Below are 72,089 nucleotides of genomic sequence, written 5' to 3'. Positions count from 1 at the left end.
TACAATACAGGAAAAGTGACTATTAAACTGTATGAAAACATTTATTACAGTATTTTACTGTAATTACAGGGGATTATCTGTGTTGTTTGTAACTTTATTTTTATTTTTTTACTATTTTTGTACATAATGTTGCCGCTGCCGTCTCTTATGGCCGAAAATAACTTCTAGACATCATGACTGCGATTACTCACCATGGACTAGCAGAATCCTTTTTCTTCTTTCACGACTCTGACGAGCCCGAGGCAGAGGATATACAGCTCCCTCGGGAACAGGCCCAGTGATCTGCGTGAAGAGGAGGCGGAGAAAGAGAGGCCGGAGGGCGGGCTGCCTTCTGAGGAGTAGGAGACGATCGAATAAACCCCCAATCCCCTCAATTCTGCTCGCAAACATGCAATCTTTGGACAATAAAATGGACTAGTTATTGGGAAGATTAAACTACCAACGGGACATTAAAAACTGCAACATCTTATGCTTCACAGTGTCGTGGCTGCGAGAATATCAACATACAGCTGGCTGGTTACACGATGTACCGGCAGGATAGAACAGCGGCGTCTGGTAAGACAAGGGGCGGTGGTCTATGTATTTTTGTAAACAACAGCTGGTGCAAGATATCTAAGGAAGTCTCAAGCCATTGCTTGCCTTAGGTAGAGTATCTCATGATAAGCTGCAGACCACATTACTTACCAAGAGAGTTTTCATCTATATTCTTTGTAGCTGTTTACATACCACCACAGTCAGATGCTGGCACCAAGACAGCATTGAATGAGCTGTATTCCGCCATAAGCAAACAAGAAAATGCTCACCTAGAAGCGGCGCTCCTAGTAGCCAAGGACTTTAACGCAGGGAAACTTAAATCAGTTTTACCTCATTTCTCTCAACATGTTAAACGTGCAACCACAGGGACAATATCTCTGGACCACCTATACTCCACATACAGAGATGCATACAAAGCTCTCCCTCGCCCTCCATTTTTTAAATCTGACCATAAATCTATCCTCCTGATTCCTGCTTACAAGCTAAAATTAAAGCAGGAAGCACCAGTGACTAAATCAATAATAAAGTGGTCAGATGAAACAGATGCTAAGCTACAGGATAGTTTTGCTATTCCTCCAATGGCATTGAGGAGTACACCACATCGGTCATTGGCTTCATCAATAAATGCATCGTCCCCACAGTGACCGTACGTACATACCCCAACCAGAAATCATGGATTACAGGCAGCATCCGCACTGAGCTAAAGGCTAGAGCTGCCGCTTTCAAGGAGTAACTCGGAAGCTTATAAGAAATCCCACTATGCCCTCTGACGAATGATCAAATAGGCAAAGTGTCAATACAGGACTAAGATCGAGTTGTACTACACCGGCTCTGACGCTTGTCGGATGTGGCAGGACCAGCAAACCATTACAGACTACAAAGGGAAGCACAGCCAAGATCTGCCCAGTGACACGAGCCTACCAGACGAGCTAAACTATTTCTATGCTCGCTTCGAGGCAAATAATGCTGAAACATACATGAGAGCACCAGCTGTACTGGAAGACTGTGTGATCACGCTCTCCGCAGCCGATGTGAGTATAGACAGGTTAACATTCACAAGGCCGCAGGGCCAGACGGATTACCAGGACGTGTACTGCGAGTATGCGCTGACCAACTAGCAAGTGTCTTCACTGACATTTTTAACCTCTCCCTGTCCGAGTCTGTAATACCAACATTTTTTAAGCAGACCACCAAAGTGCCTGTGCCCAAGAACACCAAGGTAACCTGCCTAAATTAATACCGACACGTAGCACTCATGTCTGTAGCCATGAGGTGCTTTGAAAGGCTTGTCATGGCTCACATTAACACCATCATCCCAGAAACCCTAGACCCACTCCGATTTTCATATCGCCCCAACAGATCCACAGATGATGCAGTCTTTATTGCAGTCCACACTGCCCTATCCACCTGGACAGAAGGAAAACCTATGTGAGAATGCCTATTGACTACAGCTCAGCGATCAACACCATAGTGCCCTCAAAGCTCATCAATAAGCTAAGGACCCTGGGACTGAACACCTCCCTCTGCAACTTGATCCTGGACTTTGTGACGGCCCGCCCCCAGGTGGTAAGGGTAACAACACATCCGCCATGCTGCTCTTCAACACAGGGGCCCCTCAAGGGTGCATCCTCAGTCCCCTCATGTACTCCCTGTTCACTCATGACTGCATGGCCAGGCACGACTCCGAAACCATCATTACATTTGCAGATGACACAACAGTGGTAGGCCTGATCACCGACAACAACAAGACAGCCTATAGGGAGGTGGTCAGAGACCTGGCCATGTGGTGCCAGGACAACAACCTCTCCCTTAACGTGATCAAGACAAAGGAGATGATTGTGGACTACAGGAAAAAGAGGACCGAGCACTCCCCCATTCCCATCGACGGGACTGCAGTGGAGCAGGCTGAGATCTTCAACAAACTAACATGGTCCATGCACACCATGCTAGTCATGAAGCGGACACGACAAAACCTATTCCCCCTCAAGAGACTGGAAAGATTTGACATGGGTCTTCAGATCCTCAAAAGGTTCTACAGCTGCACCATCGAGAGCATCTTGACTGGTTGCATCACTGCCTGGTATGGCAACTGCTCGGCCTCTGACTGCAAGGCACTACAGAGGGTAGTGCGAACGGCCCAGTACATCACTGGGGCCAAGCTTCCTGCCATCCAGGACCTCTATACCAGGCAGTGTCAGAGGAAGGCCCTGAAAATTGTCAAAGACTCTCTGCTACCACACGGCAAACGGTACCGGAGCACCAAGTCTAGGTCCAAGAGGCTAATAAACAGCTTCTAACCCCAATCCATAAGACTCCTGAACATCTAGTCAAATGGCTACCCAGACTATTCACATTGCCCCCACCCTCCCCTCTCCACACCATTGCCACTCTCTTTTGTCATCTATGCATAGTCACTTTAATTAACTCTACCTACATGTACATGCTACCTCAACTAACCGGCACATTGACTCTATACCGGCACCCCCCTGTATGTATTGTTATTTTTTACTGCTCCTCTTTAATAACTTGTTACTTTTATCTCTTATTCTTATCCATATGTTTTGAAACTGCACTGTCCGTTAAGGGCTCATAAGTAACCATTTCACTGTAAGATCTACACCTGTTGTAGTCGGCGCATGCGACTAATAACATTTGATTTGATTTGATTTTTATATCACCTGCACATCTGGGCTTTATCAAAAGCTCTCAAACTGGCTGTGTTTACAGAGCAAATAGACATGGGTAAATATTCAACCATTAACCCTTGTGTTGTCTTAAGGGTCAAAAATCACCCGCCACTATGTTTAACAGCAGAGAAAACACCCTAAATTATATTTTTTCAACTTGAAATTTGATTACTTTTCCTAGAGTGACCCCAGCATTAGAAAAAGTGAAACATTGCTTTTGTTCATATTTCCATGAAAGCTGTACACCACCAGGGAACAAAGATTGACTTAGGGTAGGGTAGATATAAAAATTTGACCCGGTAGTTCTAAAATCCTTTTTATACAAACACACACACACACACACACACACACACACACACACACACACACACACACACACACACACACACACACACACACACACACACACACACACACACACACACACACACACACACACACACACACACACACACACACACACACACTCTCTGTATGTGTGCTTCTGATTGAACTAAAAATTAAAATGTTCTTGAGCAAGTGCAGCATCTCCCCTCTATGACCCCACACATGACTCAAGTTTACAGGCAAAATAAGCAACATTTCAGACAAAATAACAATTTCTTGAAAGCATTGTTTACTAATGGGGAATACAGACAGAGGATATAAAGGTGCTGCAGATGACAGTCCCCCCAGATCTCTCTGCTGAAGCCATGAGTGCCAAGGACATTCAGAGAGTTGTTCGGAAGCCACTCCTGTTTTGTCTTGGCTGTGTGCTTAGGGTCATTGTTCTGTTGGAAGGTGAACCTTTGCCCCAGTCTGAGGTCCTGAGCACTCTGGAGCCGGTTTTCAACAAGGATCTCTCTGTACTTTGCTCCATTCATCTTTACCGGAGTCGTCTCCCAGTCCTTGCCGCTGAAAAACATCCCCACAGCATGATGCTGCCACCACCATGCTTCACCGTAGGGATGGTGCCAGGTTTCCTCCAGACATGACGCTTGGCATTCAGGCCAAGCGAGCTGTGATGTGCCTTTAACTGAGGAGTGGCTTCCGTCTGGCCACTCTACCATAAAGGCCTGATTCTTGGAGTGCTGCAGAGATGGTTGTCCTTCTGAAAGGTTCTCCCATCTCCACAGAGGAACTCCGGAGCTTTGTCAGATTGACCATCTGGTTCTTGGTCACCACCCTGACCAAGGCCCTTCTCCCCCGATTTCTCAGTTTGGCTGGGCGGACAGCTCTAGGAAGAGTCTTGGTGGTTCCTAACTTCTTCCATTGAAGAATGATGGAGGCCATTGTGTTCTTGGGGACCTTCAATGCTGCAGACCTTTTTTGGTACCCTTTCCCAGATCTGAGCCTTGCCACAATCCTGTCTCAGAGCACTACGGATAATTCCTTTAACTTCATGGTTTGGTTATTGTTCTGACATGCACTGTCAACTGTGGGACCTTATATAGACAGGTGTGTGCCTTTCTAAACCTATGAAAGGAGTGATTGCTGGTGTGGCTTTAAGTGTTGAGGTGGAGCAACTTAAATGAAAAATTCCCTATGTCTGTGAAGCCCGTCATTTGGTGCGACACAGAACTGGTGGCAGGCATGGTGAAACTGAGAAGACATTGGCTGTCCTTTTGAGTTTTGAAGCAGAGTCTTTACCTGATAAAGTCATGTTAGGATATGTCATTTTTCCAATGAGAGCTTTTGTGCAGATCCCACTAAGGTGTTTCAGACTATGGTCATGTTGCAGTAGTGTGTAGGAGGGAGATGAATAGATGTGAGAAGTGTGTTGGAGGGCATGGACAAAGGAATGTGTAGCATCGGTGGGAAACAAATTTCATGTCAATTCTGGGGGTGCCCATGTTGCTGGGGATCAGAACTGTCCAGTGCGATGGACAGGTTGAAATTGCCAGAGTCAGAGTAGAACAGAAGGTGTCATTTTCTGAGACATTGAAGAGAGTAGAGGATGATGGGTCAAAAGGGTGAGTAGTAGACCTAGAGTACAATACAGAGTGATACGAATTTGTGCTTTGGGTAAGGTTGGCTGGGCCTGCAGAGGGGAGGAAGGACAACCTGAGGAGCAAGCAGACACAATAGGGAGCCCTAGACCCGGAGGTCAATGGTGGCATTCCCCTGTGTTCTGCTCAGTCCGGGTGAAGGTTAGATGTTTGGTCCCTCCTCCATGCTTTGTCTGGTGCTCCGGCCATGATTGTGAGTCATAGGGTGGCGCACAATTGGCCCAGTGTCGACTGGGTTTGGCTGGGGTAGGCTGTCATTGTGAATTAAGAATTTGTTCTTAACTGACTTGCCTAGTTAAATAAAGGTTCAATTAAAAATAAAACAATTAGAGGGAGGTAGAGAGAAATAGAGAGTGAGAAGGGGGAGTAGAGAATGTGTCCATGGTATTGGTCTGGGCGGTTTACATGTTGATGTCCTTTCATCTTGCCACCCCCCATACTGCCCTCATCTGGTCCGGGTCTTTGTGGAAGTCTGTGATGGCGTGATCCCTGAGAAGGATAGGGATCCTCCTCCTCAGGGTTCTGGGGATGGGGGTGACAAAGTACAGTTCGAAGTAGCTGGCTTTACTGTCTGTCTTCTGGATGTAGGAGATCAATCTGTATAGACCATGTGCCCTATTGATGTTAAAACTTCTTCAGGCTAGGGTTTATTTTTCTCCACTTCCTGTCTGACTGACTTTCCCAAAGTAAACTGCCTCTTACTCAGGCCCAGAAGCCAGGATATGCATATAATTAGTATTATTGGATAGAAAACACTTTGAAGTTTGTAGAAATGTTAAAATAATGAATGAGACTATAACACAATTGATATGGTGGGAGAAAATCCAAAGAAAAACCAACCAGATTTTGTTTTTGAGAGCCCATGCTCTTACAATGGAAAGCATAGGGGTATATGCAATTCCAGCTCCCAGATTACAATTCCTATGGCTTACACTAGATGGCAACAGTCTTTGTTCAAAGTTTCAGGCTTGTTTCTTCCCAAACGAGGAAGAATTTTGAGTTTTAGGACTGGGAGTCAGAGTTGGAAATCAGTCTATGCGCTCAACAAAGCGGACGCACACCTGCTAATTTTGCTTTCCTATTGAATATTTTAGGGTACCTGAGGATTAAATATAAATGTATTTTGACTTGTTTTAACAAAGTTTAGCGGGAGCTCTTTGGATTCCTTTCTCTGCATGTTGAACAAGTGGATTACTCAAATCAATGGTGCCAACTAAACAGACCTTTTGCGATATAAAGAAGGATTTTATCTAACAAAACGACAAATACATGTTGTAGCTGGGACCCTTTGGATTGCAAATCAGAGCAAGATTTTCAAAAAGTAAATGAATATTTAAATCGCTATTTGTGATTTTATGAAGCCTGTGCCGGTGGAAAAATATGTTGATGTGGGGCGCAGTTCTCAAACAATCGCATGTGATGCTTTCGCTGTAAAGCCTATTGTAACTCGGACAATGAAGTTAGGTGAACAATAATTTTTAAGGATGCCTGGGACCACCTTCCCCCCCATTCTCAACTGCTTTGTACAAGGTTTTGTGCTTGAGTCATTTCATCTGGCTTCCACAGACAAAGGTGAACATCATGCATTCGATCTTCTTGCTGGTTGCACTGTATGGGGAAACGCCTGCCTAGGTACAGGAGAATGGTGAGAACGATTGCCTTCAGGACCAGGATCTTACCCGTCATTGTAAGGGATTGTGCGCTCCATTCACAGATCTTCTGTTGGATGTGGCACATGGTCTTCTCCCAATTTAAGGAGCCACCTCTATCCCTCTGGACGGTGACCACCAGCAGCTTGATGGTCTCTGTTTTGACAGGGAAAGAGGTGGTGAGAGATTTATGCCAGTCCTGTGAGAGGAACAGTTCACTCTGACCCCTGTTGACGAGGGTGCCAGTGGCTGCACAGTAGTCGTTTACCACCTTTGTTGCCATGGCGATGGAGTGACTATCTGTGCAGACTATGGTGATGTCGTCCATGTATGCCACCACTTTGAGCCTCCCCCCCTGGGCCCCTGGTAGCCCGAGATTTCTGGTGTTGACCTGATCTTTTGGAGTAATGGCTCTGGGTAGATGACGTACAGCAGAGGGGCTAGGGGGCAACCTTGGCATATGCCGGATCTGTTGGGGAATGGGTCTGTGAGAGTGTTCTTTAACAGAACTCTGCTTGTGATATTTTCGTAGCAGTGTTCGGACCAGTGGATGATGTGTTGGGGAAAGTTAATCTGGTTAGCACCCTCTGGAGGAAGCCATAGCTATACCCGTCAAAAGCCTTCTCCTGGTCTAGGCTGAGAAGGCCCAAATGGGACATCCCCTCCAGGGATTGCAGGATGAGATCTTTCACCAGGAGCAGGTTGTCATTGATGGACCTATCAAGGATGCTGCTGGTCTGGTGTGGGGCTATTACTGAGGAGGGGTGTGTCTGGAACCATTTGGTGAGGGCCTTGGTCATGATTTTGTAGTCGACGGAGAGGAGGTTGATGGGGGCGACAGTTCGGAGGTTCTTGAGGTCCTCTTTCTTGGGGATAAGAGACGGAAAGGGAACGAGAATACCTAGTCAGTTGCACAACTGAATGCATTCAACTGAAATGTGTCTTGCGCATTGAACCCAACCCCTCTGAATCAGAGAGGTGCTTGGGGCTGCCTTAATCGATGTCCATAACCATACTCTGTCCCATGTACCCACCCTCTTTTCCCTGTATACTGCTCTGAAGACCTCTGCCACGTTGTCCTTGAGGAGATTCCAGAAGGTCTGATAGAATATTCCTGGGATCCCGTCCGGTCCTGGTGCTTTGTGTCTGTTCAAGAAGTCCACAGCCCTCGTGAGCTCCTCTTAGGTCAGGGTTCTCGCTGTAGCCACCCTCAGTGAATCTGTCTACACCATCTAGGATGGTGGCCATAAGGGCCTCGTCGGTAGGCTTGATGTCATACAGCCTACTGTAGAACTACCTGGCCACCCCCAAAATGTCATCACTGTTGGTCCCCTTGGTTGCTGTACAGGGAAAGGATGTGTTTTTGCTTTGACCGTGCTTGGCGAAAGAAGAAGTAGATTAATTTCTCCTCCTCCAGACCCTGGAATTTGACTTGTGCTGCATCTTCTTTTTTTAGTTTTAGCCAGCTCTTGGGCCACAATTCCACTCCTCTAGCTGGAGGGGGCTAAGACGTTGGAGGGCCTTGTTGTGGTGTTCAAAACTGTCCCTCTTCTCCCTAGCTTTCCTCCACCCTATTCCCCCGAAGTAGCCCTTGGCCCTGGCCTTTACCATTTCCCACCACTCTGGGAGTCAAATAGCTCTTTCAAGGTTCTCCACTCCAGGTAGTGTCTGGAGAAGTAGAGCTGGACTGCTAGGATAGATGTATTCATCCTCCCTACCTACTCTCACTAGGCCTTCCCAATCTAAGGACACAGTCATCATCTTGTGGTCTGACAAGTGCACCGCTTGGCGTGTCAGGGAGAACATTCTCAGAGGAACTCACCCACATTGATGTTGGAGGGGAGGTGCCTCCCTTACAGATGCCGGTGGCGTCATTGATGATTTTTTGTAGTTCCTGTGTGCTACGTTCTCTCCTGGGCCTACTGCAGTCTTTGTCTTGGAGGGCACTGGTGTGGGAGATGAGCAGGAGTGACTGAAGCTGTTTGAAGAGGGATACTCTCTTGACCACGTTGGTACACATTGATGACCATCAGGGGCAAACTCTGAATCTCGAGGTCTAAGTCCAGGATTCTCCCGCTCTCGACTAACCTGCTGGATTTCAGTTGGAGGTAGGGCTTGGTAACCAATATGCCAACACTGTCTGCTCTGGCGGTGTTGGAGCCTGAACCAGAGAGAGCCCCCCCAGGGTCCACTCCTCCTTCAGGAGTGCATCCATCTCCTTTTATGGGATGCCGCACTCCTGGAGAAGATAGATGGCTGCCGGGATATTGGAGAGGTGTCCCAGCAAAGTCTGTCATATATCTGGGAACCGAATGCTTCTGGTGTTGAGGGTGGATATTGCCAGGGTCATAATGGGTTATGAAGAGTGTCCAGGTCCGGTGTTGCTTATGTCATTGCAGATTTGGATGAGATCTTCGAGCGGATCCTTCCCACTGACTACCTGGTGGCACCATAAAATGGCCAGATGGAGGGTGATAGGTGGTGAAGGTGGTGAAGATGGTAAAGGTGGCTCAGAGTGTCCAGGGGGTCTTTCTGGCTTGCTGCTATATGGGAACAGGGGCAGGGAGGGCTAAGGAGGTGGATCTGGGTCACTAAGGAGCAGGGTGGAGGAGTCAAGGGCTAAGGGTATGGGAGTCAGGGGCAGTTGGTGGCAGGGAGGGGGGATAAAGGACAGTAGGGGGCAGGGAGGAGCGATCAGGGGTAGCAATGGGCTGAGGGGAGAAGTTATGGTATGGTGAGGGGTCTAGGAGAGGGAAACTGTTTCTTGGAGGGGATAGGGGGGTTTGGGGGTCGTGTTTGCTGTCATCAGGGTTTGGGTTCTGGGGTGGTCTTCTGGTCTGGTACTGTGCAATCTATGGTAATATACTGTATTCAGTTTATACAGTATCTATTGTTGATTAATACAGTAAGTTACTGATAAAATTACAAAAATGGCTAACAGTGTACAAAACAAACAGAAACTCGCAGAGAGAGAGAGAGAGTCGCTCAATGGGTTGCACCTCCATCACTCGGTCACGTCATTGCCATTGTTATTGCCAGCATTGCACAGGTGCTACTGCCATATCGATGTCCAAAAGTAGAATGGAGGTTAATGACTTTGAACGGGAGCTAATGACTGTTTCGCCCAGTGATATAGTCGTATCACTAAACCTCAAGTCCGAATCGAGTCCCAACCATAATGGCCCTGACAGAGAGGGCTGCCTCGCTTCTAGTCCTTAGGAAACTTTGCAGTATTTTGTTTTTTTGAGTAATATTTCTTACAGTATTAACATTTTCTGGGCTATGTGTTATTACATACAGCCGGGAAGAGCTATTAGATATCAGAGCGGCGGTAACATATCAGCATAACGACCAGGAATACGACTTTCCCAAAGCGGATGCTTTGTTTGCAACACCCAGGGAAATTGAACTGATTCCAGAGGCCGAAACAACTGCGGCGGAGAAGAGGGATTCGGAGCGGTCTTCTGGTCAGACTTACAGTAGAAGGCACACACAACACACCGCTTCTGAGTATATTACTCGCTAACATTCAGTCCCTGGAAAACAAAGTTGACGAGAACTGGACAATGGTTACTTTCCAAAGAGACATCAGGGACTGTAACATACTCTGTTTCACGGAAACATGGCTCACTCGGGATATACTGTTGGAGTCAGTCCAGCCATTTGGATTCTCAGTTCATCACGCCGACAGGAATAAACATATCTCCGGGAAGAAGAAGGATGGGGGTGCACAGTTAAAGTCAGAAGTTTACATACACTTAAATTGGAGTCATTAAGGTGTTAAGGGGGCAGTATTTTCATTTTTGGAAAAAAAACTTTCCCGTTTTAAACAGGATATTTTGCCAGGAAAAGATGCTAGAATATGCATATAATTCACAGCTTTGGATAGAAAACACTCAAAGTGTCCAAAACTGTAAAGATATTGTCTGTGAGTATAACAGAACTGATGTTGCAGGCGAAAGCCTGAGAAAAATCCAATCCGGAAGTGCCCCAGGTTTTGAAAGCACTGCGTTCCAATGACTCCCTATTCAGCTGTGAATGTACCATCAACGAGCTTACACTTTCTACGTGTTCCCCAAGGTGTCTACAGCATTGTGACGTAGTTTTACACATTTCTGTTGAAGAATAGCCATAGGCGGCAACATTGCGTAAGTGGTCATATGGTGGCTCCGAGAGAGATTCTTGCGTAAAATACAGAGGTAGCCATTATTCCAATCGGTCTAGTGAAAATGAATTGTCCCGACGGATATATTATCGAATAGATATTAGAAAAACACCTTGAGGATGGATTCTAAACAACGTTTGCCATGTTTCTGTAGATATTATGAAGCTAATTTTGGAATATTTTTCGGCATTGTGGTGACCGCAATTTCCGGGCGATTTCTCAGCCAAACGTGAAGAACAAACAGAGCTATTTCGCCTACAAAAATAATATTTTGGGAAAAAATGAACTTTGGCTGTCTACCTGGGAGTCTTGTGAGTGAAAACATCCGAAGTTCGATTTAAACGATTTAATTTGATTGCTGTTCTGATTTCCGTGACAAGGTTGCCTGCTGCTAGCAAGGCATAATGCTATGCTAGGCTATGATAAACTTACACAAATGCTTGCTTAGCGTTGGCTGTAAAGCATATTTTGAAAATCTGAGATGACAGGGTGATTAAAAGGCTAAGATGTGTTCCAATATATTTCACTTGTGATTTTCATGAATAGGAATATTTTCTAGGAAGATTTATCTCTGCTGTGTTATGGTAATTAGTGTCAGATGATGACAATGGTCCCGTTCACGGGATGGGGTGTCACTACAGGTTAAAACGTTTTTCAACCACTCCACAAATTGCTTGTTAACAAACGATGGTCTTGGAAAGTCGGTTAGGACTTCTTCTTTGTGCATGACAAGTAATTTTTCCAAAAATTGTTATAATTCACTGTATCACAATTCCAGTGGGTCAGGAGTTTACACACACTAAGTTGACAGTCCCTTTAAACAGCTTGGAAAATTCCAGAAAATGATGTCATGGCTATAGAAGCTTCTGATAGGCTAATTGACATCATTTGAGTCAATTGGAGGTGTACCTGTGGATGTATTTCAAGGCCTACCTTCAAACTCAGTGCCTCTTTGCTTGACATCATGGGAAAATCAAAAGAAATCAGCCAAGATCTCAGAAAAAAAATTGTAGACATCCACAAGTCTGGTTCATCCTTGGGAGCAATTATAAAACTCCTGAAGGTACCACGTTCATCTGTACAAATAATAGTACGCAAGTACGTATAAACACCATGGGACCACGCAGCCGTCATACCGCTCAGGAAGGAGACGGGTTCTGTCTCCTAGAGATGAATGTACTTTGGTGTGAAAAGTGCAAATCAATCCCAGAACCACAGCAAAGGACCTTGTGAAGATGCTGGAGGAAATAGGTACAAAGTATTGAGTACGGTTTGCAACTGCACATAGGGACAAAGATCGTACTTTTTAAGAAATGTCCTATGGTCTGATGAAAAAAAACAGAACTGTTTGGCCATAATGACCCTCGTTATGTTTGGAGGAGAAAGGGGGAAGCTTGCAAGCCAAAGAACACCATGGCAGCCATGAAGCACGGGGGTGGCAGCATCATGTTGTGGGGGTGCTTTGGTGCAGGAGGGACTGGTGCAATTCACAAAACAGATGACATCATGAGGTAGGACATTTATGTGGATATATTGAAGCAACATCTCAAACTTCTGACTTCAACTGTATGTTTCATGATTAACGACTCATGGTGTAATTGTAATGACCTACAGGAACTGAAATCCTTTTGTTCACCCAACCCTAGAATCCCTCACGATCAAATTCCAACCGTATCTCCCAAGAGAATTCTCTTCGGTTATTGTCACAGCCGTGTATATATCCCCTCAAGTCGATACCACGACTGCCCTCAAGGAACTTCACTGGACTTTATGCAAACTGATAACCATATATCCTGAGGCTGCATTTATTGTAGCTGGGCACTTTAACAAAGCAGATTTGAGGACAAGGTTACCTAAATTCTATCAGCATATTGATTTTAATACGCGGGCTGGAAAAATACTCTACCATTGTTATTCTAATTTCCGGGACGCATACAAGGCCCTCCCCACCCCCTTTTCAGCAATCTGACCACGACTGTATTTTGCTCCCCCTTCCTATAGGCAGAAACTCTAACAGGAAGTACCCATGCTAAGGACTATTCAACGCTGGTCTGACCAATCGGAATCCACGCTTCAATATTGTTTTGATCACACGGACTGGGATATGTTCCGGGTAGCTTCAGAGAATAATATCAATGTATATACTGGGACGGTTACTGAGTTTATCAAGAAGTGTATTGGAGATGTTGTACCCACTGTGATTATTAAAACCTACCCTAACCAGAAACAATGGGTAGATGACAGCATTAGCGCAAAACTGAAAGCGCAAACCACTGCATTTAACCATGGTAAGGTGACTGGTAATATGGAAGAATACATACAGAGTAGTCATTCCCTCCCTAAGGCAATCAAACAGGCAAAACGTCAGTATAGAGACAAAGTGGAGTCACAATTCAACGGTTCAGACACGAGACATATGTGGCAGGGTCTACAGACAATCACGGACTACAAAAGGAAAACCAGCCATGTCGCATACACCAACGTCTTGCTTCCGGACAAACTAAACACATTTTTTTCCCGCTTTGAGGATAACACAGTGCCACCAACGCTGCCAGCTACCAAGGACTGTGGGCTCTCCTTCTCCGTGGCCAACGTGAGTAAGACATTTAAACGTGTTAACCCTCGCAAGGCTGCAGAATATGCGCAGCCCAACTGGCTGGTGTGTTTACGGACATATACAATCTCTCCCTATCCCAGTCTTCTGTCCCCACATGCTTCAAGATGGCCACCATTGTTCCTGTACCCAAGAATGCAACCTACATGACTATTGCCCAGCAGCACTCACTTCTGTCATGAAGTGCTTTGAGAGAGGAGTCCAGGATCATGTCGCCTCCACCTTACCCGTCACCCTAGACACACTTCAATTTGCTAACCGCCCCAATAGGTTCACAGACAATGCAATCGCCATCACACTGCACTATCCTATCCTATCTGAACAAGAGGAATACCTATGTAAGAATGCTGTTCATTGACTATAGCTCAGCACTCAACACCATAGTACCCTCCATGCTCATCACTAAGCTCGAGGCCCTGGGTCTGAACCCCATCCTGTGCAATTGGGTCCTGGACATCCTGACGGGCCACCCCCAGGTGGTGAAGGTAGGAAACAACACCTCCACTTCGCTGATCCTCAACACGGGGGACCCACAAGGGTGCGTGCTCAGCCCCCTCCTGTACTCCCTGTTCACCCATGACTGTGTGGCCATGGACGTCTCCAATTCAATCATCAAGTTTGCAGACGACACAACAGTAGTAGGCTTGATTACCAACAACAACAAGACAGCATACAGGGAGGAGGTGAGGGCTCTGGAAGTGTGGTGTCAGGAAAATAACCTCTCACTCAAATCAAATCAAATGTATTTATATAGCCCTTCGTACATCAGCTGATATCTCAAAGTGCTGTACAGAAACCCAGCCTAAAACCCCAAACAGCAAGCAATGCAGGTGTAGAAGCACGGTGGCTAGGAAAAACTCCCTAGAAAGGCCAAAACCTAGGAAGAAACCTAGAGAGGAACCAGGCTATGTGGGGTGGCCAGTCCTCTTCTGGCTGTGCCGGGTGGAGATTATAACAAAACATGGTCAAGATGTTCAAATGTTCATAAATGACCAGCATGGTCGAATAATAATAAGGCAGAATAGTTGAAACTGGAGCAGCAGCACAGTCAGGTGGACTGGGGACAGCAAGGAGTCATCATGTCAGGTAGTCCTGGGGCATGGTCCTAGTGCTCAGGTCCTCCGAGAGAGAGAAAGAGAGAAGGAGAGAATTAGAGAACGCACACTTAGATTCACACAGGACACCAAATAGGACAGGAGAAGTACTCCAGATATAACAAACTGACCCTAGCCCCCCGACACATAAACTACTGCAGCATAAATACTGGAGGCTGAGACAGGAGGGATCAGGAGACACTGTGGCCCACTCAACGTCAACAAAACAAAGGAGATGATCGTGGACTTCAGGACACAGCAGAGGAAGCACCTAACTATCCACATCGGCGTGACAGCAGTGGAGAAGGTGGAAAGTCTTAAGTTCTGCGGCGTACATGTCACTGGCAAACTGAAATGGTCCACCCACATAGACAGTGTGGTGAAGGAGACTGAAGAAATTTAGCTTGTCACCTAAAACCCTCAAAAACTTTCATAGAAAAACAATTGAGAGCATCCTGTCGGGCTGCATCACCGCCTGGTACAGCAACTGCACCACCCACAACCTCAGGGCTCTTCAGAGAACGGTGCGTTCTTCACAACGCGTCAGCTGGGGCAAACTACTTGCCCACCAGGACACCTACAGCAACCAATGTCACAGCAATCAATGTCTCAGTCCCAATGTCAAAAGATCATCAAGGACAACAACCACCAGAGGCACTGCCTGTTCACCTCGCTATCATCCAAAAGTTGAGGTCAGTACAGGTGCATCAAAGCTGGGACTGAGAGACAGAAAAACAGCTGCTATCTCAAGGTCATCAGACTGTTAAATAGCCATCACTAGCACAGAGAGGCTACTGCCTACATACACAGACTTGAAATCATTGGCCACTTTAATAAATGTAACACTAGTCATTTTTAATAAGGTCACTTTAATAATGTTTATATATCTTGCATTACTCATCTCATATGTATATACTGTATTCTATACTATCTATGTCGCTCTGACATTGCTCGTCCATATATTTATATATTCTTAATTCCATTCCTTTACTTAGATTTATGTGTATTAGGTATTTGTTGTGTAATTGTTGGATATTACTTGTTAGATATTGCTGCACTGTCGGAACTAGAAGCACATGCATTTCGGTACACCCGCAATAACATCTGCTAAACACTTGTATGTGACCAATAAAATTAGATTTTGATTTGTTCTCAAATCCGAGTCCATGTCTGATTCACCAATGGTTGACTCACGAGTCCCTATGGCTAAAGTCTGAGTCCCCTTGCTCTGAGTCACTGGGTCCACATTAACTCAAAATACAGTTATTTACCCTGTCAGATATAGTGCCCACCAGAGAATCTGAGGGACATTTATAAAATAGATCTTAAAACATACCTTTTTAGCATTGCTTTTCCTTGGGGTGCTTTTTAGTCAATTGTTTTAATTGTTATTCTTTTGTTTGTTGTGTAGTAAATATTTCATTTTTATTTTCATTGTTTTTAGTTTTTATTTTCCTGTGAAGGAATGCAACACAATGTACATGTCTGAAATGTGCTGTAAATTTAGTTTGATTTGATTAGTGTAGTGGCAAGAGGGATTTAGTCATTAAATTGTTTGCTATCCATTTTCCTTTCTTTCTGTGCCACCAAATGTTTGCATTTAGGCTACTGATAATGTTACCAGGACCACGTTCAGTTGCAAAATGTTCTCGAACGTTGCAGATAGAAATTCCATGAATGGAGCCAACATTATTTCTTATTCAACATGTCAGAGAGGCATGTTTGTTCTATATACACATTTCTATTGGAACGTTCCAAAACGTGACATCCTGCTGAAAGCACCGCAGGTTGTTAGCTGTAGCTAGCTAATGAGGTAACATAACTGAACAAGGTGTAGCCTATTCTTTGAATCAGCTGTGTACTGCTAGGGCAAAAAACAAAATGTGCCCCTTGGGAGGGAGGGCCCTGAGGGTTAGGATAACTACCAGTAGAGTTAATTTAACCCATTTATTTTAACACTGTGATTTCAACTATCCTTGATTTGCAGGTTGAAAGGGAGACACAAAAGGTGAACTGCTATTAAAAAAAAAGTATAGAAAAGTATTTTGTATTTTGAAAATGCAAATTTCAGCTCTCGAAAGTATCTTGTTACAAAATACATTGGGATTGTAGTTCAGCCCAATGTAATTCAAATGACAAAATACTCAGAAGTAATTGAAATACACATTTAAAATACATGTAACAGGAATACTCGCCATCTCTGCATGCAGCAGACAACCCTGGTGAAGTGGCCAAGAAGATCCCCCATTTATTTGAGCTGCCACTGGACGGCCATCTTACCACGACCAGGTATAGCACATCTCACACGCCATAGCACACATACTCATGCATGCTCACACACACATCATACCACTTGTATACATACACATGCACACATACAATAAACCCATACACAAAACACTTGATAATCGGTTAATTGGTGTTGTCACAATAAAGTATTCAATCCAGGCTAAACTCTCACTGTATCTCTCTCTATTGACGTCAACCTTGGTGATTTATTACATTATGTAAGATTCATAAAGAAAATAAACAGTTTCGGTTGACATTTTGGATTTTGGACCATAGTCAGCACATTTACATGCACATTATAATCATTCGATATTAAGCTGATTATGGGCTATACAGCAGTAAAATTGGGCTCTGTTTTTTCCTGTTACATTTCCTCACTGTCACTTGTGTTGTGGTCTCCAGGGATCTGACCGTGCTGGTGTCTAAGATGAATGACAAGCAAATGGACGAGACAGAGCTGGGCTAACTCCGAGCCATCATCCTCTTCAACCCAGGTTAACGCTCATGTCTTCAAATATTTTTTTTCTTCTCATAAAGCCCTTTTTACATCAGCAGTTGTCATAAAGTGCTTTACATAGATACCCAGTCTAAAACCCCAAAGAGCAAGCAATGCAGAGTCAGAAGCACAGAAGCTAGGAAAAACACCCTAGAAGGCAGAAACCTAGGAAGAAACCTTCAGAGGAGCATGGCTCCGAGGGGTGGCCAGTCCTCTTCTGGCTGGACCAGGGTAGAGATTGAAAAGTACATGTGGCCATTAAGGCCAGATCATTTTTCAAGACCAACTCCAACCAGTTCCTGATAATCAGTTGATTGGTAGGATCTGGTCTGTTAGAGCAAGGCTAGAACAAAAGCCTGAACCATCCAGTGGCTGTCCGGAGGAAGGTTGCCCACCTCTGCTGTAAGTCAATTACCATAAGAAAACAAAAAAATATATTAAAAAGTATTTTTTGTCTGTAATTTAAAAGGTGCTGGTACAGGTTGGTGGAACTACAATAATTTGAGACTCATAGGACCATCGCACCATCTTAGCTTTTTTGTATTATAATTTGCAGGTGTAACTTATTTGAACAAAAATATAAATTCAACATGCAACAATTTCAACAGTTTTACAGAGTTACAGTTCATATAAGGAAATCAGTTGATTTAAATTAATAAATTAGGCCCTAGTCTATGGATTTCACACGACTGGGCAGGGGCGCATCTCTGGGTGGGTCTGGGAGAGCATAGGCCCACCCACTGGAGATCCCAGCCAATCAGAATTAGTTTTTGCCCACAAAAGGGCTTTATTACAGACAGAAATAGTCCTGTTTCATCAGTTGTCCAAGTCACTAGTCGCAGATGATCCTGCAGCTGAAGAAACCAGATGTGAAGGTCCTGGGCTGGCGTGGTTACATGAGGTAGTGCCAGTTGGACACACTGCCAAATTCTCTAAAACGACGTTGGAGGTGGCTTATGGTAGAGCAATGAACATGCAATCCTCTGGCAACAGCTCTGGTGGACATTCCTGCAGTCAGCATGTCAATTGCATGCTCCCTCAAAACTTGAGACATCTGTGGCATTGAGTTATGTGGAAAAACTTTTATTGTCCCCAGCACAAGGTGCACCTGTGTAATGATCATGCTGTTTAATCAGCTTATTGATATGCCACACCTGTCTAGTGGATGGATTATTTTGGCAAATATTAAATGCTCACTAACACGGATGTAAACCAATTTGTGCACAACATTTGAGAGAAATAAGCTTTCTGTGTCTATTAAACATTTCTGGTATCTTTTATTTCAACTCAGGACCAACACTTTACATGTTGCATTTATAAACATGTTTTCAAGACTATTCCTGTGCTTCCATCATGATTTTAGAAGACTGTATAAGCTATTTATATTATAATTTTTTAGTCTTTATATCAAAATGTCTGATGTTGGTAATTCGTATAAACCAATATCAAGGTAGTTGTGAATTCATTGGTATGAACATACAATACAGCTGCCCGATTTGAAATGGATGGTAAGCCATTGGATCACCCACATTGTAAAACTGGACAAAATTGTATTGACCCCTTTGCCAGCTGATGGTAGGCTACACTGAAACGCCAATGTTTGCCCAACAACTGATGATTGTTTTTGCACCTTTGAACAGAGAGAGGAATCAGTCAGCTCTCAAGCCCATGCCAAATGTGGGGCCAGACTCAGCATCGGGGTCAAATTCAGACCCACAATCACATATTTTTGTTCAACTATAGTCGCTGCTGCTGCCACTGTTTTACAGTAAGTAGGTAAGTAAACCTTGTACAAGTAAGCCTCATCTGAGCCAGAATGGCCCACAAGGGCAGGAGCCCTTCTCCTGATTCTATAGCGTGAGGCAGCTTGACTTGCATAGTTAAATAAAGGTGAAATAAAAATAAATGTTCTTCTTAATGCTGAGTGACTCGACCAGGGATCAGGGGCGGCAGGGTAGCCTAGTGGTTAGAGCGTTGGACTAGTAACCGGAAGGTTGTGAGTTCAAACCCCCGAGCTGACAAGGTACAAATCTGTCGTTCTGCCCCTGAACAGGCAGTTAACCCACTGTTCCCAGGCCGTCATTGAAAATAAGAATTTGTTCTTAACTGACTTGCCTGGTTAAATAAAGGTAAAATAAATAAATAAATAAAAAAGACCAGGGAAAAATATTGAAGGCAAATATGTTGCAGTGTGCAAACTTAACATGATGAACAGGAATGGCATTTACTCTCACAGGTGGCCAAAAATAACTACATGAAAGCCAAGCCCCCAATAGGCCACACCTCCTGGATATAACCAATGGATTATATTAAAAAAGACCCAGCTGCGCGGTCAACTCAGAATGAAATTGAATAAAAAACTCAACTGATGTTTAAATTAACCCATGTTTGGCTAATCAGATTATATATTTACATTTTATGATATTGCACAGATATAAAGGAAAGGTTAGGTTATAGCAGGTCACTTCATTTTTGAGCACATGTACTGTAAGTAATACATCTTGTTAAAAAGCTTGTTTCCAATATTGGAACAGCTGGTACTTTTTCTGTTACCTCCAATCTCCCATCTGAGTTATACAGTTCAAAGTATGCAAAGGCTGAAAGAAAGGTCTACTTTCAACTTTAGAAGAAATAGGGCCTGATTACAAGCTGAGACCACAAGCAGAGCGCTCACCAACCGACTCTTCTGGGGATCGGACCCTTTTTTCCCCAACTATCGTCTAAAAGGACTTACCCAAATCTAACTACCTGTAGCTCAGGACCTGAAGCAAGGATATGCATATTCTTGATATAATTTGAAAGGAAACACTTTGAAGCTTGTGGAAATGTGAAATTAATGTAGGAGAATAACACATTAGATCTGGTAAAAGATAATACAAAGAAAAAAAGACATGCGTTTTTGAAATGCAAGAGAAAGGCAATATTTAGATTTTGGCCACTAGATGGCAGTGTATGTGCAAATTTTAGACTGATCCAATGAACCATTGTATATATGTTCAAAATGTTGTATCAAGACTGCCCAAATGTGCCTATTTGGTTTATTAATACATTAATAACTATGCACTCTCCTCAAACAATAGCATGGAATTATTTCACTGTAATAGCTACTGTAAATTGGACAGTCCAGTTAGATTAACAAGAATTTAAGCTTTCTGCCTGTATCAGATAAACCTATGTCCTGGGAATATATTTTGTTACTTGCAACCTCATGCTAATCACATTAGCGTACATTAGCTCAACCGTCCCACGAGGGGGACACCGATCCCGTAGAGGTTCATCTCAAACCCAACCTCCCTGGGTGCAGGGCTATAGTCTTGATTACAGAGGAAGTAACACAGCATGTGTAACCATGGCTGCTGAGGGGAGAATGGCTCATAATAATGGCTGAAACGGAGCGAATGGAATGGAATAGACGTATTTGATACCATTCCACCTATTCCGCTCCAGCCATTATCACGAGCCCAATCTCCCCAATTAAGGTGCCACCAACCTCCTGTAGTAACCAACACAAGCACTTCATCCTGGGAGCAGCTAAGACTGCAACAGGAATGCAATGCAGCTGGGGAGCTGTTTGAGGAGAAGGGAAAATTATCAATTTGTGGAGAACATGTCCATTCATTTTGGCCCCCCTCAAAGCACTTCAGCTCAACCAGACTTACTGAGGTTTTAACAAAGTAAAGAGGACATGACCCATGGCAACAGAGGTAGGTAGGTGTGTGTGTGTATATATATATATATATATATATATATATATATATATATATATATATATATATGTATATGTGTGTGTGTGTGTGTGTGTGTGTGTGTGTGTGTGTGTGTGTGTGTGTGTGTGTGTGTGTGTGTGTGTGAGAGAGAGAGAGAGATACGCAGTAAGCAGTGGCCTGCGTTTCCAGATGACTGCATCTAGGCTCCACTGCTGGTCTCTCGGCTTCAGGAAGCGCTTCGTCTCCATGAGATGAACTCTGTGCAGTGGCAATATTTAAAACTTTCAGCACTTATTCAATGAATGTGTCTTTCTTTTCTGATCGATTCAGCATCACACCTTTCTCAAGAAGAGATGCTCTGTGAGTTGTCTTTAAACTCAACCTTAATTCCAATCCATTTTCTTTAAACAATGTATTTTTTGTTTGCGTCAGGTCAAGATTTATTTTGGGGTGGGTATTTTTAGTGTGTAATTTGGACTAAAAGCATTCCTCCTCAAAGCTTCTACTCTCCCTGTCCACCTGAGCCCCTTCCGGGCTGTCTCCTCAGCAACATGCCATTACCCTGTCATCATTCATGTCCCTTTAGTAAAATATCAAGTTGGGAATACAGTGACCCCAATGTAGGGGGCTAAACACAGCAGAACTGAGGGAGTGAGTTCACTGACTCACAGTTTTATTCCCTAGGCAACTCTCACTCCCACACCATCACTATGACCCATCCATTCCATCATACACATAATTTTTTTTGTAGTTTAAAAAATTGGTGCAAATTAATTTTGCCCCTGAAGGCGAAGCCTTTTTTGGGCTGTGGAGAACCTTTTTATATTGGTTCTTTGTATAATCATCCATTCTGCCAGGAACAAGGAATCATTACACTGTAAAAAACAATCCTTGCTCGTGTGTGCAGTGAAAATATACAACAAATGACTGTATTTTTTTAGCTGGATTAAGATGTTCTTTCTGTAAGAGACAGCAGGCTGCTGTATTCGGATTACTTTGGAATTAACCACACTTGGGCTATTAACTCACAACCTCTTGGTTGCCAGCAACCTGAATATCCTGCTATGCCACCGGGCATAAAAATAAATAAATAAATCAGGAATAAAAAAAAAAGTGTTACCTAAAACCATTAAGGGTTATTCAATTGTCCCAATAGGAGAACCCTTTGAAAATATATATTTTTGGTTCCAAGTGGAACCCTTTCACGATATATTTCATCACTAAAAGCGTCTAAGTAGAACCTTTTTTACCAGCCAAGGGTTCTACCTGAAACCAAAAATAGTTATCCTATGGGGGAAAAAAAAGAACCCTTTTTTACAAGAATGTATATCTCTCCATTCTCTTTCATTTATAAGTCAAAGTCACTAAGTCAGTTTGGCAACATAAAGAGTTGTCCAATGGATAAGATATTGTAAAAAACCTTGAGGCATCACCAAGTGACCTCGTCAAGAGATTAGGACCTCTTGGCATACCGGTTAAGGTGTTAGCTAGACATTTATTGGACCCCGGTTTAAGTCCCAGTTGGGGCTACCCCCCTGAATTCATTACAATATTGTCCATCACCTTCATATCTATTCATGTAGCACTCTATTCTCTGCCATTCAAAAGTCAATGTGTCAACATAAAATATATATCTATTGAAATATGCCACAGATATATTAAAATACAATAGACATATGAGTAGAGATATCAATAGTGTTCTGTTTCTGAGGTAGGTAGGTGAGGTATTTTAGCCAAAGGGAACACAGAAAGATAAGAGAGAGAAAAAGAGAGAGAAAAGAGAGAGAAAAAGAGAAAGTGTGAAGAAAGGGCTGATAACAGAATTTCAGTGAAAAGAGTTACAGTTAACCAGTGTTTTCCTCATGTACTGAGTGACCTGGCTGGATTTCAGCTTGACCTTCATGTAAACCAGTATCAGTAGAATACAGAGTCCTCTATTAACAGTGTTTTTATGTAATACTTGGACAGAGTTTGTGTGTGTTTGTGCACGTGTATGTATCTGCTAAGGTGTGTGACCTACAGTAGCTAGAACATTCAGTTCACCTCAGTCATTTAAAATAGATACATTTAATGTCAAATTTATATTGTCTATATTTACCTTCCAACAATATCGTGGTGGCTGTATACTGTATGTCAATGTTAACTCAACCGAACCACTGAATGGTTACGGGTGTCAAGTAACTCACCTACTGCTGTTTACCTGTATGTCTATTTCTAGAAATGCCCCATTAATTTCTACTGTCAACATATGGCTCACAATGATGACCTGTCCAGTGTGGTTTGCCTTAGTGATGACATCCTGTTGTTGTGGATGGAAACCAGGCTATTTAGGGATCTTTGTGTGTGTGTGTGAGTGAAATTGTGTTGGTGCGTGCGTGTGCACCAGAAGACCACAGACTGAGGCTGAGGTGACGTCCCACACAGGACCAACATCCTGTAAACACCTGGCTTTATTGTCCCTCATCGCCATGGTGACCAGGTTTATTGTCCAAGACATCTTCGCCGCCATCATCCAATCCATCCATCCGTAGAATGGAACGGAACCTGGAACCGGAATTGCACTTATTCCAATTTCCAGCTGTCATGGTTTCAGAATAATCATGGAGCGTTTAGATGATGTCATTAAGATCCTTTCCTTTCTGACCCGCTGGGGAGTTCTGTTGATGGAGTGGCAGTAGTGCATGGCCTAGCTGTTACCATAGTAGCCTAATATGGCTCAAGTCAATAATAGCGCAGTATTATTATTGGGTGCGAATTGAGACTTGCCTAGAGTGTGTGTGATTCAGAGACACATCCTTGTTTTTCATACTTCTGCCCAGCACATATTCTATCAAGGGCCTTGACACACACACACATCTGTCACATAGTCGAAGACAGTTTACATTTGCCCTCCAACCTCTTCCGATTCACTTGGCCTTCGATGAAACGTCTGAAAACATGCTATTCCTTCAATTTATGTATGTTTTTCCCCGCATGAGTTCCTTGAATAATACATGCATGGCCGTTGGTTGCCAATATGACATGTCAGCATAGATTGTGTTGCGAACAAGAAGGACAAAACGGAAAGTAACTTGGAAGTAGGAATATAAAGGGGCTGGTCAGCAAGTTTATCTTGAGTTGAAAGCAGGCACACAGCTCATAGGATTACCCAACAGAAGTTGTGGTTCACAGAATGGCCAGAGCTAAAATATGGGCCACACTATAGATTAGAAGAGAGATATAGGGAGACCCTCTTCATTGTATACTTGTACTCCTATTTGTATCATCCCCCATAGTATCATGCTCTTGGCTTTTAGATCGTTATCTTCCCACATTGACATATTGCCATGGGATCTAGCACTAACAGTTTTAATATTATTGGTTTCATATGCATAAGGTTGACTACTTTGCACTGGTAGTGTACTGGTTGCAGAAGCAGTTTGTTGTTGTTGATGCTGACGTAGGGTATAAAGAGAGAGTGTGATGGTAAATAGCTTGTAGTAGCAGCATTGTTGCTATTATTGTCGTTGTCATAATGAGCAGTGTTATGCTGGTACGTTGTGTGTGTGGGTGGACTGCACTATAAAACATTTCCTGTAATTTTTACAGTAAATGACTGGCAGATTTACAGGACCTTTACTGTAACACAAATCTACAGCATATTACTGGAACACCTGACTACAGTAACATGCTGTATTTCTAGAATTTACAATGCATTACTGGATGCACAGTGGTTAGTAAACCTTTGCAGATTTACACTGCATGAAGCTAGTGCCAAAGATGTGCAGTATTTCTGTTACATGTATTTGATATAGGTATTTCAATACTTTCCATACCTATTTTGTATTTTACTGGCATGATCAACAATTCATGAAGCCTATTTTGGAACAATTGAATTAGAATACATTAATTTTGTATTTTCTAATATAAATATAGATTTGCAAGTAGCCCACTTAACTACAACATTCTCGCTAACAGTAAAATCATATTTTTTCTTGCCTATGTCTATGGTATATTCTTGTTTACCTTAGTGTATTAAACTAAGTCGCTCTGGATAAGAGCGTCTGCTAAATGACCAAAATGTAAATATGAACACTTGCAAAGCACACTGCTCAGTATTGTTCTAATGATCCGCCTCCAAAACAAGGTCAAATTTGATCAAAATACAAATAGTTTGAGGGCAGAGCTCATTAAAATAATACCCAACAGTCTGCATTGCAAATTTCCATTTTTAACATTTCCATTTGACATTTAAAAGATGCTCGTGTCCAGACAGTCAGTGCATTCATCTAAGGTTTATAAAAAAAACAAATATCACAGTCATAGCGAGTAAAACGTTTCTGTAACCGTTACTGGGAATGTTGTTTTATTTAAGGATACATTGGTCTTCAAAATTGACTGTATTAAAAACCAGATATCTTTTGGATGCATCTCTAGCTTGTGCAAACTATTTTATTGTAATAATCACAGTAATTTCCCACCAGATTCCTGTAAGTTACTAGAAAATGTAGAACAATGTCACAGTAAAATACTGTAAAATATGCCTATTGAAAGAAAGTAAATGTTACTGTAATCATGTTGGTGTTTCACAGTATTTTACTGTAATTACATGGGATTAGTGCAAACAGGCTATTACAGCATATTTCTGAATATTTTGTGTTTTATATAACTTGCACTTGTCGAGGCCTCAACAAAGGCTTCTAAACTGGCAGTGATTACAAATCAAAAGGACGTGGCTATCAATCATTATAGGTTTGAGACTTGCTGCCACTCTGATCTGTTCACTGTATACATTTGATTATAGGGAACTACTACCACCTACAGTAACTTCAGAAAGTATTCACACCCCTTGACATTTTGCACATTTTGTTGCGTTACAGCCTGATTTTAAAATGACACAATACCCCATGTCAGTGGAATTATGTTATTAGATTTTTTAAAACAAATTAATAAAAATAAAAAGCTTGTCTTGAGTCAATAAGTATTCGACCCCTTTGTATGGCAAACCTAAATAAGTACAAGAGTAAAGATGTGCTTAACAAGTCACGTAATAAGTTGCATGGACTCTGTGTGCAATAATAGTGGTTCACATGATTTTTTCATATTACACCATCTCTGTACCACATGCATGCATGATATAATGTGTAAGGCCCCTTAGTCGAGAAGTGAATTTCAAGTAGATTCAACCACAAAGACCAGGGAGGTTTTCCAATACCTTGCAAAGGGCACCTATTGGTAGATGTGTGAAAATAAAAAAAGCAGACACTGAATATCCCTTTGAGCATGGGGATGCTATCAATTATGCTTTGGATGGTGTATCAATACACCCAAAGATACAGCCATCCTTCCTAACTCAGTTGCCGGAGAGGAAGGAAACCAATGAGGCCAATGGTGATTTTAAAAACAGTTGCAGAGTTAATGGCTGTGATAGGAGAAAACTGAGGATGGACCAACAACATTGTATTTACTCCACAATATTAATCTACATGACTGAGTGAAAACAAGGAAGCATGTATATAATACAAATATTCCAAAACATGCATCCTGTTTGCAATAAGGCACTAAAGTAATACTGCAAAGGAAATGTGGCAAATTAATTCAATACAAAGTGTTATGTTTGGGGCAAATCCAACACATCACTGAGTACCACTTAATATTTTCAAGCATGTTCTGGGTATGCTTGGGAGTAGGGAGTTATTTGGAATAAAAATAACTCATGCTGCCAAACATACCCCCGTAAAACTGACCATCCTACCGATCCTCTACTTTGGCGATGTCATTTACAAAATAGCCTCCAACACTCTACTTAAAAAATTGGATGCAGTTTATCACAGTGCCATATGTTTTGTCACCAAAGCCCCATATACTAACCACCACTGCGACCTGTACGCTCTCGTTGGCTGGCCCTCGCTTCATACTCACCGCCAAACCCACTGGCTACAGGTCATCTACAAGTCTCTGCTAGGTAAAGCCCTGCCTTAGCTCACTGGTCACCATAGCAGCACCCACCCGTAGCACGCGCTCCAGCAGCTATATCTCACTGGCCAACCCCAAAGCCAATTCTTCCTTTGGACGCCTTTCCTTCCAGTTCTCTGTTGCCAATGACTGGAACAAACTGCAAAAATCACTGAAGCTGGAGACTCGTATCCCTCACTAGTTTTAAGCACCCGCTGTCAGAGCAGCTCACAGATCACTGCACCTGTACATAGCCCATCCAATTACCTCATCCCCATACAGTATTTATTTATTTATCCTTTGCACCCCAGTATCTCTACTTGCACATTCATCTTCTGCACATCTACCATTCCAGTGTTTAATTGCTATATTGTAATTACTTCGCCACCATGGCCTATTTATTGCTTTACCTCCCTTATCCTACCTCATTTACACACACACTGTATATAGACTTTTTCTACTGCATTATTGACTGTATATTTGTTTATTCCATGTGTAACTGTTGTTGTTTGTGTCGAACTGCTTTGCTTTATCTTGGGCAGGTCGCAGTAGTAAATGAGAACTTGTTCTCAACTAGCCTATCTGGTTAAATAAAGTTTAAATAAATCTGAATAAAATTGTAAATAAGAATTTGTTCTTAACTGACTTGCCTAGTTAAATAAAGGTTAAATAAATTAAATCCATTAATATAGGTTGATGCTCCTTTAAATATGGAGGGTCTTATTCTTGTGACATGATGATCGATGCTTGGCTGCCATTTGACAAATAAAAATAAAAAAACACTTTTACCCATAATAATCTCATCATGTAATAAACTATACCTGCACTGTATATGCAAGCTGTTGGCTAGAGCGCATGTGCCAATACCAGAGTGGGCATAATGTGGGATTTAATTATTAGTGCCAGAAGGACATGGACCAGAATTGAACCCATGCTAACCTGGTAGGCTTATATGTGCATGCTCAAGTCAGTGACCCTAACCACGAGACCACCCCAGGCCATGATTTAACTGAATTTTGACCTTAGGATACACTTGACACTTGCATGCCGTAACCTAATGGCTATATAAAAAGACGGTTGTTGATGTGTATGACTGCATTGCAGTAATAGGACCTAGGCATAACGTTTCAGCTTGCAAGAGTGAAAATTATTTTGATGAGAGCAAGCAATGATCCCAATGACTGCCCACTCATGGGGAGAAAGATAACTGCTCATTTTCAGAGACTCACCAGGCTCATTTGAATTTCCTATGCAGCAGGTACATTTTCTGCAAAAAAATAGTGATCAAGTTAAGATCCGTACTAAGCAGGATCAATGAGTTGGCCAGCTAACTTTCATAAACAACCCAAATTATCTACTGATTTTCAAGAACATTAAGAAAGCCAGACTTCAATGTGTTTTTGGTTGTTAAGTCAAATAGACAATGCTCATTTCAAGCTATCCTTTCTAAAAAAAATGTTTTAATTATTTCTGAATATTTAGGCAAGTTAGCTGGCCAACTCATTGATTCTGCTTTGTAGTATACCCCTCAGATGTTGCGTGGCTGTTTTATTGTTGTTGTTATACCTGCCAGCTAACCAGGTGTAGAGTGGGGAGGAGAGAGGAGGGGAGCACGGAGAGCCAACTCTCGACCCCTTGGTGCCCTGTGGTGAGGAAGTTCATGGTCTATCATGGACTCTGGATCAATGAGGGCACCAAAGGATTTTTCTCTCTGTATAACCATGGTGTACCTCACGTGCTGTCCGCAGTCAAAGAGCAAATGTACTGTCAGGACCATGACAGAATGACATATAGGATTATAGTACCTAACAACCCAGAGCTTTTTCTGGTCAGGAAAATCTCCAGTCCCCGATAATAAGAGGTGAATATTTGTGCAAGATGGCTGTCAATAGAGATATAGTACTTTAGGAAAATGTACGGAGGTCTGGTATAAAGAGGTCATTCAGGTCATATACTGTCACCAAGGGTGTCACACACAGAGCAGGCCCTGTCCTGGCCCCACTTCGGCAGGAATGATAAGAATGGACATTCACATTCACAGTTGTGAATGGTGTTTTTTGTTAATTTGTTTGTTTTATCAATTGGACTCAGGCCAGGACCTTCAGAGGGTCTTTGTCATTGGTCAACACCAGTAGGCAGCCATTGTCATTGGTCAGAGCATGTTCTGTGAACTGTGGAAGAACCTATGAGCATCAGCAACATCATCAGCAGCTCTGCCATTATACTGGGCCAGGGCTACATTTCCTGCAACACGGCAACTGCATTATCACACTTTACAATACCACAACACAGGGACACGAGTGGGTAAGCCATCAAATACAACCCTTCTCTTTCATACCATACTAATCTACCTTCAATAGGTACACTACACTCTTTCTGTTTCACAGAAAACCATGCCGTTCACCTTTGGTTCACCCACCAACCACTGAGTGTTTCCCCTGCTATAATGAAAACAGACAGTGATTGTTTGAAGAAGAGGTACACTAGAAACACAGTTCTTGACCAGGGAGGGATGGATGAATGATTGAACGAACAAGAGCTCTGCTTCAGTACCGCCAATTACCACCCCATGTGTTCCTCTTTGAACGACAGGATCGACCAGGTGGAGATGTTTGTGAGAGAGGGGGGCATTTTGTGAAAGAGGTGGTTATTCTACTTCAGACAAAGCACAGAAGTTCCCTTCACAAAGACAGATCTTTGCTTTATATTTTGTGCTTGACCTTGATGCCCCCCTGGCAGTGGCGATTTAAGCGTTTCAATCTTGGTGGGGCAAAAATAATAAATAAAGGGGTGATTCATGCCAGCAAAGCCACTACACAAAACAACACTAAACAATACATTAATTGCACTATAACAGTGCCCACAAACTGTTAGGGGCTAAACAAAGCTGCCCAAAAGCAGAGCTTTCTTTTCAGCAGCATTTAGTGAATCCTTACCACTGCTACACCTCGCTATAAGCAGAGCCCTGTCTTGCAGCGAAACAGTTAATTCAGCCTTATTTACTGCTTTTTTTAAAAATGCTAAAAATTAAGACAGCTGATATGGCTGACTTGCTTAAACAAAAGTGGTTTCTACTGACAATTGAGATGTACAAACTATGGCATAAGGGGACGACGAGAAGATAAGAGGCAATCTGTCATTTTGATGAAGACATTAATGAGAGAGCTAGGACGCACGTAGTCAATATAACCATTTGTTCGGGACTTTTGAAATGTACAGCGACAGAATTCAGAACATGGGCCGTTCTTACAGTATTATCCCTGTACACCAAGTTAGAACTGTAGGATAAATAAAGGGGGCATATAAGCAGACAATGGAAGCTCTTACAATATTTGATAACATTTCTCTAAAATGGGCTATAGGCTACATGTGCACCATCAAGTCAGAACAGTAGTAAGTTATGAAGGGGAAAGGGACCAAATTATTAGGGTGAGGCACATTTGCTACAATGGTTTACTACACAACATACACTTAGTATTACTTTCTTAGCTACAGTATACATATTTCCCTGGCATATTAAAATGTATGTGGCAGCATACAACATTTTAGGACTCACCTTGTTTTGCTGTGCTCACTTGAACAGGAAGGAGGCGCGGCGGTCCTTCTTGTGGGCAAATTTGGTCATCAAACCTTATCAAAGTCTGGCATTCTCTGGATTTATGGTGCTTTCAAGACAACTGGGAACTCTGAAAAAAACATGGTTGAATCATGACATCAGTGATCTTCATGTCGGAGCCTTGGAATTCCGAGTTCGATGACCGTTCCAAATGTATTTTCCCAGTCGGAATGTATGTATATTTTTTGCTAAACAGGTGGGGCAGAGCGGGTCGCCACTGCCCCCTGGCTGCAAGCAGGTTATTTGTTTGTGTGGGAGAGATGCTCGGTTCCCTCTGGTCAAGGTCATCAGGTCTACTCCATGTCTCCACCAGGCATATCTCTCTCTATTTATATTTGAGTAAGTGTAAGAGTGTATGTGTGTGAAAGTATCCATGACTGAGTGAAAGAGAACATTTTAACCTCAGCTCTCACACAGGCTCCCTCACTTGGCTCTGTTTGTCCAGGCCAGGTAGGCCAGGAGAACAGCCCAGGGGCTCTGAATGTGGAAACTGGGGACTAGAGCAACAGAGCAAGGTGACACCAGGCACCACAGAGAGCCTGTTAGGCTCGTGTAACACTGAGGAGAGCAGGGCTCTGGTAAAAAGTAGTGCACTACAGGGAACAGGCTGCAATTTGGGATGCTGGCAGACCAGAGAGAGCTGGGGGCATAGCTGTGTGTGGCGGGAGCCTCTACATTTTGTTCTAGTTAGGAACTCTTTCACTGGACCTAGGTTGCATTTCAAAACAAGAAGCCGGCGTGAACGCAGTACACACACACACACACAGGTGCAGGGAGGAATGACGTATATAGGCACACACACAATCACAAGAACACTATTTTCTCTCCCATCTCCACCCACTAAATGGTCACATTCTGCGAGCAGTGTGGGCTACAGGGGAGGCAGAGAGGGAAGGCAGGGGGAGGAGGGGAGGTGGAAAAGGGGCCAAAAGCCAGATCTGACCAACTTCCTATCTCACAAAATGAATATTGAACGATACATTTGTTGCCATGCATTTCGCACAAGAAAGTGTTCTCATCCATGCTTTGCCACCAAGTTCTACTCTAAGTTTGAAAATTGGCCTGAAAAAAAGAATTCATGCATTCCTCTACAGATAACTAGAGGTAGGAACAAAAGTATTATGACACCCTTGATGCATGCGTTATCCTGAGGTCAGAGTGCAGGAAAAGGTCTACGAGGGTGTTGTGAAAACACTCACGCTGCCTCCCCAATATGTTCAATATCTTAGCTATTTCATTCACCGTCGGCCAATCGCTGAGCCGTTTTCCAAGTTGTCAATCGGACCATTGAGAAGGGTTTAGAGTTTAGGCAATAACATGTAACCACACAAAAAGAGGGAATGGAGTAGGCATGTGGAAAGGATGGAGGGGGAAGCGGCTGGATGGCTTGTTATTCTCCTATGAATTAGGCATGCGTACACAGACTGTAGCAGTAGGCCAGGCTTGTCCCTCCTCTGAGGATTGTAGACTCACAGGACCCACCTCCTCTTCTAACGCTTTACTACTGGCTGGATATGATACACAGGCCAGGTACAGAACCATCCTACTCAGGTAGAAGAGATGAGAGGATGAAAGGAGGGAGGAGAGGGTAAGAGGAGAGCGGTGGAGGGGAAAGAACGACAGGAGGAGAGAGGTGGGGAGGGGGAAAGGATGTTAGCCCCTGTGGCAAAGATATGCACTGATACAGGTGGCTGAATGGGGGCTCAGCAGGGAGAAAATGAATGGGTGTTGGTGACACACATCTCCAATACACTGGTCAGTTTCGATTTTTTTTTCTCTAATGGTTTTGCTTAGTATTGGGAGAGGGAAAGCTGATCCTAGATCTTTGCCTAGAGGCAAATTCTACCTGGAGTGTTCCAAAAGGGAAGCTCCCTCATCGCTTACGTAAGAGCAGCTAGATCAATGGCTATAAACTGGGCCACAAACTAAGCTGGGCCACTACAAACTGAGGCAAAAATACCAACATAATTATTTTTTTTACAAAATTCTGGCAGTCTGACTAGGAAACGGTCCTTAAAGCGGCAATCAGCAGTTGAAACAATAAAAACGTGGCCTCCCCGCCACAGTTTTGTTCAAAGCTGAGGGATGGGGCTGGAGAAATGTAACCACTCTCAAATTCACAGAGCTATGTCTGCAAGGACTGATGTTCCATGATATTAAAATATGAGAAAATAAGGATGATACTCAGATTAGCAATAGGTTGACATGTGTAAACAAGTGTGCCCAAAAGAGCTGCTGATATATGCCCCGAATTGCTGACCTGTTAGAAGGCAGCTAGCTGGCCCAGCACTCTTCCCTGCCTCAATCTTTACCCGGCAGGAATGGGACTGCAGAGTCATCACTGTCTTTCTCTCTCTCTCTGCCCTCCACCCAACCCACTTTCTAATACACACATGTGCATAAACACGTGAACATGCTCACAAAATGTGATTATTCCATATATCACTTTCATTACAGCTGCTGATTAATTTCCAATGACAATACACAAACGGTGACATAACTGTCTGACAAGTGGTAGATGTACTGTACATTCACAGCAGTATTAAAAGTACCCTGAACTCTTGAAGTACTCTTCTGAAGGGAGAGGTAAGTTACACATGACATGGTGGAGTGGCTTTCCACTGTACCATGTGACTAAACAACAACACAATACAAACCTACATTCTATTTTCACAGGATTACATTACAGTGATGTGTCATAAAACACAGTCCTTCGAAATGTCATTCAATGTTTTGGTATTTCAATTTCATCTTCTTTAAAAATGGTAAACTGGCAAATGTTATGTGCTTAAGTTAAGTAACATCCAGTAGTAGATCAAGATGATAGTGTGTGAATTACTTCGCTAAACCCTCATAAGATTCTCAAAGAGGAACCCATCTTATTCTCAATCCCACTCAGGGTCACGGTCGAGATGAAACAGAATCAGATGATATTGGTCAGGAAATGAAAGAGAAGAGAGAACGCAGAAGCAAAAGGCTTCGTCGCAAATGGCACCCTATTCCCTATGTAGTGCACCACTTTTGACCAGAGCCCCAAGTAATACACTATATAGGGAATAGGGTGCCATTTGAAACACATATACAAGATCTGGATCACTATAAAGCCTGTTTTAATAAGCAGCATATGAGCTGGTACCTGCTTTGAAACTGTTGTGGCTATGGTTTTCTGTGATGTGGTAGCTGGGTTTATTACAGACAGACTTTACACAAAAGTCAAGACTAATTTCCCTTCCTATACAGTCTCAATATTATGAAGTGATGTAATAAAAAACAAAAAAGGCATAACAGTATGATTAAAGAAAGTAATCATGGCATAATTTAGATCATAACATTTTAATGCAGATGATTCAATGGCTCGATGTTATGCTGACTAAACATCGATTGATTTTATATTGAAGGACTGTGCATCCGACACACCATTCCATAAAGTAGACATGTGAAATTTCACCTGAATGCCTAAAACAGACTGATGGCCAGTCTTGAGAAAATGCTTCAAACATTTCATAGAAATGTCTGAAAGATACTGAAGGCCAGAAAGTAGCTCTTCAAACATCCTCCTATTCCCTCCAAGTGCCTCATGGACTGGATACATCATCTCATAGCTTCCTTGTTCCTGCTCCTCCATGTTTGTCTACATCCTACATCATTACAAAACATGGCCCAGGCCAACACCACTAAATGCTGAAGTCATGGCACCTCTCTTCTTCAACCAAGCAATGCAGTCGATGTTGATTGACCGCACTGAGCTGAGGCTGGCGTGCAGCTCTCGTCTCGTGGAAACCAGACAAAGCCTTCCTGAGAGATGAAAGTCAAAGTCCTATAATTCCTGAAGTGTGTGTGCTAGAGATCAGAGCGGTGACACACACGTAAACGTGCAAGGGTGTGTGTACACACACACACACTGGCTCAGATATCAGAGAGAGGGGCAACATCAATCCATCTGACCAGTCTGTCTGCAGTCTCTCAGTAGCATTGCGCAGCAGAAGTGTGTGTGCCAACGCCACTCCCTCCTGAGAAAAATGCTGCTGTCTGCCTGACTCAGGTCTGCATCAGACTGCAGAAGACAGCACATTCACACACTCCTAGGAGCAGAGCACAAGACTCAAATCACTTTCTGTTCCCTTCATAGTGCAATACTTTTCATCAGAGTAATACATCATATAGTGCACTACTAATGACCAAAGTAAGCTGCTGTGAATAAGTGAAAAGATTATGGATATTCATCATAGGTCTTTTCAATGGCATTGATGCATCACCCTAATTTAGCTAGAAGGGAGGGTGAGCGACTCAATGACATCGTGATGGAAAGGCAGAAGTGTTAGTAGTCCACTGTATAAACACTCTGTGCTCAGCTGCTGACGGGTGTATATCAGCAGCATTAAGATAACACAGAGCTCCCTGTATCTCAACATTAGGGGTCTGCCATGTTACAGAGGTCACAGGGAGGGCAAGTCAGTCAGGCCAGGAAATTAATTCACTTCACACAACAATACAATTTCCCAGCAAGCAGCTCCTCTACTCTGCCTCAGGCCACAATACAGGCCCCAGCTGGTTTCCCCTCTACTCAGACTCAGGGTCCATCCCAAAGTCCACCCTATTCTCTATGTAGTGCATTACTTTTGACCAGGGACCATAGGGCAGTAGTGCACTATATAGGGAAAAGGGTACAATTTGGGACAACCTTACACACATCCAAGGCTTCTGACTATCCATTCTCTAACTGTCTGCATGGCTATAAATTTGTCCAGGCTTCAGTGATGGACATCGGTTTCTCAGTCCAGCTGTGTGTAGAAAAAGCAGACCTGACCACATCAGAAGAGTACAGAGGAAAGAAGCGAGCCACATCAGGCAGTAGCCTAAGCGAAACGACGATGCAACTGCTTCACTGCGCTGCAGTGATCCAAACCCGAAACCACAGTTGGAGGGGTGAGAGGAGAGGGAAAGACAGGGCACTGGGTTTGAAGCCAGAGAGAGGAAAGGGGGGAACAAGTATCCTGCATTGCAATTCCGTGGCCCATCATTGACTCTACATCCTCTGGCACACTGCCCTCAGAGAAGTGAATTCAGATCATAGCATGACATTCATTAAGGTCAGGCCCATCCAAAACCAGTCATCAACAAGCCCAACCAGCTGGTCGGCCTACAGTCTCAGACAATTTAACAAGGGGTGATGACACCAGAGATGCATGTAAACGTGTCAATGGATGACACCTGTCTTGAACTCACGAAAGCATTTCTGAATGAAAATAAACTATTTCATCATCCCTTGGGAAGTCTGTCTGTACTCCCTGTCCTTGTGGTCACCCTGAGTATAACCGGACCATGTGGACCTCAGCTGGCCTTTACTGGCAGCACAGAACCACAACAGATGTGGAAGAGAGCCTAGCAGCCCTTCAACCAACCCACACACACACACACACACACACACACATACATACACTTACTTTTAGACTTCAGAGGCCATTTGACAGTTCAGGCAGGGATTTACTCCACAAAAGGGTTAGAATGCAGGCTAAAAAGAGCATCAATGGAGCGTACTAGTTCCGTTTGAAGTGCCTTGGTCTGTCAGCTGCAAAGACTTCCATGTCAATCTTCACAGTCTATTGTTGTTTTTGAGCTTGAAAGCAAGAGCAACAGAGAGAAATGTTGGAAAAGAGCAAAGCTGAAGGACTACTCATTGCATCACTAAGTCTCCACAGCAACCTGTTCTGACGCGAACACATACTTTCCTAACTGACTGCAATACAGTGTTGAGTTGGGAGTGTTGCAAGCTCAGCTTTCCTTGTGTTTCCGAGCACTATTAGGGCATCACAAAAACTAAAATCAGCAACAAAAAAAAGAAACGTCCTCTCAATGTCAACTGGGTTCATTTTCAGCAAACTTAACATGTGTAAATATTTGCATGAACATAAGATTCAACAACTGAGACAGACTGAACAAGTTCCACAGCCACATGACTTGAAATTGAATAATGTGTCCCTGAACAAAGGGGGGGGGGGGGGGGGTTCAAGATAAAAAATAAGCCACCAGCTGCATTAAGTACTGCAGTGCATCTCCTCCTCATGGACTGCACCAGATTTGCCAGTTCTTGCTATGAGATCTTACCCCACTCTTCCACCAAGGCACCTCAAGTTCCCGGACATTTCTGGGGGTAATGGCCCAAGCCCTCAGCCCCCGATCCAACAGGTCCCAGACGTGCTCAAAGGGATTGAGATCCGGGCTCTTCACTGGCCATGGCAGAACACTGACATTTCTGTCTTGCAGGAAATCACGCACAGAACGAGCAGTATGGCTGGTGGCACTGTCATGCTGGAGGGTAATGTCAGGATGAGCCTGCAGGAAGGGTACCACATGAGGGAGGATAATGTATTCCCTGTAACACACAGCGTTGCGATTGCCTGCAATGACAAGCTCAGTCCGATGACGCTGTGACACACCGCCCCAGACCATGACGGACCTTCCACCTCCAAATTGATCCCGCTCCAGAGTACAGGCCTCGGTGTAACGCTCATTCCTTAGACGATAAACGCGACTCTGACCATCACCCCTGGTGAGACAAAATTGCGACTTTTTGCCAGTCCTGTCTGGTCCAGCAACGGTGGATTTGTGCCCATAGGTGACGTTGTTGCCGGTGATTGCTGGTGAGGACCTGCTTTACAACAGGCCTACAAACCCTCAGTCCAACCTCCCTCAGCCTATTGCAGACAGTCTGTACAATGATGGAGGGATTATGTGTTCCTGGTGTAACTCTGGCAGTTGTTGCCATCCTGTATCTGTCCCGCAGGTGTGATGTTCAAGATGTACCGATCCTGTGCAGGTGTTGTTACACGTGATCTTCCATTGCGAGGACGATCAACTGTCCGGCCTGTCTCCCTGTAGCGCTGTCGTAGGTGTCTCACAGTACGGACATTGCAATTTACTGTCCTGGCCACATCCGCAGTCCTCATGCCTCCTTGCAGCATGCCTAAGGCACGTTCATGCATATGAGCAGGGACCCTGGGCATCTGTCTTTTGACAGAGTCAGTAAAGAGGCCTCTTTTAGTGTCCTAAATTTTCACAACGGTGTCCTTAATTGCCTACCATCTGTAAGCTGTTAGTGTCTTAATGAACATGCACCTGTGGAACGGCCACTAACTGTTTATGGTTCATTGAAGCAGCATGGGAAGACATTTGGATTTTTACAAATTATCTTTGAATGACAGGGTCCTGAAAAAGTTTTTTTTTTTACTACTCCCCCTAACCTATCTATACAAACCTGAATTGCATTGGTTGTATTCCGTTGTGTGTAAATCTAAATAGGGTGATCTTGGCCCATCTTACTTTACAAAGGCGACGTAACATCTTGCATCTGGGTGCAAAAAACAAAGCCATTATGCACACAGATGGGGAATATCATTGAGGGTTCTTGTAAACTAAAGTCTCATCTCACTTTTGGCACACATTGCTGTTTTGAGCAGATGAAACACTGGAGAAGTACCACAGACAGAGGAGAGGAAATGTGGGTAATAAGCAGTGTGTGTGAGGTGGAGGAAGTTGCGACTTCTTTTTTTGTGTGGAAAGCACCAGCCAGGACAGGTTTCAACAAGCTCCTCATCCAGCGGAATTGAGATATATTCTGTGTGATTAGGGTGCCACTCTGTGCTCAACTTTGAAAACTACAACAGTATTTAAATTTGCATTGACGTCTTAGGCACTGCTAATCCAGAAAGATGCATAAAATCAGAGATATGCAGGATAATTTCTGTTCTCAAACTTTATTTGAATAACGTTCAAAATCCTGCATGAATTTAAAAACCAGACAACACTTGGGTTAATCACAGCAAAAACAAGAACCAGAGTACTTGGGGGTTGAATCTTTAATTTTCTCAGCCATTCTGTTGGCTGTCCATCCATGAGCGACAGGTATAAATCTGTAAAGAGTGCAGTATGCATGTCGAGTGATCAACTGCCATGTAGCCGTAATGCTTTAAAGGGAGTGGCCTTAATATATTCTGATGCTGTGAGCTATAGGGGTGTAGTCTCACGGGTGACACCCACCTCATAATTTACTCCAAATGCTCTTCCTGGTTTGTTCCTATTAGTTCATTTCCTGAGGTCAAAGGTCTTCGTGCTCTTCTGGACGTGTCACTATTTCTGCCTCATTCTCCTCTGAAGGTAACAAAGACAAAACCAACAGCACTTGAAAATAAGAACTGATCAGCACAAGTCCCACACCCCTCAACTCATGTTCTGTACAAGGCAACACAATATCCTTGTGTGTTTATTTTGTCTTCACGTATAGTGTATGCTGCAAAAGGAATGACCTCATTGAGGACAATGAAGGATCTAATTATATCACATACTTGCTTGATCACGCACTGCTGTCAAATACAGTGTCAACCAAGAGTAATCTGATACAACTGCGTCTGCAGTATTTCATAGATCGTATATGGTTACTGTAGTAGTAACTACAGTGTACTTAACTTGCCAAGTCAGAGTGATTTAATTTGGATTTAATGTCATTTATGGTTGCGGTTGACAAGACTTATTACATAAAAACAATATTTCAATAACACAAGATAACTATACTCAATTAAAGTGCTGTCATCATGTATATAATGCATTTCAAATTCATAAATAAACTAGTCCAGATCGTTGTTATTGATTACCTGGCTCTGGTATTTTGACACAGACTCCCTCCTGTTCCTCGTACCTGCTGGCACAGATACAGATGTAGCTTCCTTTGTTGTTCAAACACTCCTGGTTCTCCGCAGTACACACAGCATCAGTCTGCTCACACTCGTTCACATCTGAACAGATCGACAATCAAATTGGTTTTCGGCACTGTGATGACACAATTCTGCCAATTAATATAATTTGTTATATTTATTGAAGGCATTAACTCCCCTCAGTGTACTAATGTCATGACTCTAGAACCAAGATAAATGTATTCAAAATAGATTCTGAAGTTTTATGTTCGTTAATGGGAAAAATATGGTAATTCTTTCCATTTCCTGAAAAGTTGTTTGACAAGAGGTTATCAGACAGAAGTTTTATAAAGTCATTGTACATCAACAGTTGGCAAAGTACTTGTATAGTAACAAACAGTACCATCCTCAGTGAATGTCATAAAAAAGTGAAACTGAAACAAAAGTTAACCTTTTTAGATAAAACACTTACAAATATATTCACAGCACCAATTAACTTATTAAAACAGTTTTGAAATGAAGGTCTACAGTAGTCTCAACAGCACTCTCTGACGTAAGGCTGGACAACTGACAGTGGCTTATATCAGGGAGGGAAAGGAGGAAGGATAAAATAATGAAGAAAAGGAAGGAGGGAAGAAAGGAAGATACTTCCTCAGTATTCCACCAGGGCCATACTGAAAGTGGGTGTTGCAAGATAGAAAAGTGGGAGGATCAACACCAGTGTGTGTGTCAAAATAGCTAATTGGGCAGATTAGTTGCCACAATACTTGAGTGGCTGCTTCCTTGTAGCATTTTCACTAAGCCAGTAAGGTACGTTAGGGGAATGAGGTTAAGGTTAGGAAAGGGGTTAGGCTTAGCTAAAATGCTACAAGGAAGCAGCATGCAGCCACACAAATCTGCCCAACTAGTGGTTACTTTTCAATACACCCACGTGTGTTGATCCTCCCACTTGAATTGCAAAGCCCACTTTCAGACACACTCCACGTATGCAGATTCCCATGACTCCCTACCTGTGCAGGTGCCCTCTGTGTCCTGGTAGCCAGGAGCACAGCTCTGGCACTTATCAGGCCCTGCCCCAGTACAGCCTGAACACAACTCGTCACAGCCTGCCAGAGAGGAGAACAGAGGTCAAATGTTAATACTTGTTTAAAGTTTACTACAAATAGCTTAGTATACATGTTTATATTTTCAGTCCCTTATACAATAGCTGTATCCATCCAACAACATAGTAAATATCATCCTCTCACTAAGTAGTAGACCAGTTTTACAGTACCTTTACAGGAGAACGAGCCATCCGTGTTCAGACAGTACTGATCCTCTTTGCAGAAAGGAGGGTCGTTCAAGCACTCGTTCACATCTAGGGTCACACAATGAAAAGGAACAAGAAAAGGGAGATTGAGCTTGATGTCAAATTCATGACAGGGAAAGTACTTATTATGCCATGAAAAGGTATAAAAATGTCTCTCACCAAGACAGGTCCTCTCATCATCCTCCCCCCAGCCAGTCTTGCACTTCTCACAGTCCTCATTGGTCATACCAGTGCAGGTCTTGCAGGAGGTGTGGCACTCTGTAGTGTAGGGAATTGAGTGGGAAAGGTGGTTGAGATGCATGCCCTGCTCCAAAGACACAAAGCCTGTCCCCTAGGCACATTGCTTAGATCTGAAAGGACTGGATTTGTGTAAACCATTGTTAAAATGAACATGCAAACATAATAAATCAATTACCTGTGCATAGTGAAAACGTGTCGTTCCTAATTTCATTGAAGTATCCGTCCATGCAGTCCAGACAGAACTCCCCCTTGTAACCATGGTCACAGTTGCACCTGCCGTTACCCCCTCGTGTTCCATCACCGTCACACACGCCATTGCCATGGCAAGGCCTCTCAGAACCCCCCATACAGGCTGTCAGGAGGAAACAGATTATTTTTATTCCCCCATGGCTGGTTGGTATTAGTCAAATAAAGTGGTTTTGGAGGAGTAAGTGTTTACCATTACAATCAGGGCCAAACGTTCCCGTCGAACAGCACACCTTGATGGTATCAACGCAAAACCACTTATACAGATCAGGATGCTTATTTTGCCTGGATTGGAAGAGTGAGATTTAAAAAATCCCAATACACATTTGAATTGTAGCCTGGAAGTTCAGAGATTCCACAAGGACAAAGATAGTGGGGTCTTGAAGTCTGATGTCAGTGGCCTATGCTCCAGGAGAAGTAAAAGGACTAAGGGGTTTTGTGCTAATGAGACATGTGCTGCCCTGTTGTTCTAGCTGAGCAGTCAAGTACTCACCTCTTGAACCACCAGGTCTCAAAGTGGTCCTCATGCTCCTCTACCATGTGGTTACAGTCAAAGCTGCTGCTGTCACACAGATTCTCCAGAATCTCAACTAGGCGGATCTCACTGAGGAGAGGGGGAGAAGACAAAGGGAAGAGACAGAAAATCAGCTTCTATTGTGCCACTGCGTCAGAGAATACGTGGTCTGGGTCAGCATGACAAATAGGTTTAGCAATCACTGATCAGAGCAAGCAGATATGCGATAAGCACTGCAACAGTCCAGCATTAGGAGGAATAGTGTATTATGATGAGTGGTGTATAGGAATCTTACCTTGTCTCATATTTGGAAAGTGCCCTCTCCTCCCAAGCGGTGTTTCCTCCACCAAAGTTCTGCTTTTTCGTTCGGTCCAATCCCTGTTGGAACAGTAGTGTGAGGATGAAGACTAGCTAACTAGACACAGATATTGGCAGTCATTTGATCAATGGTGAAAATGTACTACAGGACTGTCTGATAATCTGGGTGTAAAAAGCACACGTTAGCCAGTTATTAGGTCTGACTCCCACATTATAAACTGGTCTAACGTTAATTGACTGCCTAGTACACTGGTGTTATGATGCTCAGTCACATTTCATAGCCTACATCAAGGTCAGAAGAGAAGGGCTTGGTTACATGAATGCATTACAAGCACAATACACCATCATTGGTTGCCCACTGGTAAATAAAAGCACATCAATTGGTTGCGGTTTGATTCAGACCAATTGATAGCACTGCCCAGCTAGCCAAGGCAAATTATACATAGAAGAACATTTCAAACGTACCTTACTGAAGTTATCAGCTATCTGTTTGCAGGTATTACATGAGCTTTTTAAGTATTTTGCATAGGTGCATTGTGATAGTAAAATAAAAGCTAGGCTACAAAATAGCCACAATAATTGATTGAACGATAGCATTCTGGGTAACAACAGTAACTGGAAAGCAGTTGAATGACTCGAAGTTTCATATCATAGTTAATGTTACACACTAGACACTTGCCAGCAAGCTTCCTATCCCTAAAACGTGTAGCACAGAGTCTATACACATATACAACAATGTATTGGAAATTAGCTACCCAAAGCGTACGAAAGTAATATTTACATGCAGGAAGAAAAAAGGAGCTACCTTTTTTTTATTTCCGCGTCACCCCCTCTTGGTACGATTGTGGCTTGTCGTGATTTGTCATTTTGCCCATCAATCACTGTGACTACCAATGATATTTCGCCACGCGTGGGACATACGTCTTCTTTCTACCCAAAAGATGTTGACATTTCCAGATTTGTGCGCATGCGTCAACTTCCAATATACTTTCACGTCATGGCAGAGCCGAGGGCTGCGTCTGGGAAATCACTGTTGTTTTTACTAATTTCGGTGACTCTATTACATTTGTTTATTTGACCTTTTACAAAAGTTGAAGAGAGTTTCAACTTACAGGCAGTGCATGATATTCTTTATCACAGACTTGATTTTGAAAAGGTAAGACTCATAACTACACATACATCAGCCAACTAAAGGTAGCTAGCTAAATGTTAGCTAATCTTCTTTACACATGTATGGTGCAAATGCTTGTTGACAGTGTTACACTGGATCTTTTTCATCTCTTGATAAAGATTTCTGCAATATTACATGCCCATATATTATTTTGTGCCCACCCAAACAATGACAAATGCCAGAAATCCATTGCTGATGTTGACAGTATCTTCCCAATTTCTCACCAGTATGACCACCATGAGTTCCCTGGTGTGGTGTCAAGGACATTCCTTGGACCTGTATTCCTATCAACGGTCTGCTCCCCACTAATCTACCTGCTGTCACTACTGGAGGCTTCCAAATTCTACACACAACTGATGGCTAAGTCTTGCTGCTATTATATACTGCTCAAAAAAATAAAGGGAACACTAAAATAACACATCCTAGATCTGAATGAATGAAATATTCTTATTAAATACTTTTTTCTTTACATAGTTGAATGTGCTGACAACAAAATCACACAAAAATGATCAATGGAAATCAAATTTATCAACCCGTGGAGGTCTGGATTTGGAGACACTCAAAATTAAAGTGGAAAACCACACTACAGGCTGATCCAACTTTGATGTAATGTCCTTAAAACAAGTCAAAATGAGGCTCAGTAGTGTGTGTGGCCTCCACGTGCCTGTATGACCTCCCTACAACGCCTGGGCATGCTCCTGATGAGGTGGCGGATGGTCTCCCGAGGGATCTCCTCCCAGAACTGGACTAAAGCATCCGCCAACTCCTGGACAGTCTGTGGTGCAACGTGGCGTTGGTGGATGGAGCGAGACATGATGTCCCAGATGTGCTCAATTGGATTCAGGTCTGGGGAACAGGCGGGCCAGTCTATAGCATCAATGCCTTCCTCTTGCAGGAACTGCTGACATACTCCAGCCACATGAGGTCTAGCATTGTCTTGCATTAGGAGGAACCCAGGGCCAACCACACCAGCATATGGTCTCACAAGAGGTCTGAGGATCTCATCTCGGTACCTAATGGCAGTCAGGCTACCTCTGGAAAGCACATGGAGGGCTGTGCGGCCCCCCAAAGAAATGCCACCCCACACCATGACTGACCCACCGTCAAACCGGTCATGCTGGAGAATGTTGCAGGCAGCAGAACGTTCTCCACGGCGTCTCCAGACTCTGTCACGTCTGTCACATGTGCTCAGTGTGAACCTGCTTTCATCTGTGAAGAGCACAGGGCGCCAGTGGCGAATTTGCCAATCTTGGTGTTCTCTAGCAAATGCCAAACGTCCTGCACGGTGTTGGGCTGTAAGCACAACTCCCACCTGTGGACGTCGGGCCCTCATATCACCCTCATGGAGTCTGTTTCTGACCGTTTGAGCAGACACATGCACATTTGTGGCCTGCTGGAGGTCATTTTGCAGGGCTCTGGCAGTGCTCCTCCTGCTCCTCCTTGCACAAAGGCGGAGGTAGCGGTCCTGCTGCTGGGTTGTTGCCCTCCTACGGCCTCCACCACGTCTCCTGATGTACTGGCCTGTCTCCTGGTAGCGCCTCCATGCTCTGGACACTACGCTGACAGACACAGCAAACCTCCTTGCCACAGCTCGCATTGGTGTGCCATCCTGGATGAGCTGCACTACCTGAGCCACGTGTGTCGGTTGTAGTCTCATGCTACCACTAGAGTGAAAGCACCGCCAGCATTCAAAAGTGACCAAATCATCAGCCAGGAAGCATAGGAACTGAGAAGTGGTCTGTGGTCACCACCTGCAGAACCACTCCTTTATTGGGGGTGTCTTGCTAATTGCCTATAATTTCCACCTGTTGTCTATTCCTTTTGCACAACAGCATGTGACATTTATTGTCAATCAGTGTTGCTTCCTAAGTGGACAGTTTGATTTCACAGAAGTGTGATTGACTTTGTGTTGTTTAAGTGTTCCCTTTATTGAGCAGTGTATGATATCCATATACAATAGATTTCACTTTTGGGACTACTCAATTGTTTCCATAGTGCCACAAACTAAATCAAGTACGTCTTGATATGTAAATGACAGGTCTTTCACAAATCAGCCCAATTACTCAAATGTATTGATGTGTACCTTTTTGCTGTCCAGTACGAGGTTGCCTGGGAGTGTGTGTGACTATCTCTATGGCGCATGCAGAGGGAGGTTCGGAGGCAGTTTGGGTCAACAGTTGCGGGACTGTTCTCTCACCTGCGCCTCACAGTTCCATCTCATGTTCTACAGCACGAGACCCCTCCCCAATGTATTTGCAATGCCAATAGGTAAGAGACACTGATATATTGTAGACATGATTGTAGTATAAAATATCTTGGATGAAAACTAATATACATAAATTGTACTGAAAAAATGTGTATCAAAGTTCTGTTGGAAACAAGCCTCATGTAGGATTAAAATCTATAATAAAAATGTCCACCAATGTGTTAAAAGTACTACAGGAAATAATATATATTTTTATAATGTCCATAATATCTGCAGTAATAGTGGATAGTGTTTCACAGTATTACTTACCCGCAGTGATGTGATTGGCTGTGATATTCAACTATTGATTTCTCCTGCCATAGTGGCACCCGTTGTCAAAATGGGAAAGCTGTTATGTAGTGGATATCGGATCAAGTGGCCAGTGTAAAAATCGCTCTGCCATTTCCTGGTGGCTACAATTCTACACTGTTGGCTCAATTTCTGTGAGAAAAGAAGCACTGAATATTGTAGGAAATCATTGTGCCAAAATCAATGTGACGTACACTACCGTTTAAAAGTTTGGGGTCACTTAGAAATGTCCTTGTTTTTGAAAGAAAAGCAAAATAAATTTGTCCATTTAAAATAACATCAAATTGATCCGAATTACAGTGTAGACATTGTTAATGTTGTAAATGACTATTGTAGCTGGAAATGGCTGATTTTTAATGGAATATCTACATAGGCGTACAGAGGCCCATTATCAGCAACTGTCACTCCTGTGTTTGGGGGTAGAAGCTGTTTAGAAGCCTCTTGGACCTAGACTTGGCGCTCGGGTACCGCTTACCATGCTGTAGCAGAGATAAGTCTATGACTAGGGTGGCTGGAGTCTTTCACAATTTTCAGGGCCTTCCTCGGTATAGAGGTCCTGGATGGCAGGAAGCTTGACCCCAATGATGTACTGGGCTGTACGGACTACTCTCTGTAGTGCCTTGCGGTCGGAGGCCGAGCAGTTGGTCCCCCTTTGCTGCTATACCAGCCTCCACTCTTCTGGGAAGACTTTCCACTAGATGTTGGTACATTGCTGCGGGGACTTGCTTCCATTCAGCCACAAGAGCATTAGTGAGGTAGGGCACTGATGTTGGGCGATTAGGCCTGGCTCGCAGTTGGTGTTCCAATTCATTCCAAATTGTTTGATGGGGTTGAGGTCAGGGCTCTATGCAGGCCAGTCAAGTTATTCTCTGTGCAGGCCAGTCAAGTTCTTCCACACCGATCTCACAAACCATTTCTGTATGGACCTCGCTTTGTGCACAGGGGTATTGTCATGCTGAAACAGGAAAGGGCCTTCTCCAAACTGTTGCCACAAAGTTGGAAGCACAGAATCGTCTAGAATGTCCTTGTATGCTGTAGTGTTAATATTTCCCTTCACTGGAACTAAGGGGCCTAGCCAGAACCATGGAGAACAGCCCCAGACCATTATTCCTACTCCACCAAACTTTACAGTTGGCACTATGCATTGGGGCAGGTAGCGTTCTCCTGGCATCCGCCAAACCCAGATTAGTCCGTCGGACTGCCAGATGGTGAAGTGTGATTCATCACTCCAGAGAACGCGTTTCCAGTGTCCAATGGCGGTAAGCTTTACACCACTCCAGCCGACCCTTGGCATTGTACGTAGTGATCTTAGGCTTGTGTGCGGCTGCTCAGCCATGGAAACCCATTTCATGAAGCTCCCGAAAAAATAGTTATTGTGCAGACGTTGCCTCCAGAGGCAGTTGGGAACTTGGTAGTGAGGACAGACGATTTTTACGTGCTTCAGCACGGTCTCGTTCTGTGAGGTTGTGTGGCCTACCACTTTGCGGCTAAACTGTTTGTTGCTCCTAGATGTTTCCACTTCACAATAACAGCATTTACAGTTGACCGGGGTAGCATTAGCATGGCAGAAATTTGATGAACTGACTTGTTGGAAAGGTGGCATGTTATGACGGTACCACGTTGAAATCAGTGAGCTCTTCAGTAAGGGATATTCTACTGCCAATATTTGTCTATGGAGATTGCATGGCTGTGCTCAATTGTATACCTGTTAGCAACGTGTGTGTGTCCACATACTTTTGTATATATAGCGTATTTTAGGAGTTTTTTCTTCCAGCAGTTTCTCTGATGGTAATCTTGTGCAGTTAAAGGTCTGTTATGTTTTCTCCCTAGTCCTGTTGGCGTTCACTGCATGGATGGGGCAGAGGTACGGGTCTTTCCTGTCTCTCTACTCTCGTCATCATCGTGTTTAGATCAGAACTGTCTCTCTACCTGGGTCTGATGCTGCTCATGTCATTACTGAGTAGAAGGCTAGGGATCCTTCAACTGCTCTACTATGCCATTCCTGCAGGTGCTCTGTCACTAGGTAAATCTGTTATCAGAAAGACTAATTCTGGTTCTGGATAACTACAGGGTGTGCAGGCTTTTTCTCCAGCCCAGCACTAACACACCTGGCTAAGCTATAGTAGTTAGATGAGTTGGGTGTGCTGTAGCTTGCCTGGACCAAATGCATACATACCCTGTAGTTTTTCACGATTAGAAGTGTTATAAATGTATAAGCTCTTTTAGATGAACGTCTAATTTTGTCTCCTGTCTGTTTCAGCTTTGACTGTCGGCATTGACTCATTCTTCTGGAATAAGCTGATTTGGCCCGAGGGCCAGGTACTCTGGTACAACACCACCCTGAACAAGAGCTCCAACTGGGGAATATCCTTCACTTCACTCAATGCCTGTTATAAACCCATAACAATGTTCAAAGTCAACTAATTAAATAATTCACCACAGCTTTAGACACCTGCTTCTCCTTGATTGATTCTGAGTTAGTATAAACGTTTGTGATAATATTATGAAATGGGTTAATTTTCCACTCACCACGGAGAGCCCACTTTTGACCTGAAAACAACTTGCTACCTTTCCTTGACTTTCTCCCCCAGTAAACTGCCCCCTTTCTGTGGTACTTCTACTCTGCTCTGCCCTGTGGTCTAGGCTGCGCAGTGCTGTTCGTCCCCTTAGGCCTGCTTGACAGACGGACACGCACCCTGCTGCTGCCTACTGTAGGATTTATCCTGCTCTACTCTTTCCTGCCCCATAAGGAGCTACGCTTTATCCTCTACACCTTCCCTGTGCTGAATATAGTGGCCGCACGGGGCTGCTCCTACATGTAAGGAGAAAAAGGCTGTTATTGGCATGATTGTTGTCTGTTCAGGGAGGTCAATTTAGTGTTAATGTTGGAAAAACATGATTAGTGCATATTTTTATATTTTTGGCCTTCAGGATGTTGGAGTCACAGTTCAATTGTCTTTCAGGGGACATGTTGTATGGACAGAGAAAACACATAAAATTAATGTTGAAAACCTTTTAATTCTCTGTCCTACAGTCTGAACAACTACCACAAATATTGGATGTATAAACTTGGCTCCTTAATCGTGGTTGGCTAGTTGGTGACAAATGCTGCATACTCCAACATATCTCTGTACGTGTCCCATCACAACTACCCTGGAGGCCGGGGGGGTGCAGATACTGCATAAACTAGTACCATCTACATCAGGTAAGAGCAGTGATGTAGTAGAGAGTAAATGCGCGTCAAGGCTGTTTACACACCTTAATTATTTTGAGTGAGCGTTTAACCACCTTTTGCAGAAAAAGTATTAAAAGTATAGTAGGGAGCATTCATTTACTCACTATCACTTGGTAAGAGGTTATACATTTTTTTGTTATATCAGTTACCAAATCAGACAGTGAGCAAAATGTCATGGTTGCAAAAACACTGATTTAAAGGTTGTATGTAAATCCATTGCTTCTCAGATGTCTCATTTCTTAGAACTGAACAGAAACTGGAGGTTAGTTTGACTAGGTTTTCTATTCTGGAATATAACTGTTTCCAACCTTCTAAAGGCATTCTAAGGATTCAGCTTTGTGTTCTATTGTCAGGTACGACAAGAGAGAAGACATTGGCCCTGGACACCCTGATATGAAGACATACTCCTATGTTCTGATGGAGGCCAATGCCCCCCACATAGCACTACTCAAAGACTCCCACGTGCCTTTGGCCTTCATCCAAGGTTACAGCAACATGACATTGAATGCCTTTTGGTTTCCTTTCTTCAGTATAACCCTGGGAGACAAACTGTTGTTGCTAGAAAGAGTACCTGACCCTGAGCATCCCAGTTGAACTGAGGAAAGTGATGTAGTTTTTCAGGATTTAGTATTTTATGACCAAATTGTAAATAACAACTAAATTGCAGTGTATTGAGTTCTGTTTTCAATCACTCTTTTGGGATATGTTGGTTGGAACCAGATATTGATAGGATCACCTGCTTTGTCATTTACATATTAAAAAAAAAAAATCTGGTTAGGCCAGCTTAGATCTCCTTTCACATGCAAAGTGTATACAGTCCTTTCATTACTTCAAATTAAATTAATCCATAATCCTCCAATTTTACTCCACCAAACCAGGTAACTGGTTTAATGTCTAACACTTCCTCCAAACAGTGGTCAGATAACCCAAGTTCAATAACTGCCATCCTTCAAAACAGTGCATTTAAAAAAAATCTGAAATAAGTTCAAAGAACTCATTATGCTAGTTCTCCATTTAATGTTTTCTATATGAACAAAACAGCTCATTGTGAGCTTTGGAAAGAAACTGAAGAGGAAATGTTTGACTTACAAGGAAGTACTTGTGCCACTTGAGGCAATATTACATGCTTTGAGACCACTTTTCTCCCTACTAAACATGACATCACACTAAGTGAAATTGGCAGGTAGTGCCCCAACTTTTCTAGTAAGAACATATTTTGTTGCCAAACATTTGCTAGTGTCCCCTACCAAACATGGCAATTTCTGTACACAAAGCATAAAAAAAAATAAAAAATACAGGAACAAAGGATTACATAAGAAACCTTTTATTTACAAATGACCACAATTTGCATGGTTCCAGTCTGAATGCTTCCACATTTGAAATTAAGTTCAACAATCATTATAAATGTACAGTACATTTTACTTGACAACCCATAATTTAATCCCTTGAAAATAAATGTAATTGTGCTAAAGACATATCAAACAAATTGCTTCTGAAAAAAATACAGCAATCTTGCATAATATTAAAATATTTCAGCAAGTAAAAAAAAAAGCAACTTCTAAATTGACAGTACCATGAGCCACATTCATAATGAAATAAATAACAAACTTAACATCTTTCAGTCACAGCATTTATTTTTGGGCAATGTATTCATTTAGAAAAAAAAACAGCATCTTGTTTCTAATATTAAGCCATTTAAATTGAAAGACTTGATTTGCGCATCAAAGTATTTACAGCATTTTGACCTGAATTAGTTTTGGATAAGGCACAAGGAGAGAGAAGACAAAATTAAGACACAGGAACAAATGTTCACAACCCCTACCGCTAAATGCACCCCTCCCTCCCTGACACTTTTCACTGAGTCTCTGACTGATGCAAGTTCTAAAGTGTTGACAGTAGTACACAAAATGCAATTAAGAATAACTTAATTAACAATTCCAAATGCGCTCATGATTTGAAAATGAAGCTCAGTGTATTGTCTATTCTCCTTTTAGTTACCCCTGAATCTAAAAAGTTACCCCTGTCATTTCACAGTTCTATGAATTGGACCTTGCTAAGGAGCCTCATAAGCAATGGTTTTAAATCAGTGCTGATAATAAATTAAGGGTAGGTTGACCTTTAGAAAGAGAAGCCCCTCCATGTTTTCTAGTAATGGCATGGGCTGATTCAGAGCGCAGTTCACACTGGCTGTGCTGAACAGAATCTCTGCTGGGACAATGCTGGGAGGGCAGCCCACATAGCGGACAGCGACCTTGGCAAGGTCAGGCCACAGTAACTTCTTCAGGTTCCAGTAGTCCAGTGGATCACAGCTTTGATCAAGTATGTCCTCCTCCAAGTATTCCAGCACTGCCAGCTCTGATGATTTTGGCTTGTCCTCCTGTTTTATCTTGTGTCTGATGTCATCCATGAGTGCCCAGAGGTTGTCCTTGTTTGAGGGAGAACTGCTTGATGAAACTGGGACCTCTCCACCACATCCGTTGGATAGTGAAGGCTTTATCTCAATTGAGGTAGAAAGGGACACCTGAAGTTCACTGATGAGATCTTGTTTGCATTGCTCCGCTTCTTCCTCTGTGAACAAGGAAGTCTTGTAACGCGGGTCCAGCATTGTCGCCCAAGTGTACCTGGGGTCGTGTAGGGTCGACGACATCCTGCTCACCATCGCTTCCTTCAGAGACTTGAGCATGTTGTCGATGCCCATTGTCTCGTCAAAGAGCATGTCTATCTTCCGGTTGAGGATGTGGATCAGTGGTATGACTTGACCCAAAGTGGCAGTGCGATTGCTCATCTCCCTGCAGGCCACTTCGAAGGGCTTCAACGCATTGCATACCGACTGCATCACTTCCCACTGGTCGCAACTGATCATTTCCCTGAAGTTGCACTCTATTGACATCTCGTCGACCGCTTTCTTTTGTTCCACCAGACGTTCAAGCATGAAGAAGGATGTCCTCCATTTTGAGGGAACGTCCTGGATGAGGCAATTTTCAGGTAGCTGGTAAACCTTCTGCAATTCTGCCAACTTCTCCTTTGCTTTGTCTGAGCGATACACACGCTCGCAAATCTTCCGAGCGTTGCTTAGAAGGTTCTGGACCATCCTCTGACTCTTTATGGCTTCGTTCACAATTAGATCTATTGTGTGGCCAAAGCACTGCATGATGACATGGTTGTTGTCCTCCAGGACGTTCGCAATAGCATTGTTGTCGGTTACAGTGAATCCTTTCTTCAACCCTAAGGAGCTGATCCAGGTGTCCCAGAAGTATTCGAGCTGCTTCTGTATATTGAGCGTGTCATGGTCACAGTCTATCTGTGACACACTGAGGAGAGCGGAGCAGTGAAAGTCCTCGCCCTGAGGTCTAACACATGATTCGTATGAAACCCAGTGGGCAGTAAGAGTCAGAAATTCCCGAGTCTGGCTAGTGACCCAGATGCTTGTTGTAAAATGGACAATACCACTCTCAGCCTCTTTCAGGTGTGTGAGAACAACCTCCTTCACCCTCTCATACATGTCTGGTATGGCAGTGCTGGTGAAATACGAAGAGGAGGGTAGAGAATACTGGGGTTGAAGATACTCCAGTAATCGATTCAAACCAGTGTTCTCTACTAAGGCTGATGGCTGAAGATCCAGTGCAAGCATTTCGGCAACGAGTTTGGTGATTATTTTGGCAACCGGGTGGTATTCATCAAATCTTTCACAGTTTTCATCATACACAGAAGTGTCCATGAGTTCGTGTTTAACGTGAATTTCAGCAGACGGCACATCACCTGAGATAGTACTGTTACTTTCAAGAACATTTCCATGAAATCTCTGCATGTGCCTGAATAAACAACTAGTTCCGAGGTTTGTCGTCTTTTTGCCCCGACTTATTGTGCGGCTACAGTGCAAACAAACCACCTTAGTGGGATCAGAAGGGGAAATAGAAAAATGATTCCACAACTTTGATGTCTTTTTACTGAACACAGAGTTATGTGGCTTTTTCTCTTTGGCAGGGCTGTTAGTCAGTTTGGCTGGAACAGCCTCAGCAGCAGAGAGAGTAGCATAGGGATGAGGTGAGGAGTCCTTATCATTTGTGCTTTTTTGGTTTTTGAGGACATCTGGGTGCCTTCTCATTAGATGCCTCATCAAACAGCTGGTTCCGAAGTCTCCCCGTTTACCCCGGCTGATGACACAGGGACAGTATCGGCAGAGGGCTTTAAGCTGATCCACTGGAGAGACGATGAAATGGTGCCACACTTCAGATTTCACACGTTTCATGATTTTTTTATTTTGTTGGAAAATTGAACTCGCCAGATCCTCTTTCAGGCCTGAGCCCTCTAGAGACAGATCACACATTGAGGGAGGTAAAGGAACATCCTCATCTCTAAGTCCAAAGCAGAGATTGAGGGAGGAATCCTGTTCTGATTGGTTTATTGTGTCAGACTCCTCCTTCACGTCCATGCTTTCATCTTCGTTATGGGGCATTTCGTCAGATATTGTTTCTGGGGAGGATGGAGCGAAAGGGGATTCTTTTTTAATCTCCACTACAGAGTCCTGATGCAGCTGAGAGCGAGACAATAGTGTTGTTGGGTTTGTATATGGTGGTGGGATGTTCGAGCCCTGTCCATTTTCTTCAATGACAATTCCTCTGTGGGCTCTCCACATATGGCGAATCAGACAGCTTGTGCCCAGGTCTTTTCCATTTTTACCCCTGCTAAATTCATTCATGCAGTGTATGCATACTGCTTTGGAACTGTCAGCAGGGGACAGGTAGAAATGCTTCCACACAGCTGATCTTCTACGAGAACTTGAGTTTTTGGGAGTTGCAGCGAGGCTCTCACACCCACCTCCATCCATCGCTTCTTCATGGTTGTTGTTGGAATGTGAGGATGAGACTGTGCCAGTGTCGTTTTTGGCACCCTTTTCAAGTTTTGGTAACACTTCTTTTTCTTTGGATGATATGTCAGAGCCCTCTGCTGAAGAGGTGGACGGTGAAGAGTTTGTTTGTGAGGCAGGAGTAGTAATGCTAGCTGCCAGGCTTCCGTTATTTGATGAATTTGAGGGGGGTATTACAGATGAGGCAACTGAGGCAGTCAGAGTATTTGAGGAGAGGTCACCATCTTGTAAAAGCACAGTGGGATGAGCCCTTCGTACGTGCCTCATTAAACAACTTGTACTTAGGTCCTTCTCGTTCTTACCTCGACTGAACTCTTTCATGCAGTACATACAGATTGCTTTGGTACTATCGCGTGGAGATATGCAGAAATGGTTCCAGGCAGGGGATTTCTTCCTGGGATTAGCATTAGTGGGACTTCTCATGGATGACAATAGGCTTTGAGTGACAGCATCCATCGCAACATCATAAAGAGTGCTTGTGTACCCACTAAGCATACTACTGTAATCATCTGTATTGTCATCTGTATCGTCTCTAGTAACAAAGGGGCCTACAGAACTATCATACGATAACCTTTCATCCTCTTGGGTCTCCTTCATACTGTTTGGATCCTCCTCTTCCTCATTATGTTCAGATGTGCCATTTTCTATCTTGACCGCAGTGTTAAGATTTAGGATTTTATTTGAAATGGCTGGAGAAGTAGGCCCAAGAGAGTCCTCTTTATCACATACCTCATCTGCTTCATTGACAGACTCATTAATTGTTAATTGTCCATCAACCTGAGAAATAGAAAAATTGTCTGGTTCCTCCTCGTGAATAGAAGCCACGGGTGAAGAGTCTTTAGCCAGTGTTTTAGACGGACAAAAGGTTTTTGCGTCTGCAGTGTCATGGGGGGTGATGCTGTATGATTTAAACACGTAGCCATCTTGCCCCTCAATTTTTAGACATGTTCCTTTTGCCTCTCTTTTCTTGTTTTCTATGCCATTAGTTTCTGAGTCTACTACATCTTCACTCTTAAGAGAGAGGTCTTCCTCTCCATCCATGTTAGCCGACCAAAGTTCTGGGGGAAAATCAATTTCTTATCGAATACAGCTTGCCAAAAGTTCATGAGTGTGTGAGCATTTCTCACGCCAAAGTTTCAGTCTTGTCCAGATCAGAAGGAGCAAGCTTGTAGTCCATTTTCTCTATTTACGAAAGTGTCAAGAGACGTTTCCACCTTTTCTAGTCGGCTCTGGAATGAGAGAGAAATTCAATAAAACATTTGATATTTCAGCAAATAGCAGATAAAAACAAGTTGACCGACTAGAAACTGTTTATAGCATGTCAGGCTGCAATCCAAAGGTCCTCCTCACATTACCCCTAAAATGGGTGTTTGAGATTATATTATATTAGCCATGCTTAGCGGTATGACAGTGTAGAGTTCTACCTGATAATTAATTGCACCCACCTGGTGTCCCAGGTCTAAATCAGTCCCTGATTAGAGAGGAACAACTAAATAAAATGCAGTGTAACTGGCTTCGAGGTCCAGATTGATACTAGCCTACCATTGTTTAGGTGGTATCCCACCCAAAACATGTACATTCAATTGGTTTCAATGTTGGTGCGCATTGCTTCCAGCAATGACTAACTTTGGGATCCTTTAAACCCTATTTTATTTGTTTACCTTTATTTAACTAGGCAAGTCAGTTTTAAGAACAAATTCTTATTTTCAATGAAAAAATGTAAAGTCTAGCATTCATTGGTGACATTTTATCAAAATTCAGTAGTAGGTATGTTAATAATTTAATTAAATGGGAGTATAATTTCCCAATTTATGATAGAAAAATAGCCTAAAACACAATACATTGTTATTGGTTATCAAATTAAAACGGTTTCATGGTTGCCACAGTAAATAAACCTTATTAGCAATGTCTTTAATTTGCCTAAAAAATAAAACTGCTTATTTACACAGGGATAGTGAGTTCTTTAAGATCAACTAACCCAGAACAAGAGACGAATGGGGAATTAATCGTTATTCGTGCATGCAGCCAGCCAGCTACCAGCAAACCACAACAAATGTTGTGTTTCACAAACTGTAGCAACCACAGACATAATCCGATTGGATCATAATTATGTCTGGAATCTAGACAAATCAACTAGAGTAGTATCATACTCCCTTTTCTAACTAGAACGTTATCCAACTGCTAACGAGCTAGTTAGCGTGACAGCTAACTAGTTAGCTTGACAGCTAGCTAGCTACATGAGCCTTATTTCCTGATACAGCGTTAGTTGGCTGGCTAGTACTTTTCCGGGTAGAGTTAGCTAACGAGCAACATCCAGGATTACGGTGTGACACATTGTTTTGCTTTAAAATAGTAGCTATTTCACTCAACTCATAATTTGGAGCCAATTGAGGTAATGCTAACCCTAGCTAGCCAGCCAAGTTAATAGCAATGCCAGTGTCTGAGGCTAGCTAGGTTAGCTACACAAAAACACACAAACACTGTATAGGTTTCTAAAACAGAAATCGGAAACCATAACTTCACAAACGGACTATCCTTTCAACTACATATATGAAGCAGCCTGTGTATTAACTGGCAACAGTATCCGATAGAGTATGGAACCTGGTCGTGCCAGCTAGCTAGGCCACACTGGGCATAACCTGTCTGGTGAGACAGAACCAGATCCTTCCCTGGTATTAGAACAGAAGAACCACAGACCAACCGAATCAGCCCAGTACATTACTCACGACGTTATTTTAACAAAGATACCCCCTAGAAATCACAGACCAAGATAGTATACATACCTTGAAATCTTAGTGTATAAATCACTGGCTTTCTGTTACTAAACAGTTAAATACGACACATTTGATTGATCCAGAGGGGGATTTGCTTTGTCTCCTAGCAGTTCACATTCAGTTGAAGCAGGTCCACACAGCGTCGGACGGAAGAAACACGCTTTATGATGTCACTGGGTTGAAGGGTTTTCCAATATGGCGACAGGGACAATAAAAAAAACTAAAATTCGTCGATAAAGCAACACTTCTTAATAGATCGATACGTGCATACTACTTCTTGACAGATGTTAGCATTATTGGCATTGTTTTGCATATGCCATCGCCAATACAGGGACAATAATCAATTTGACCAACGGTGTTGTTTGTTTTTCTCCTGCTATTACTGCTCTGAAATTTTAACCTTACCAACGGGGTTTCTTGACCTGAAGTGTCTATCCCAGGGGCACTGAAATCATCACGGGTGGGCATATGGTTTACAAAACAAAACTCGACACATTTATGAACATATTTGACTTGTCTTATTTCTTGAAGCACAGGCATTGTTATGAAAGGCTTGTTGTATAGTCATTGTTCACTAATCACTGCTGAGAACAATGAATGTGACATCTAAATGCTACTATATGTGGAGTGAGTCTAAATTTAGACAGTCTGTCTCAACCAGCATGAAACGGGAATTTGAATGTTAATACAGACTGAATTTAGAACAAATTACTAGGCTGCATGTATGTAAATCCTCATGCATGCTTTGAGGCTTCACAGGACAGGGGGAAGATGGGGCCAAAGATGGTGTATAGTTTACTCTGGCCATTTGTGAACATATTTGAAAGGTTCCTGTCTGTGTAAGTGGGCTTTCCCTCTCACACGTGAGCATGCTTTCTCGCATGAGCTCATGTTTCCTCCATAATATCTGCCATGCTCACGCGGGAGGCAACATCTGGTTCAAAGGTATTTTTGTTATTTTATTAGGATCCCAATTAGCTGTAGTGAAAGCAGCAGCTACTTTTCCTGGGGTCCACATGAAACATGACATATTACAGAAAATGTATAGACAAGAACTGCTCAAGGACAGAACATATCTAAAAACAGCACACACAGCCTACATATCAATACATACACACAAAATATCTAGGTAAAATAGGGAAGCGGCATTGTGCTGTGAGGTGTTGCTTTAGCTGTTTTTTTAATTTTTAAACCAGGTTTGCTGTTCATTTGAGCAATATAAGATGGAAGGGAGTTCCATGCAATAATGGCTCTATATAATACTGTATGCTTTCTTGAATTGGTTCTGGATTTGGGGACTGTGAAAAACCCCTGGGGCAACTGGGAAAAAATAGTTTTGAATGGTCATCAACTCGATATTCCAAGTAAGGAACTTGGGCCTCTTTGTAGAGCTCCAACTTTCCGACCAGAAGATCACTGACGTTATGATTTAACATAGTTTCCTCCTCCCCACCCCACAGAGTTCCCAGTTGTCTTGAAAGCACCATAAAGCAATGATTGATGTATTTAAAAGGGCAGTGGCCATGCTGACAGCGATCCACAATCCACAACCTGTTTTTCAACTATTTGTTCAGTACTGCACAGTCTGTTAAATTGAATGTTCCAGAATTTAAAAACTTACTGAACACTGCCCTGTTATATTTAGTGTCCCCTCAGTACTTACAATGCACACTTGAGGAGTTGAGTGGCTCCGTTTCTATGGTAAGCTTAAAGGGGCAGCTGAACATTTGTCTCTTTTGATATTTTGTCTGAAAGTTGAGCAAAATACCACATTACTTCTTATTAGTCATACACTCCTTGTTTTATAAACATTACTAAGCATACTCATGCATTTTGATGTGTTTTTTGGTGTAATTAATGGCTGGTAAAAAAATTGAGTGGCTGGTAGATTTTTTACATTTACCTGCCACAGTGGCTGGTAGACAAAAAAGTTAGTTGTATTCCCTGGTAGCAAGGACTGAGAAGTGAGAATGAGATAGTCAGGTGTCATACATACATTCACTGTCACTCACCAATGCAGGATAGGAAGGGTATGTCGTGAAAATCACTGATGTCATGATTTGACCTCGTTTTTCCCCCAGAGTTCCAAGTTTACCACAAATGTACCGGTTCAACAGACACAATCACTGTGTCACGTTGTTTATAAGAATGATCCGACCAAGGCGCAGCGTACTTTGAGTTCCACATAATTTTTATTAATAAAGTGAAACTTAAGCAAAGACGAAACAAATAAAGAATAAACTAACCGTGACGATAATGCAGTGCTAACAGGCAACTAAACATAAACAATATCCCATAAACCACAGGTGGAAAAATGCAACTTAAGTATGATCCCCAATTAGAGACGATTACCAGCTGCCTCTAATTGGGAATCATACACAAACCCCAACATAGAAAATCAAACCTAGAACCCCACATAGAAATAATAAACAAGACTAAAACCCCTAGTCAAGCCCTGACCTACTCTACCATAGAAAATACATGTTTTCTAAGGTCAGGACATGACACACTGTCACCATGCAATCCTTAGGCTATACATTTATGTGGTTAAAAGCAGGGCTTGAATTGAGGGGGTATGTGAGGATATAGGCCTAAACCTTGTTATTTAGGCAGGTAAAAAGCATATGCTTGTTTGCTTAGCCTTAGAAAAAAAAACAGTCTGGGTTATACAAAGTGATCATATCCACATCGATGGGACAGTAGTGGAGAGGGTAGTAAGTTTTAAGTTCCTCGGCGTACACATCAGACAAACTGAATTGGTCCACCCACACAGACAGCATCGTGAAGAAGGCGCAGCAGCGCCTCTTCAACCTCAGGAGGCTGAAGAAATTTGGCTTGTCACCAAAAGCACTCACAAACTTCTACAGATGCACAACGCATCACCGGGGGAAAACTACCTGCCCTCCAGGACACCTACACCACCCGATATCACAGGAAGGCCATAAAGATCATCAAGGACAACAACCACCCGAGCCACTGCCTGTTCACCCCGCTATCATCCAGAAGGCGAGGTCAGTACAGGTGCATCAAAGCAGGGACCGAGAGACTGAAAAACAGCTTCTATCTCAAGGCCATCAGACTGTTAAACAGCCACCACTAACATTGAGTGGCTGCTGCCAACACACTGACTCAACTCCAGCCACTTTAATAATGGGAACTGATGGGAATTGATGTAAAATATATCACTAGTCACTTTAAACAATGCTACTTAATATAATGTTTACATACCCTACATTACTCATCTCATATGTATATACTGTACTCGATACCATCTACTGCATCTTGCCTATGCCGTTCTGTACCATCACCCATTCATATATCTTTATGTACATATTTTTTATCCCTTTACACTTGTGTGTATAAGGTTGTAGTTTTGGAATTGTTGGGTTAGATTACTCGTTGGTTATTACTGCATTGTCGGAACTAGAGGCACAAGCATTTCGCTACACTCGCATTAACATCTGCTAACCATGTTTATGTGACAAATACATTTGATTTGATAAAGTGATCTAGGCTATAATAAAGATTAACTCCACAATTCATTTCTGCATAGTCTACTAGCCTATCGAAGGTCTTGCTCAGCCTCATCATTACAGGAAAAGTTTGGTTATTTAATTAAATGCTCCCTAATTTAGAATATTAGTGGTAAGCTCGGGATCGGGATGGGTCTATTCATAGACCAAACAGTTTAACGGGTACACCTTTTATTCAGGGGAATCGCATTGAATCAGGCTATTCATTTCAGTGCAGTTGCTTTATTACCCATAACTTTAACTGAAACGGAACCAAAAACATCCCAGCCTGTTTTGATCGCAGCTCATGATGAAGCCTGAACATTTCAGCAGTATGTCATTGATTTAGCTAACAATCGCCTACAGATTTGACACAAAGGAAGACATGCATTAATCTGGGTTTGACAAATAACCTGACGAGGATCCTTTGACTTTCCCCCATATTGTGTTCCCAATTAGGCGACTGATTTAGACCTGGGACACCAGGTGGGTGCAATTAATTATCAGGTAGAACTCTACACTGTCATACCGCTAAGCATGGCTAATATAATATAATCTCAAACACCCATTTTAGGGGTAATGTGAGGAGGACCTTTGGATTGCAGCCTGACATGCTATAAACAGTTTCTAGTCGGTCAACTTGTTTTTATCTGCTATTTGCTGAAATATCAGAGAATCTTGTTTCTCATGGTCTGAGAGTCTTTAAGTGCCTTTTGGCAAACTCCAAGCGGGCTGTCATGTGCCTTTTACTGAGGAGTGGCTTCCGTCTGGCCACTCTACGATAAAGGCCTGATTGGTGGAGTGCTGCAGAGATGGTTGTCCTTCTGGAAAGTTCTCCAATTACGACATAGGAACTCTGGAGCTTCATCAGAGTGACCATTGGGTTCTTGGTACCCTCCCTGACCAAGGCCCTTCTCCCCCTATTTGTCAGTTTGACCGGGTGGCCAGCTCTAGGACAACTTCTTCCATTTAAGAATGATGGAGGAAACTGTGTTCTTGGGACCTTCATTGCGACATCAAATTGGTACCCTCACCGAGATCTGTGCTTCAACACAATCCTGTCTCAAAGCTCTGCGGACAATTCCTTCGACCTCATGTCTTAGTTTTTGCTCCGACCTGCACTGTCTCCTGTGGGACCTTATTTAAACAGGTGTGTGTATTTCCAAATCATGTCCAATCAATTGAATTTACCACAGGCGGACTCCAATCAAGTTGTAGAAACATCTTAAGGATGATTAATGGAAACAGGATGTATCTGAGCTCAATTTCGAGTCTCATAGCAAAGGGTCTGAATGCTTATGTAAAGAAGATATTTGTTTTTATTTTTAATAAATGTGCACACATTTCAAAAATCTGTTTTCACTTTGTCGTTATGGGGTATTGTATGTAGATTGATGGTAAAAACTATTTAATACATTTTAGAATATGTCTGTGATGTAACTAAATGTGGAAAAGTCAAGGTGTCTGAATACTTTCTCATATGCCTCCCCCATTCAATTCAGTTTGAGTGTGAATGTGTAGGCCTAGTGACAGTGGAAAAATAAACCCATATAGCTCCAGCACACAATGGAATGTAGGGGTAGTGTATTACAATGTAACATATTGATAAGATTCATACTGTTACAGTATCTAGAGTTTACAAAATAGTACAATATCTTATAGCACCACGTGTGTCACGATCGTCGTATGGAATGGACCAAGGCGCAGCGTGGTATGCGTACATTCTCTTTTAATAAATGAAACCCGAACAAAAACAACTAAATCAACGACCGAAACGTGAAGCTATACAAATAGTTCTGACAGGCAACTAAACATAGACAAGATCCCACGAAACACAAAGGGGAAATGGCTGCCTAAATATGATCCCCAATCAGAGACAACGATAAACAGCTGTCTCTGATTGGGAACCATATCAGGCCAACATAGAAATAAAAATGTACCTAGATGACCCACCCAAGTCACCATCACGCCCCAACCAACACAGAGAAAAACCAGCTTACTATGATCAGGGCGTGACAATGTGTATATTTTCATTTCAAATGTATTTAATCCATTAAATAAATAATACTAGAACATCAAATTACATTATTGTACACTAGCCTACTCCCCTATCAACACAGGAAATAATATTTTCTACGTGTTTTGGACAATACGTTATCAACTCATTATCAACAAAATGTAATTATTTTCAAATAAACCAAATTTGCCTTAACACAGTTAATCATTTCCTAACAATATCACAACTTAAATATAGCCTACTTATTCCTCAATAGAATTAAGGACATCTCTGTAATTATTTTAATCTTCTCTAACAGGTTGACTACACCGCTCACATCGTGTGCATGAGCGTTTCAAAATAAATGTAGAAATCTATATTATTCAATTATTGCACCCACACTGCTCGCGAGCGTCTGCGTTGCCAAGGGCTAAAATAGAAGTCAGTTCTATTTCTGACGCAGATCGTGCTGCAAGTCCTGCCTCTCCCATCTCCTCATTGGTTTATAGAAGCAGATACCCACATACCATCATCTCCTCATTGGTTTATAGAAGCAGGTACCCACGTGCCATCTCCTCATTGGTTATACCCACGTGGGTGACTGAAAGACGAATGAGGTTGGTGGCGGTAATACACCTAATTTATGAAAGTTGCCGATCACAATATAAAGTCAAGAGAAGATAAAGCCTGGAAGGAGGAGAGATGACTAGAAATGATTTGGTTGACCATTTTATGTGTGGTTTAATTGGCGGAGTAGAGGACCTTGTGCATTTCAGGCAAAATAACAACTCAATGTTTATATCCCAAGACAAATTAGCTAGCAACAGCAAGCTAGCTAAATAGGACAAATTAGCTAGCAAGTGCAAGCTAAATTGCCATACATGTTTAATGCTTTTAGACCTGTCCCCAAATTAATATAATTGGTTCAGAGTTTGTTTTGATATTTTAACCTGAGTGTCGTGATCGCGTTTGGTGTGGGGGGACAAAATACATTTATGCATGTTGGCGCACGATGGTGCACGCACGCAGATGGTTTGGGTTCCGAGTAAAGAAACTATCTGGGGAAGTCACTCGCAAAAATTGCATTTGCAACTTGTAAAAAAACAAACGTCTGTGTCGCCGCGGAGCTGAATGTCTGTGTCGCCGCCGAGCTCTCAAATACTGTGCCCGTCTCTCACTCTTTGAACGAACACTGTTATTCGTATTCCTTGGGATGTCCGTACACTGAACCCTAAACTATAACCCTTACCTAACACTAAACGTAACCCTTACCATAACCATTTTACATTTCTACTTGATTGAGGTAGGGATATCCCAAGGATCCCAAAAAGCACAGACCCTCTGGGAAAGCCTATGAATTCCTCTATTCGACTGAAAGCCACAGACACAAATCTTATTGGTTGTCTGATGTAGGCTACTGGAAACAACAGTCTGTGATTGGCTAACAACATTTAGATCTGTATACAGCTAGATAAGATAATGAGGTGTTGAGGGAAAGACAGATTACCTATAAATTGGACAAAATATTTTCTAGGCAATTAGCGCTAACAGGAAATACACAAGCCGTAGGCTACACTATAGCGCAAGGTGGCTACATCGTAATGTCGGCTTGCACAGAAAAAAACGGTACATTTCTAACATTTATGGTTGAGATTTAATTAATATAAAATATGCAACTTATGACTTTCATTAACACACAGGCGTCAAGCAGATGTTAGTAATGCATTGGTATGACGACATCAATTAAATGTATTTATAAAGCCCTTTTTACATCAGCCGATGTCACAAAGTGCGATACAGAAACCCAGCCTAAAACCCCAAACAGCATGCAATGTAGATGTAGAAGCACAGTGGCTAGGAAAAATGTCCTAGAAAGGCAGGAACCTAAGAAGAAACCTAGAGTGGAACCAGGCTCTGAGGGGTGGCCAGTCCTCTTCTGGCTGTGCCGGGTGGAGATAATAACAGTACATGGCCAAGATGTTCAAATGTTTATACAAATAATAATAATCACAGTGGTTGTAGAGGGTGCAACAGGTCAGCACCTCAGGAGTAAATGTCAGTTGGCTTTTCATAGCCGACTACTCAGAGTTAGAGACAACAGGTGCGAGAGAGAGAGAGAGAGAGAGAGAGAGAGAGAGAGAGAGAGACAACAGGTGCGAGAGAGAGAGAGAGAGAGAGAGAGAGAGAGAGAGAGAGAGAGAGAGAGAGAGAGAGAGAGAGAGAGATGAAAACAGCAGGTCTGGGACAAGGTAGCACATCTGGTGAACAGGTCAGGGTTCCACAGCTGCAGGCAGAACAGTTGAAACTGGAGCAGCGCCACCACCAGGTGGACTAGGGACAGCAAGGAGTCATCAGGCCAGGTAGTCCTGAGGCATGGTCCTAGGGCTCAGGTTCTCCGAGAGAGAGAAAGAAAGAAATAAAGGAAGAGAGAAAAAGAGAAAATTAGAGAGAGCATACCTAAAATTCACACAGCACACCGGATAAGACAGGAGAAATACTCCAGATATAACAGACTGACCCTAGCCCCCCGACAAAAACTATTGCAGAATAAAAACTGTAGGCTGAGACAGGAGTGGTCAGGAGACACTGTGGCCCCGTCCGACGATACCCCTGGACAGGGCCAACCAGGCAGGATATAACCCCACCCAATTATAACCCCCACCCCCTCACACCACTAGAGGAATATCTTCAAACCACCAACTTTAGGCCGAGTATAGCCCACTAAGATCTCCCCCACGGCACAAACTCAAGGGGGGCGCCAACCCGGACAGGAAGATCACGTCAGTGACTCAACCCACTCAAGTGACGCACCCCTCCTAGGGACGGCATGGAAGAGCACCAGTAAGCCAGTGACTCAGCCCCCGTAATAAGGTTAGAGTTAGAGAATCCCAGTGGAGAGAGGGGAACCGGCCAGGCAGAGACAGCAAGGGTGGTTCGTCGCTCCAGTGCCTTTCCATTCACCTTCACACCCCTGGACCAGACTACACTCAATCATAGGACCTACTGAAGAGATGAGTCCAATAAAGACTTAAAGGTTGAGACCGAGTCTGCGTCTCTCAAATGGATAGGCTGACCATTCCATAGAAATTGAGCTCTATTGGTACACATCCAGTGGATAAGGAGCCGTTTATTATGTTCAACATAGGAGGGCCAAGCACAGGAAGCAGCTCTTTCAGTAGTTTAGTTGGAATTAGGGTCCAGTGTGCAGCTTGAAGGTTTAGAGGCCATGACTATTTTCATCAATGTGTCAAGAGATATAGTATTAAAAAACTTGTGTCTCCCTTGATCCAAAGTCCTGGCAGTGTTGTGCAGACTCAGGACAACTGAGCTTTGTAGAAATACGCAGATTTAAAGAGGAGTCCGTAATTTGCTTTCTAATGATCATTATCTTTTCGTCAAAAAGTTCATGAATTTATCACTGCTGAAGTGAAAGCCATCCTCTCTTGGGGAATGCTGGTTTTTAATTAGCTTTGCGACAGTATCATAAATAAATGTTGGATTGTTTTTATTCTCCTCAATTAAGTTGGAAAAATAGGATGATCAAGCAGCAGTGAGGGCTCTTCGATACTGCACGGTACCATCTTTCCAAGCTAATCGCAAGACTTCCAGTTTGGTGTAGCGCAATTTCCGTTCCAATTTTCTGGAAGCTTGCTTCAGGGCTCGGGTATTTTATGTATACCAGGGAGCTAGTTTTTTTTTTTTTTTTTTTTTTTTTTTTTAACCCATTTTTCTCCCCAATTTCGTGGTATCCAATTGTTTTTAGTAGCTACTATCTTGTCTCATCGCTACAACTCCCGTACGTGCTTGGGAGAGACGAAGGTTGAAAGTCATGCGTCCTCCGATACACAACCCAACCAAGCCGCACTGCTTCTTAACACAGCGCGCATCCAACCCGGAAGCCAGCCGCACCAATGTGTTGGAGGAAACACCGTGCACCTGGCAACCTTGGTTAGCGCGCACTGCGCCGGGCCCGACACAGGAGTCGCTGGAGCGCGATGAGACAAGGCCAATTGTGCGTCGCCCCACAACCTCCCGGTCGCGGCCGGTTACGACAGAGCCTGGGCGCGAACCCAGAGTCTTTGATGGCACAGCTGGCGCTGCAGTACAGCGCCCTTAACCACTGCACCACCCGGGAGGCAGGGAGCTAGTTTCTTATGATATGTTTTTTGTTTTTAGGGGTGCGACTGCATCTAGGTTATTACGCAAGGTTAAATTTAGTTCCTCAGTTAGATGGTTAAACAATTTTTGTACTCTGAAGTCCTTGGGTAGGTGGACGGGGTCTGGAAGGGCATCTAGAAATCTTTGGTTTGTCCGAGAATGTATAGCACGGCTTTTGATGATCCTTGGTTGGGGTCTGAACAGATTATTTGTTGCGATTGCAAACATAATAAATGGTGGTCCGATAGTCCAGGATTATGAGGAAAAAGATCCACAATATTTATTCCAAGAGACAAAACTATATCCAGAGTATGACTGTGATAGTGAGTAGGTCCGGAGACATGTTGGACAAAACCCACTGAGTCGATCATGGCTCCGAAAGCCTTTTGGAGTGGGCCTGTGGACTTTTCCATGTGAATATATATATTTTTAAATATATTATCTGCCATGACTACAAGGTCCGATAGGATCTCAGTGACGAACGCTGTGTACGGCCCAGGAGCCCTGTAAACAGTAGCTATAAAAAGTGATTGAGTAGGCTGCATAGATTTTGTCAAAATACAAAAAGTATTTTTTGGGGGGGAAAATTAAAATTTGGTTTCGTAAATGTTAGCAACACCGTTGCCTTTGCGGGATACACAGGGGATATGGTCACTAGTGTAACCAGGAGGAGAGGCCTCATTTAACACAGCAAATTCATCAGGCTTAAGCCATGTTTCAGTCAGGCCAATCACATCAAGATTATGATCAGTGATTAGTTTATTGACTATAACTGCCTTGGAAGTGAGGGATCTAACATTAAGTAGCCCCATTTTGAGATGTGAGATATCACAATCTTTTTCAATAATGACAGGAATGGAGGTCTTTATTCCAGTGAGATTGCTAAAGCGAATACCGCTATGTTTAGTTTTGCCCAACCTAGATTGAGGCACAGACAAGGTCTCAATGGGGATAGCTGAGCAGACTCCACTAAACTGGCAGGCTGGCTAACAGCCTGCTGCCTGGCCTGCACCCTATCTCATTGTGGAGCTAGGGGAGTTAGAGCCCTGTCTATGTTCGTAGATAAGATGAGAGCACCCCTCCAGCTAGGATGGAGTCCGTCACTCCTCAACAGGCCAGGCTTGGTCCTGTTTGTGGGTGAGTCCCAGAAAGAGGGCCAATTATCAACAAATTCTATCTTTGGGAAAAAACAAAAACAAAAAAAAAACGTTTTCAACCAGCGATTGAGTTGTGAGACTGCTGTAGAGCTCATCACTCCCCCTAACTGGGAGGGGGCCAGAGACAATTAATCAATGCTGACACATCTTTCTAGCTGATTTACACGCTAAAGCTATTTTGCGCTTGGTGACGACCTTTGACTGTTTCATCCTGACATCATTGGTGCTGACGTGGATAACAATATCCCTATATCCTCTACACTCTTCGGTTTTAGCCTTAGCCAGCACCATCTTCAGATTAGCTTTAACGTCAGTAGTCCTGCCCCTGGTAAACAGTGTTTGATCGCGGGATGCTTATTTTTAAGTCTAATACTGCGGGTAATGGAGTTGCCAGTGACTAGGGTTTTTAATTTGTCAGAGCTAATGGTGGGAAGCTTCGGCGTCTCAGGCTTGGTATGGGAAGAACCGGTTGAAAGGTTTCAGTCAGCTGAATGAGCGACGCAGGTTAAGCATTCCTACAGCATTATCTTCCAGAAGCCATGAGAAAATTGTCTGGCTGCAGGGAGTGTGCAAGGGCATTTATACTACTTTCTATACTTATTGGTGGCACAAACACGGTTTCATCCTTTCCTACACTTAAATGACCCTTGCCTAACAATTGCGTCTGAAGCTGGGCTTGCAGCACGGCTATCCTCACCATAAGGCGACCGTTCTCCTGTATATTATGAGTACAGCGACTGCAATTAGAAGGCATAATATTAATGTTACTACTTAGCGTCGGCTGGTGGAGGTCCTGTAGAACCATGTCCAGATAAAGCGTCCGCGGTGAAAAAGTGGAATGAAAAAAGTTGAGCGAGGGAAATATTTTAAATATAAACGGTAATTAATTAAAAAACGTAAAGTTGGTAGGTAGCAAAGTAACGTTAGCAACAAACCGCACAGCATCAAATAAACAAGTCCACAAGTTGTGACCGGAAAATGTGAGTTATATGTTCAATGGTAGGCGACAGCACCACGGTGGTACTGTTGCCTAGGTTTATTGACACACAGGCGTCACGGCGTTGGGATCATTTCATGTCAGTCAGATGTTCAATGATAACCGACAGCCACACGGTGGTACCGTTGCCTTGGCAGAATGTAAGGCCTTTATCACCCCCCATACGTGTATGTTGAGAGAGCATGCCTCCACAATTGGTTGTGTCCGTGAGTGAGAGGGGAGAGCTTTTTACAGGTTGTATTAACTTATCATTAAGAGCAAGTGGAAATTTTAAAATGAAGTTAATGGAACTCATTAATGTGCTTCTGTTATGGGGAAAAGTACTCAATGAAACTGACAATTAAATGTGGAAAATAATACATTTGCATCAGTTGGCCATCAAGTAGCCTATTTATTTATATGCCATTGTAGGCTACCATTTGATATAATACATATGTTGACGTTGAAATTAGTGTCATTGGAGTCATTGCAAATCAATATGTGCCACTTGTGTAACCTACCTGGAGCTGGCAAACGGATTTAATAAATAGCCTATAACTTCAGTTTATTGTTGTTGTAGCCTTGTGCTAATAGCCATGTTTAGTTAATTAAATTGGAAGTTATCAAAGCTTTTTGGCAATTGCCGATCAGTTGTTAGAACTCATTAGATTGATGGTAACAGTCAGTCAGATTAGACTAAGTAAACACTGGCTGTTCTTGACAAGCATATTCAGTTCATATACATATTATTTATATTTTATTCAGTGATTGAAATTACGACCCCATCCTCAGTAGCCTATTCCAGCAGGATATTGGGAAACACAAGCACTTCTTACCTCAAAATCACCAAACTATTAATGTTGAATAAATTAGTCTGTTAATTTGAACTAAGCAAGCTGCTAAATCGTTCAGTTTACATCTTGCCTACATTTTGCCTAGGCTACTGTTGACTATATGAAAAAAATGTAGGCCTATCAGGGGCTACAGGCTACCTGCATCTACACTATATACAGTGCATTCTGAAAATATTCAGACATCTTCCCTTTTTCCACATTTTGTTACATTACAGCCTTATTCTAAAATCGATTAAAAAAAAAGACAAATTCTCATCAATCTACACACAATACCTCATAATGACAAAGCAAAACAGGTTTAGACATTTTTGCTAATTTATTAAAAGTGAAAAACAGATACTTTATTTACATACAGTACCAGTCAAAAGTTAGGACACACCTACTCATTCAAGGGTTTTTCTTTATTTTTACTATTGTCTACATTGTCAAATAATTGTGAAGACATCACAACTACGAAATAGCCCATATGGAATCATATATTAACCAAAACAAAGTGTTGAACAAATCAAAATATATTTTATATTTGAGATTCTTCAAAGTAGCCACCCTTGGCCTTGATGACAGCTTTACACATGCTAGGCATTCTCTCAACCAGCTTCCTGAGGTAGTCTGTAAAGTGTGGTTCAACTACAGTTGATGTCGTAAGTTTACATACACCCAAGCCAAATATATTTAAACTCAGTTTTTCACAATTGCTGACATTTAATCCTAGTAAAAATTCCATGTCTTAGGTCAGTTAGGATAACCACTTTATTTTAAGAATGTGAAGTGTCAGAATAATAGTAGAGAGAATGGAATATTTCAGCTTTTATTTCTTTCATCACATTCCCAGGCCGTCAATCAAATCAATCAAAGTTATTTATAAAGCCCTTCTTACATCAGCGGATGTCACAAAGTGCTGTACAGAAACCCAGCCTAATACCCCAAATAGCAAGCAATGCGGGTGTAGAAGCACGGCTTTATGCCACCAGGGCCCACCGGTGTAAGTGATAAACTGCTTACTGACTTTACACTGTAACGTTACTGTATGATTATAGCAGGTTTACTAACGCATTAATTCTATTAGCTATGTTGACTTTACTTGTGTAGGCTGTGTGTAGCGGTTATGATGTGGTTTGGAAAGGTTTTTTCACCTGGTCACATACAGCTGAAGTGTTGTGCATTGAAGTCCATAAGCTAAGGTAAAAGGTGAGAAGAGGGGAGCGCATAGAAGGTATACAACTTGGCTGCTATGAAAGTGAACTGTGTTTTCTCGTGATCAGGGGTGTATTCATTCCGCCGATTCTGTTGAAAAACGTTTCTTCAACGGAAGCAAACAGAACGAAACGGGGATAAACATACTTTACCTGAATTTGTCCAACAGAAACTCTCATTTGTAACTGTTGGACTAATGATTACACCCTAAATCAGCTAGATGCAGGCAAGAGTGTGCAAGGTACTATTGAATGTTACACTGACCTGAGTGCACCTACAGTATGTTGTAAACTTTCATTCATAGGCAAGGTTGTCGCAAACTCACGATGGGTATAGAGAAAATTTGAGTATCATGTAGGCTTAAACCGATCGGTGTTACATTGAACTGGGTGAATGGAATATGAATGACAGTCATCCAATATGCTGTAATAGAAACAAAGTGAAAAATAAAAAAATAAAACGCCCTACCTCATCTTAAACGACACTAACCGCCACTGGTTCCAGTGAAGGGAAATCTTAATTCTACAGCATGCGTGACATTCTAAATGATTCTGTTCTTCCAACTTTGTGGCAACCGTTTGGAGAAAGCAATTTCCTGTTTGAGCATGACAATGCCCCCCGTGCACAAAGCGAGGTCCATACAGAAATGGTTTGTCGAGATCGGTGGGGAAGAACTTGACTAGCCTTCACAGAGCCCTGACCGCAACTCAATCAAGCACCTTTGGGATGAATTGGAACGCCGACTGCGAGCCAGGCTTAATAGCCCAACATCAGTGCTCGACCTCACTAATGCACTTGTGGCTGAATGGAAGCAAGTCCCTGCAGTAATGTTCCAACATCTAGTTGAAAGCCTTCCTAGAAGAGTGGTTATAGCAGCAAAGGGGGACCAAATCCATATTAATGCCTATGATTTTGGAATGAGATGTTCGAGAGCAGGTGTCCACATACACTATGTGACCAAAAGTATCTAAGCAAACCATGGCAAAGTTGAATTACAATCATAAACCCAGATTTTAGTATGCAATATCAGACCGTATACAATGGGTATGACAAAATACTTTTACATTGGTAACCAGTTTAAAATAGCAATAAGGCACAATAGGCTAATAACTTCAATGCAAAGCATTAGGGAATAGACAAGCCTGTAATACTGTTTTAATAATGCCAGAAGACAGAATCATAGATAGGTATTCAATTTGGGTTGGTGGTATATGGCCAATATACCACAGCTAACAGCTGTATACAGGCACTCCTTAAGAAAAGCCCGTAGCACCATAACCCCTCGTGCCTTATTGCTTAATCATAGCAGATGTTGATTTAACTAGTTTGACTGCTATGATTAAGCAATAAGGCACGAGGGGTTATGGTGCTACGGGCGAGTTTATTAAATGCAAATGATTGTTTCTCTTTGCAACATATTCAAATTCGTTTAAGTCATGTCATAGTTCGCAATAATAATTATTTTGATAAACCACATTTTGATTTTAACTGAGTTACAAGTTACGTCGATACTCATTCATGACAATCGCAGAATGTAATTACAATACACTTAGG

The 72,089-nt window shown here is 42.8% G+C and overlaps 3 protein-coding genes across 8 annotated transcripts; 1 reads left to right on the top strand and 2 right to left on the bottom strand.

Annotated features, from left to right (window-relative positions):
* Positions 1-14,366: 14,366 nt before the first annotated feature.
* On the bottom strand, positions 14,367-43,042 carry LOC100135927 (cysteine-rich with EGF-like domain protein 2). 5 transcript variants are annotated; one of them, XR_016490263.1, is made up of 12 exons: positions 42,553-42,922; positions 42,065-42,147; positions 41,749-41,859; positions 41,449-41,540; positions 41,185-41,361; positions 40,929-41,027; positions 40,734-40,817; positions 40,471-40,566; positions 39,422-39,562; positions 38,811-38,921; positions 30,714-30,843; positions 14,367-14,756 (listed from the first exon to the last, which is right to left on the bottom strand). XR_016490263.1 is itself a non-coding variant. In XM_090214320.1 (10 exons), exons 3-10 carry the CDS (start codon positions 41,793-41,795, stop codon positions 38,869-38,871), a joined length of 789 nt encoding a protein of 262 aa, XP_090070446.1. In that variant the 5' UTR covers positions 41,796-41,859; positions 42,065-42,147; positions 42,893-43,042; the 3' UTR covers positions 38,512-38,868. The 5 variants fall into 5 exon arrangements, 4 of the variants coding, with proteins under 4 accessions (XP_090070446.1, XP_021433263.2, XP_090070448.1 ...); XM_090214320.1 differs by lacking the exons at positions 14,367-14,756; positions 30,714-30,843 and having other exon boundaries at positions 38,512-38,921; positions 42,893-43,042; XM_021577588.3 differs by lacking the exons at positions 14,367-14,756; positions 30,714-30,843 and having other exon boundaries at positions 38,512-38,921.
* A 19-nt stretch (positions 43,043-43,061) lies between these two features.
* LOC110500289 (dol-P-Man:Man(7)GlcNAc(2)-PP-Dol alpha-1,6-mannosyltransferase) lies at positions 43,062-50,352 on the top strand. 2 transcript variants are annotated; one of them, XM_090214323.1, is made up of 7 exons: positions 43,062-43,243; positions 43,486-43,551; positions 45,357-45,526; positions 48,073-48,177; positions 48,408-48,630; positions 48,847-49,017; positions 49,401-50,352. In XM_090214323.1, exons 1-6 carry the CDS (start codon positions 43,209-43,211, stop codon positions 48,905-48,907), a joined length of 660 nt encoding a protein of 219 aa, XP_090070449.1. In that variant the 5' UTR covers positions 43,062-43,208; the 3' UTR covers positions 48,908-49,017; positions 49,401-50,352. The 2 variants fall into 2 exon arrangements, with proteins under 2 accessions (XP_090070449.1, XP_090070450.1); XM_090214324.1 differs by lacking the exons at positions 48,847-49,017; positions 49,401-50,352 and adding an exon at positions 47,643-47,676 and having other exon boundaries at positions 48,073-48,176; positions 48,409-48,548.
* Positions 50,353-50,355: 3 nt separating this feature from the next.
* LOC110500288 (zinc finger BED domain-containing protein 4) lies at positions 50,356-57,135 on the bottom strand. The gene is made up of 2 exons (XM_021577584.3): positions 56,698-57,135; positions 50,356-55,143 (listed from the first exon to the last, which is right to left on the bottom strand). The coding sequence occupies exon 2, from the start codon at positions 54,953-54,955 to the stop codon at positions 51,131-51,133; it is 3,825 nt and encodes a 1,274-aa protein (XP_021433259.3). The 5' UTR covers positions 54,956-55,143; positions 56,698-57,135; the 3' UTR covers positions 50,356-51,130.
* Positions 57,136-72,089: the final 14,954 nt, after the last annotated feature.

Source organism: Oncorhynchus mykiss, chromosome 21, assembly GCF_057628025.1.
Source record: "Oncorhynchus mykiss isolate SJ-2025 chromosome 21, ASM5762802v1, whole genome shotgun sequence".
NCBI lineage: Eukaryota > Metazoa > Chordata > Actinopteri > Salmoniformes > Salmonidae > Oncorhynchus > Oncorhynchus mykiss.
Note: the sequence above shows the minus strand (reverse complement) of the source record. Positions and strands in the feature narration are given on the sequence as shown.

What these genes read in the sequence shown, in the direction of transcription:
- LOC100135927 (XM_021577588.3), bottom strand. Translation starts at nt 42,684, where the DNA reads ATGCTATCGTTCAATCAATTATTGTGGCTATTTTGTAGCCTAGCTTTT. An exon ending in TAGCTGATAACTTCAGTAAG is followed by an intron (nt 42,148 to 42,552) that starts GTACGTTTGAAA and finishes CTGTTCCAACAG; the next exon opens with GGATTGGACCGAACGAAAAA. An exon ending in GAGACCTGGTGGTTCAAGAG is followed by an intron (nt 41,541 to 41,748) that starts GTGAGTACTTGA and finishes CTTCCAATCCAG; the next exon opens with GCAAAATAAGCATCCTGATC.
- LOC110500289 (XM_090214323.1), top strand. Translation starts at nt 43,209, where the DNA reads ATGATATTCTTTATCACAGACTTGATTTTGAAAAG. An exon ending in ACAGACTTGATTTTGAAAAG is followed by an intron (nt 43,244 to 43,485) that starts GTAAGACTCATA and finishes ATTTCTCACCAG; the next exon opens with TATGACCACCATGAGTTCCC. An exon ending in CAAGAGCTCCAACTGGGGAA is followed by an intron (nt 48,178 to 48,407) that starts TATCCTTCACTT and finishes TCCCCCAGTAAA; the next exon opens with CTGCCCCCTTTCTGTGGTAC.
- LOC110500288 (XM_021577584.3), bottom strand. Translation starts at nt 54,955, where the DNA reads ATGGATGGAGAGGAAGACCTCTCTCTTAAGAGTGAAGATGTAGTAGAC.